At 37.6% G+C, this 72,089-nt stretch overlaps 1 protein-coding gene across 1 annotated transcript; it reads left to right on the top strand.

The window, feature by feature from the left end:
• Positions 1–920: 920 nt before the first annotated feature.
• On the top strand, positions 921–58,689 carry TMEM182 (transmembrane protein 182). The gene is made up of 5 exons (XM_053707664.1): positions 921–1,223; positions 1,423–1,531; positions 30,840–30,938; positions 42,316–42,453; positions 58,177–58,689. Exons 1-5 carry the CDS (start codon positions 1,083–1,085, stop codon positions 58,398–58,400), a joined length of 711 nt encoding a protein of 236 aa, XP_053563639.1. The 5' UTR covers positions 921–1,082; the 3' UTR covers positions 58,401–58,689.
• Positions 58,690–72,089: the final 13,400 nt, after the last annotated feature.

Here is a 72,089-nt window from a genome sequence, read left to right on the forward strand (position 1 = left end):
ACTATATGTTTGCAACACCCAATTCACTGTTTATATAGCTACCTTTTACCCCCAGTTAGATTTAATTTATGTTACATTTTTCTACCAATAAAAGTTTAACCTTAAAGGGATACTGAACCCAAATTTTTCTTCATGATTCAGATAGAGCATGCAATTTTGGGCAAATTTCTAATTTACTCCTATTATCAATTTTTCTTCATTCTCTTGCTATCTTTATTTGAAAAAGAAGGCATCTAAGCTAAGGAGCCAGACAATTTTTGGTTCAGATCACTGGACAGCACTTCTTTATTGGTGGGTGAATTTATCCACCAATCAGCAAGAACAACCCAGGTTGTTCACCAAAAATAGGCCGGTTTCTAAACTTACATTCTTGCTTTTCAAATAAAGATACCAAGAGAATGAAGAAAATTTGATAATAGGAGTAAATTAGAAAGTTGCTTAAAATTGCATGCTCTATCTGAATCACAAAAGAAAAAAAAAATGGTTCAGTGTCCCTTTAAATATTAAAAATAATTTAAATGAATGGTATAGATTACAAATGTGTTATATCTTTTCTGTAAATATTTGTATTTCATTCATAAACAGTGATAAAATATTAAGTAATATGTGTAAATAGTTTGTGTGTTGCAGAGTAATTATGCATTGTCAAAATCAGTACAACTAGTATAATAGTTTTTTTATTTTAATTATTATTATTGCTAATAATAATTATATGTGACCATAGTAAAAGTTGTAATAGGATTATTTATATTAAAAATATTATTGTTAATATCTTTAACTACATACTAATAATGAACAAATAAAAAACACCCTGCACACCATCCCTTGTCTGTTATGAAAGGTCAGTTATTTTTGACTGGACACACCCTATAACAGTAACTTTGCAATGCTGCTCAAGTTCTGAAATAGAAACAGCTCATCGTTAATGAGTTTGGAGTTTGCCATCTGCAAACAGCTTGAGAACTAGATGTAAATACATTTCAGGGAAGCAGCACATAACCTCTCTTATAGGAAAATCTGCACCATTTTTATCAATTAGGGATCATTGATTTGTGTTAAATTTTGGACTTCTTGAATACAATATGAAGCTAAGCGTTGGAATATTTTTTGGAGGCTTGTTTGGTGCTATGGGATTTTTAATCTTTTTAGTGGCATTTGGATCAGATTATTGGGTTCTTGCCATGGAAGTTGAAAATTGCTCTGCGAATCAAAGCAGTTTGACGGTGAGTATTTTTTGTTTTCTATGTGTTGCATCTCCTCTGGTCATGCAGAATATGATTCTGTAATGTAAATGTTTAGCATAATGACAAATGGCGTGAGTGAAACTAGGTGAATGTAATATTTTAAACTGCATATCTAAAATATTATGGGAGCAACTGTGTATGTTGTAAAACTTACAATATTATTATGTGTTATCTTTAGGGTGAAGATAGTAATTCTGTCCTTTTACACCATGAAGGATTCTTTTGGAGATGCTGGTTTAAGAGTGATATAGGAAATGACACAAACAACATGGGAGCTTTTTGGATAAGTAAGTTAGATAACAATACCATAAACCCTGATTTGTAACTGACAACAATCTCACAGTTTACCATTTTCTACCAAACTATGCTCACATCTATGATATGAACCGCCCGAGAGTTTAATTCACAGTGATTCACAGTGATCATTAGACACAGAAGACTTTCTAGCCGACTTTCAGTGAGGTTTCTATGCACATATAGGGGCATATTTATCAATGTGCGAGTGGACATGATACAAAGTAGCATATCATGTCCGCTGCACATCGATAAATGTTGACCGCATACGCTGTCGGTATTTTATCATTGCACCAGCAGTTCTTGTGAACTGCTGGTGCAATACCGCACCCTGCAGATTTGCGGCCAATCGGCCGCTAGCAGGGGGTGTCATTCAGCCTGATCGTATTTGATCGGGTTGATTTCTGTCCGCGGCCTCAGAGCAGATGGACAAGTTATGGAGCAATGGTCTTTAGACCGCTGCTTCATAACTTCTGTTTCCGGCGAGCCTGAAGGCTCGCCAGGAACAAAGGGCATCAAGCTCCGTACGGAGCTTGATAAATATGCCCCATAGTGGGAATCATTTGTAAGCTGATGCTTAGTACATACAATATGCATCTATCACACTAGGTCATTCACTCTGCCCACCAATCTTGCTATTACTACTGCAGGTACCTAAGAGTGTTTTTAATGTTCACCTTCCTATTTTAATTGTGTGTTTTTCTAATAAAAGTTAATTTTTAAATTGCATTCTAATTCCTCCATACAAACATTGTTGTCAATTTCTCCTTGCCCATATCAGCTTTGCAGCTGCTTATTGTATACTGTTTCTTTATCCAGTTCAAGGACTGTTATACTTCTATTAACCCCTTGAGTGCTATACATGTGGTCTCTCCACCTCTCATTATATCTTCATAAGTTGTAACCACTACACAGCACCTCTATTCCTACTATAAGACTCATTACTGAAAGTCGTATTCTTAGGATTAAAAGGGTTATTTACAACACTAGTAGTGCCATTGGTTTTCCTCTGTTTTTTAAATTTAGCATTTACATTTAGTTAGCAAATGTGCTTCATCTTACATCTAGAATGTCTGCTCTAATACAAAGATCACCTTCTTTTTATTTCAGTATAGGAAACAGTTATCCTATACATTTGTACCAGTGCTAGATTTGTTAATATTCCTTTTTCTTGGAAACAATATTTAGAAGAAACAGCTGGAACCAAGGAAATTATATTCTAATTCCTTCAATATTACAGAATTTTGTTGTTCAAATTGAGTTTTTACACTTTTTTTCAAAAGTGGGTTCATAGAATGTGTTGTTTTACAAATACAAAAACACTACATGTGCTGTTATTATTATTTGTATTTATTTGTAAAAGACCTCAATATTCCACAACGCTGTAAGAGGTTTATACACACATCTCTCTCTAAATAACTTTTCTTGTAGAGTATGGTATTTTCTATACGAATGTCTTAATGGAATTTTATCGTATTAAAATCCACTGTAAGATATATTAAAGGGCTCTGTTCCAGTTTGTAAAACGTTGTCCCCCATTTATGAAGCTGCTTAATTATCTTCTGAGCCATTTTGCAAGCCTGCAACTGAAAGTTTAGAAGAAGCAGTCATACGTCAGACAGCCCATACTTTTCATCCAGGATGATTTATAAGCCCTGCTTGTGCACCCAGGTGGTAAACTGCCATATAATAAGATAACAAGTATAAATACCAAATACTAACCATTAATATAACTATTAACCCGAATCCTTAAAGCCTAAACTAATCTCTGTAACAGCAAGCAACATTGTGGTCTACAACATTGTCTTTTGTGCTTTTAAATGGGTATCAATACTGGATTGTTTTTTAGTGTCAATGGAAATATCTTCCGTTGAGTATTTTTTGTGTCCAAAGTCCCACAAGCTGACAGAAATACACAGATTAAGATTTTTGTTAAATGTACACAAAGGGAAAATAGATGAGCCAGGTGCAGTACATTCTGTGTCATAAATTAGGACAGCTGATGGAATACAAGGAAGTAGAAGTCAGATAAAAACACTAAAGTGCCATATTTTGCACCCATGCCTTAGATTGAACAACCCTGATTTAAATGTTCTGCTAATATTTATATATATAATAGTGCTGGAAACACATAGCACTCTTGAAGACCTGAAGTAAAGTGTTAAAGGTACAGCAAAATCAAAATTAAAAGGGACATTATACACTAGATTTTTCTTAGCATAAATGTTTTATAGATGATCCATTTATACAGCCTATACAGCTTTTTTTTAAAAAAATGTATAGTTTTGCTTATTTTTAAATAACATTGCGCTGATTTTCAGACTCCTAACCAAGCCCCAAAGTTTTAGGAGAATACTGATGTATACCTACTCCAGCTTGCTCCTGTTTGTATAAAGGGTCTTTTTTTCATATGAAGAGGAAGGGGGAGGGGGGGAGTGTCTGTTTTTTTTTTTGTATAGAATCACTTTCAGTGGGTGTTACAACTAACCTTTTTAACAGAGCTAAACTGGGAGCTTCTAAGTAAATTTATAAACAGTTTTATACAGTATATGTGCATATTATTCTTTATAGTAGTGTCTATTACATGCAGTTAAATGAAAATTGGTGTATACTGTTCCTTCATAGAGCTACGAAACCCCAACATTTTCTTTCAGAATTCAGAAAGAGCATACAACTTTCCAAGTTACCTTGCTTCATTCTCTTGGTATCATTTGCTGGAGGAGCAGTAATGCACTACTAAGAGCTAATTGAACACTAGTGAGCCAATCACAAGAGACAAATGTGTGCAGGCACCAATCACCGGTTAGCTCCCACTAGTGTTTGATATGTATACACTCTTTTTCAACAACGGATACCAAGAGAATAAAAATCATTTAAAAAATAAGGGAAATTAAAAGTGTCTTAAAATGGGGGGCGTGTCCAAGTTGCGGCCATGATCAGTTGCATTATCTGAGGCTCCTCATGTGTGAACTATAATCGGCCAATTATTTGCTCAATTTTACACTTCTCTGCCACATACTATTATAAATTGAGTAGAGCAAGTGATGGGGTACCAAACGATCCTAACTATCCTACGGTAAATGCTACGAGACCCAGAGTTGATCAGCTTGTCACCAGCAGGCCGCCTTTCTATGTTGATCCAGCATCCCCTCCCAGGCATCGGACGGTCCTGCTGGCCATGAGCTGACTACGTTCTTCACTTCAGAGTGCTACAAACTCCCAGAGGGGGCCACTTGTACAACCATTGCTGTGGTATTTCAAGCATACTGGGATCCCCTTTGCATCTAACAAATCTGCTGACACTTCAGAACGCTGGGCCTGACCTCAGATTATTAAAATGGCCGCGACTGACCTGGAAACGGACACGATACTCGATCCATCTGACCGATCCTTAGCAGCTTTTAAGCACAGCCTGTCTCAGCTTTTCAGATTAGTTTCCAAAAGCCTGCTGATCTCTGAGAGGGCTGACGAAGGCCGACAATCTCAGAGCACTGGGTCTGTGGATACCGGGAGGTGCATGAAGCCAGCGCTGCCGCTACCTTGCAGGAGACACCAGACACTGCGGACAGCACGACCCTTACAAAACCCAAAGGTAGACAATTCCAGAAGACGTGGCCCCCTCCTACATGGCCCCTCATTCTACGGGATGTCAGCTAAGCCAAGGAGAGATTCTGCTGTGGCCCAAAGAAGGCGCCCTTTGGGTGCGGTGCAGGCTCTTCCTAAAGCAAACAAACCAAGCCGCAAGGCAGTGAGTATATGGGAGCTATATGACAGAGTCGGGAGACCTCCAACCTTTATCTACTGGAGACCTACACAAGCGGAGGAGCCTCACACCGGAGCCCTATGCTCACCCAGTACTGCCGTTATTGTCAATTGTCTCAACACAGTATGGATAGTGCCGGAGTCCGGGCTGCCGTTCAGATGTGAGCTCAGCAAGACAGGTGTTGGCTGACTTTTACCGTAGACCCCATTAGCAGTTCCTTAGTATACATGACCGGAATTGCTCTGTTCTTTATTCTACGGATTGAACTATCTACTCCAATTTATAGACTTTACAACTCTTAATCCACAATCTGAGACCCTCACCAAAATGATGCTGTTAAACTGGCTCTGCAAACATTTACATAAGAGAGTTTAAACCTAGACTCGAGCTTGATCCAGCTAAGGGACTGTACATAAACCCCCTTGCACCCTTTTTTGATGTTTATGAATAGGGTGCATGCACTGTTATAAGGTTTGCAAGGCCGGTATACATTTCACTTGGCGAGCAATGTTTTATCATCAGCAGACAATGTTATAAAATGTCCTGTGCTGTTTCTGATAGATTCAAGTATTGCTTAGCTCTCAAATAATGTCTTCAGATTAGACTCTGACAATATAATGATACTAAGTATTATAGTATACAAAGAAAGTTTTAGGATAGCTTTTTTTTTTAGCTCTCTTATCTCTAACCACACCATCTAGTCTCCTCTACCCTAGTGCAGTTTACTCTTAGAACACCAAAAACAGAATATGAGGTGAGGGATATAATTCATACCGCAAGAGAAGGAGATACTTATGCTCGGTGCAGAACCAGAATAGGTTAAAATTCACACAACTTGGTACTAAATTTGTCATACCGTTAGCAGTGACAGCCACTTGAACTTATAATGAGGGCAGAGCCTGACATTTGCGAAGATTTCTCATGCTGCTGAATGTTACTGGTCTCTAAAGTTGTATATCTGGGTCATTAATTTTTTCCTTTATATTAGGCTATAGTAGGCTACTGAGATTCCGTAATGGACTCTACTCATTGTCACATGTAGACGTGCAGCTTAGATAACAGTGATTGCGTTCTCATAAGATATATGCTCTGCTAGGCAGATCTTGCAGGGGGGACCCAGTCTACTGGCAGTAAGAGATATGTTTAAATACCCAAATGGCTAATGTATTCACTCATAGAACTGCTCGATCACTCACAACTACCTTTTGCTGACGTTATCACTCTAACTGTTTCTGAAACCCTCATTGCTCTGTTTGTATCTCCAAGTTTTACATTTCCTTATCTTCATGCGAGCCCCTTGTCATTTGTGTGTGATGAATGCCGAATCTTTGCATTGCACTGTATTGTTCACAGCCTGAGATTTTGCACTCACCATAAGTCTGGTTACTGGAGACAGTATTTCACTGGATAGGGGAGCCTCTACTATTACATCTTATTAAGTAACTATACTCCGCACAGGTTGAAGTGATATTAGAAAACAATCCTATCATATGCTGTATTTAATCTCACCAGTGAAATAATTATTTATTATTAGCTCCAGAACACGACCTGTTGTAAATATCCTAGAATATACCGCTCCAGCCCAGTCTTTATACTCCTTAACTCTCTTTATGGCCCCTCCAGTAGACTACCTTCCAAGACCTTATCACTAGAACCATTCAACCTTATACGGGCCTTATATATTCCTTTATGGCCAGACTTATTTACATTCTAAGATGTTCTCAGCTGTTCCTAAAACCTGAACCAGCACTGATCACTGTACTTTTCCTTTAGATCCTTAGATCCCTAAGTTGAAATTAGTAGGACACGCCCCCCCATTCGCCCATTATTATACGAGTGGCTCTTGCCCACTGCATTCCCCCCCCCCTGATATTTTACACAATAATAACCCTAAGCAACTAACATTAGATATAGCGATTACGATATACATGGTCCTAGGGTGACCAACATAGTAGTTGCTTGGCATTTATATACTAAAAGAAAAATGAGGTTCCATTTATGATTGTCTAGTTCGCCCGCTGTTCTCTCTTCTAATTTAGATATTTAATGTTATAAAGAATAGATGGGCTTAAGCTTTTCCATACACAGGTAAATATTCTCTCTTTATTGCTCTATAAGTAATTGAGATATATGGAGCTCCTGAACCATATTTGTGAAGTTATATACTAGTTAATTATTATTTAGTCTAGATCTCTTCAGGTCTTTAATCCTCTGGTTTGCTATATAGTAACTTGCAAAAATATATTTACCTGTGTGTATTAATGTTCCTATATGAGAAGTCAATGTATATTCCTTTATTATATGTCTGACAAACTCTGTATTCTCCTTAATGTTGTTTCACATAACCTCAATAAAAAACTTATTTAAAAAAAAAAAAAAGTGTCTTAAAATGTAATGCGCTCAGATTTATGCAAGTTTATTATTGACTTTCCTAACCCATCAAATTGATTGGATAGAGCATGGATGTTTAAACAACCAATTAACTTCTATAAATAAATTTGCTTAGTTCTTGGTATACAAGAGTGTGCACTTGTAAGCCATCTCGTAGCAACCTTTGCAACATTGTTTATAGCAGTGTTATACTTAGTTACAAACACTGCTGCTATTGAGACGTGCACTTCAACAAAGGATACCAAGAAAACAAAGCAAATTTGAATTAAATGTAATTTGGAAAGTTGTTTAAAATTGACTGCTCCATCTGAATCAAATCATGAAAGCTTAACTTTGACCTTAATTGCCCTTTAAAGCTTGACTATATGAATATTAAAACACATGTAATTAAAATAAAATATGACATTATTTCATTTATATATATATATATATATATATATATATATATATATATATATATATATATATATATATATATATATATATATATATATATATATATATATATATATATATATATATATATATATATGAATGAGAAGTAGAGAGTAGGGGTGGAAAACCCCTAACTCACCCTATAGCGCTACTAAAAAGGGAATAAAGTACCCCTAAATTGGGCACCTCTATATACTATTCTTTCTGTTGGATATACCTGCAGCCAGTCCCTAGTGACTAGAGGAGTCCCTTCACACCTCTAATAATAAAAACATAGAAACAAAAGGGTAACAGGATGGCACTTGGTGCAACAGATAGTAATAAAAACTGATACTAATCAGTCTACTCTGTATCATAAAAAAATTACAGTAACAAATAAACAGTCTGAGTAAGGATGATTACATTTAAATAAAAATAAAAAGGTACACAGTCCAGGATTGCTGTAACACAGTTAGTAGATGTTTATAATGGTATCTTCATAAACCTCTCCCCCTTGGATGTGCACTTACTTTAAGCAACCTCAATCCTATGAGGTAAGAATGAAGCAGTATCGCTGAAAGGCTTGGTACCCCCTGAAGTATGGATCATCCGAACAATTAGGTTTCTTTATGTACAAGCTCCAAAAGTGAACCCCTTGCCTGTATTCAGAATTCAACGTGACACTTGTAATCTTGCACTCTCTGGTGGATGGGAACTTTCAATCTCAGTCACCGTTCTGTCTAATGGGTGGGTGTAATTGAGTTCGGCGAGCCCCTATGACGTGAAGTTGTGACGTCAGTGAGTGGGCTGGTTCTTCCTCTGCAGACCTAATTGTTCGGCTGATCCATACTTCAGGGGGTACCAAGCCTTTCAGCGATACTGCTTCATTCTTACCTCATAGGATTGAGGTTGCTTAAAGTAAGTGCACATCCAAGGGGGAGAGATTTATGAAGATACCATTATAAACATCTACTAACTGTGTTACAGCAATCCTGGACTGTGTACCTTTTTATTTTTATTTAAATGTAATCATCCTTACTCAGACTGTTTATTTGTTACTGTCATTTTTTTATGATACAGTGGAGACTGATTAGTATCAGTTTTTATTATTATCTGTTGCACCAAGCGCCATCCTGTTACCCTTTTGTTTCTATATATATATTTATATATATATTTAATTAAATATTTAGATAGATTACATGCTGTTTATTAAAATAAACGTATAACAGTGATTTAAATGGATATGGTTTAGGACAATGTTTGGGACTGGGAAGGACTCAATGGTGTCTGTATTTGTATGTGTACAGATATATATGTGTGTGTGTGTATATATGTATGTATGTATGAAGTGTTTTAAAAAATATATTACAAATCAAAATCATAGGTTGGCAACTTTGTAGAATCATTTTAATTTTATTTTTACATGGGATAAGAAAAGAGCTATCCCAAGTATGTCTAAATATTCAAATGATTTTCCTATTAGTAGAGTAAGAAAGAATGTCTCAACATTCTTTACATTTTTGTAAAAATCAACTTTATTGTAATTTATTTAAAGGCCTTCAAGCCTTAGGTCAACTTCTGCTCATTACGATCCATGGAGATCTATTTTGTGAGGGATTTAGAACACCTGCACTATCCAACATCCATATATTAGCATGCACTAGGCTTTCAAAAGCTAATATATAACTATTAATTTGTAATATGAGAGCAAAAGTAAAGCGCTATTGATTTAACTTGAGTGGTGTTAGAGCACAATAGCACCAATATTTTTGCATTCCACTTGTAATCTAGGCCATTGTTGTTCCAGAAATGATTACCACGATCAGACACTAAGCAAATCAAGATATAGATTTTGGGCTAGATTACAAGTGGAACGCTAATATATTGCGTGCCCGTAAACAGGCAAATTCGCCAGTTTACAGGCATACAATAAATACCCAGCCATTACAAGTGCCCATAAAATTAACCAGAGGTTAATTTTTAAAATGTTCTCCAATTGCCCCCCAAAATATATGTGTAGTGACATTTTGTAAATTAAAAATAATAGCATTTTTATTTTATTTTTAAAAAACGTCACTAAGCAGTTTTAAGGGGTTAAATGGAGCGGGTGTGGGGTGTTAGAAGTGCCTTTACATTGCCGTCTATGGGGACTATATGTTCACTATAAATATATATGTATATGCTTATTTTTCTTATATATTTATGTGTTAATATATGTATATACACTTATTAACACATATATTCATATACTGTACATATATATTTAAATTTGCTGTCTATCACTGCACAACTTACCCCCTTCGCTGCTCTAGGTTCTCATTCGCCTAACTTGTAATACTAGTGCATATATGCGTGCGCTGGTATTACTAAGTTGAGCGCAAATATAGCTTTCACGGAAGCGATATTTTGCGCTCCACTTATAATCTAGCCCTTTATGTTTATTATTAATATTATCATTATTAATATAAATAAGAGATGATTAAATAAACCTATATATCTATATCTATCTATCTGTCACTCAGACTAGACAAACAGTCACAAGACACAAATACTATCTACCCGTCTTTAAATACGCCTTTTGTTTCTATTATTTGTGGAGTGTTTTGTGGCAATTATATAATGCAGTTTAATATGACAACCTCAATTTACAGATTTATGTCTAGAAGGTCAACAATGTTTACTAATTATCTGATTCAGTTGTGACCTAATGTATTTGCAAAACAGCACTCATTTAGCAATCAGTAAGCGTTTTCTATAAACAGAAGCATATGCTATTTTATTAACCAAATATTGTATGATTTTGTATTGTTGATACTTAATGACTTGTTTTACAGTATGTACAATTTAAAAATATTAAGGGCCAGATTACAAGTGGAGCACTATGTATGACTTCTGCGAAAGCGATATTTGCGCTCATTTTAATAATACCAAGTGCACGCAAATGTGCGCTGGTATTACAAGTTAGGTGCAATGCGAACGTGAGACCGCGTTCGCATTACTAGGAAGCATTCCATAGGCTTCAATGGAAGCCTCGTTCTCATGCCGTGACACACAGCATGAGTACCTAGCGCAGCAAAGGGGGTAAGTAGCGCAGTGTGCATATATATGTACAGTATCCCACAAAAGTAAGTACATCGCTCACATTTGTATAAATAATTTATTATATCTTTTCATGTGACAAAACTAAAGAAATGACACTTTGCTACAATGTAAAGTAGTGAGTGTACAGCCTGTGTAAAAGTGTAAATTTGCTGTCCCCTTAAAATAACTCAACACACAGCCATAAATATATATACATATATATTTATGTGTTAATATATGTATATACACATATTATCACTTAAATATATATGTATGTAAGCATATACATATATATTTACAGGGAACACACAGTTGCCATAGACCGCAATGTAAAGGCACTTTTCAGTGGTGTTTTGTTTTTAACAACCCGCACCCGCCAACTTTAGTCCCTTATAACTGCTTTGTGCAGTTACTTTGTTAAAACATAAAGATGCAACTATTTCTCTTGTAAGGTGTATCCAGTCCACGGATCATCCATTACTTGTGGGATATTCTCCTTCCCAACAGGAAGTTGCAAGAGGATCACCTCATATAGCTCCTCCCCTAACTGCCATACCCAGTCATTCTCTTGCAACTCTCAACATAGCTGGAGGTAGTAAGAGGAAAGTGGTGTAATATAGTTAGTTTTTTCTTCAATCAAGAGTTTATTGTTTTTAAATGGTACCGGAGTCGTACTATTTTATCTCAGGCAGCATTTAGAAGAAGAATCTGCCTGCGTTTTCTATGATCTTAGCAGAAGTAACTAAGATCCACTGCTGTTCTCACATATGTCTGAGGAGTGAGGTAACTTCAGAGGGAGAATAGCGTGCAGGGTATCCTGCAAAAAGGTATGTGCAGTTTTAAGTTTTTCTAGGGATGGAATTGCTAGAAAATGGTGCTGATACCGAATTAATGTAAGTTAAGCCTAAATACAGTGATTTAATAGCGACTAGTATCAGGCTTGCTATAAGAGGTATATACTCTGATTAATGTGCAATATAAAACGTTTGCTGGCATGTTTAATCGTTTTTATATATGCTTTGGTGATAAAACTTATTGGGGCCTAGTTTTTTTCCACATGGCTTGCTTTATTTTTGCCTAGAAACAGTTTCCTGAGGCTTTCCACTGTTATAGTATAAAAGTTACAGTTGGTGCAGTTAAAATTACAAACTGTGACATTCAGCTTCCCTCAGCAGTCCCCTGCATGCTATAGGACATCTCTGAAGGGCTCAAAAGGCTTCAAAAGTCGTGTATTGAGGAAGGTAAAGCCACAAAACATATTTTTCGTTTTGTTAATCTGTTTTTTGTATTAAGGGGTTAATCATCCATTTGCAAGTGGGTGCAATGCTCTGCTAACTTGTTACATACACTGTAAAAATTTCGTTAGTTTAACTGCCTTTTTTCACTGTTATTTCAAATTTTGGCAAAATTTGTTTCTCTTAAAGGCACAGTAACGTTTTTTTTATATTGCTTGTTAACTTGATTTAAAGTGTTTTCCAAGCTTGCTAGTCTCATTGCTAGTCTGTATAAACATGTCTGACATAGAGGAAACTCCTTGTTCATTATGTTTAAAAGCCATGGTGGAACCCCATAGGAGAATGTGTACTAAATGTATTGATTTCACTTTAAACAATAAAGATCAGCTGTTATCTTTAAAAGAATTATCACCAGAGGATTCTGACGAGGGGGAAGTTATGCCGACTAACTCTCCCCACGTGTCGGACCCTTTGACTCCCGCTCAAGGGACTCACGCTAAAATGGCGCCAAGTACATCAAAGAAGCCCATAGCGATTACTTTGCAGGACATGGCAGCAATCATGGATAATACCCTGTCAGCGGTATTAGCCAGACTGCCTGAATTCAGAGGAAAGCGCGATAGCTCTGGGGTTAGACTTAATACAGAGCGCGCAGATGCTTTAAGGCCCATGTCTGATACTGCGTCACAATATGCAGAAGCTGAGGAAGGAGAGCTTCAGTCTGTGAGTGACATTTCTGATTCGGGGAAACCTGATTCAGATATTTCTACTTTTAAATTTAAGCTTGAGAACCTCCGTGTATTGCTTGGGGAGGTATTAGCTGCTCTGAATGACTGTGACACAATTGCAGTGCCAGAGAAATTGTGTAGACTGGATAAATACTATGCAGTGCCGGTGTGTACTGATGTTTTTCCAATTCCTAAAAGGTTTACAGAAATTATTAATAAGGAGTGGGATAGACCCGGTGTGCCGTTTCCCCCCCCTCCTATTTTTAGAAAAATGTTTCCAATAGACGCCACCACACGGGACTTATGGCAGACGGTTCCTAAGGTGGAGGGAGCAGTTTCTACTTTAGCAAAGCGTACCACTATCCCTGTCGAGGACAGTTGTGCTTTTTCAGATCCAATGGATAAAAAATTAGAAGGTTACCTTAAGAAAATGTTTATTCAACAAGGTTTTATCCTGCAGCCCCTTGCATGCATTGCGCCTGTCACTGCTGCTGCAGCGTTCTGGTTTGAGTCTCTGGAAGAGGCCTTTCAGACAGCTACTCCATTGACTGAAATACTTGACAAGCTTACAACACTTAAGCTAGCTAATTCTTTTGTTTCTGATGCCATTGTTCATTTGACTAAATTAACGGCTAAGAATTCTGGATTCACCATCCAGGTGCGTAGGGCGCTATGGCTTAAATCTTGGTCAGCTGACGTGACTTCAAAGTCTAAATTACTTAACATTCCCTACAAGGGGCAGACCCTATTCGGGCCTGGTTTGAAGGAAATTATTGCTGACATTACTGGAGGTAAGGGTCATACCCTTCCTCAGGACAGGGCCAGATCAAGGGCCAAACAGTCTAATTTTTGTGCCTTTCGAAATTTCAAGGCAGGTGCAGCATCAACTTCCTCTGCTACAGAACAAGAGGGAACTTTTGCTCAATTCAAGCCGGGCTGGAAACCTAACCAGTCCTGGAACAAAGGCAAGCAGGCCAGAAAGCCTGCTGCTGCCTCTAAGACAGCATGAAGGAACGGCCCCCTATCCGGTAACGGATCTAGTAGGGGGCAGACTTTCTCTCTTCGCCCAGGCATGGGCAAGAGATGTTCAGGATCCCTGGGCGTTGGAGATCATATCTCAGGTATATCTTCTGGACTTCAAAGCTTCCCCTCCTCAAGGGAGATTTCACCTTTCAAGATTATCTGTAAACCAGATAAAGAAAAAGGCATTTTTACGCTGTGTGCAAGACCTCCTAGTTATGGGAGTGATCTGTCCAGTTCCACAGACGGAACAGGGACAGGGCTTTTATTCAAATCTGTTTGTGGTTCCCAAAAAAGAGGGAACCTTCAGACCCATTTTGGATCTAAAAATCTTAAACAAATTCCTCAGAGTTCCATCGTTCAAAATGGAAACTATTCGGACCATCCTACCTATGATCCAGGAGGGTCAGTACATGACCACAGTGGATTTGAAGGATGCTTAACTTCAAATACCGATTCACAAAGATCATCATCGGTTCCTAAGGTTTGCCTTTCTGGACAGGCATTACCAATTTGTGGCTCTTCCCTTCGGGTTAGCTACAGCTCCAAGAATCTTTACAAAGGTTCTGGGATCGCTTCTGGCGGTCCTAAAACCGCAAGGTATATCAGTGGCCCCTTATCTGGACGACATCCTGATACAGGCGTCAAGCTTTCAGATTGCCAAGTCACATACGGACATAGTTCTGGCATTTCTCAAGTCACATGGGTGGAAGGTGAACGAGGAAAAGAGTTCTCTATCCCCACTCACAAGAGTCTCCTTCCTAGGGACTCTGATAGATTCTGTAGAAATGAAGATTTACCTGACAGAATCCAGGTTATCAAAGCTTCTAAAATCTTGCCGTGTTCTTCATTCTATTCCGCACCCTTCGGTGGCTCAGTGTATGGAAGTAATCGGCTTGATGGTAGCGGCGATGGACATAGTGCCATTTGCGCGCCTACACCTCAGACCGCTGCAACTATGCATGCTCAGTCAGTGGAATGGGGATTACACAGATTTGTCCCCTCTGCTAAATCTGGATCAAGAGACCGGAGATTCTCTTCTCTGGTGGCTTTCTCGGGTCCATCTGTCCAAAGGTATGACCTTTCGCAGGCCAGATTGGACAATTGTAACAACAGATGCCAGCCTTCTAGGTTGGGGTGCAGTCTGGAATTCCCTGAAGGCTCAGGGATCGTGGACTCAGGAGGAGAAACTCCTCCCAATAAATATTCTGGAGTTAATAGCAATATTCAATGCTCTTCTAGCTTGGCCTCAGTTAGCAATCCTGAGGTTCATCAGATTTCAGTCGGATAACATCACGACTGTGGCTTACATCAACCATCAAGGGGGAACCAGGAGTTCCCTAGCGATGTTAGAAGTCTCCAAGATAATTCGCTGGGCAGAGACTCACTCTTGCCACCTATCAGCAATCCATATCCCAGGTGTAGAGAACTGGGAAGCGGATTTTCTAAGTCGTCAGACTTTTCATCCGGGGGAGTGGGAACTCCATCCGGAGGTGTTTGCTCAATTGGTTCATCGTTGGGGCAGACCAGAACTGGATCTCATGGCTTCTCGCCAGAACGCCAAGCTTCCTTGTTACGGATCCAGGTCCAGGGACCCAGAAGCGGCACTGATAGATGCTCTAGCAGCACCTTGGTTCTTCAACCTGGCTTATGTGTTTCCACCGTTTCCTCTGCTCCCTCGACTGATTGCCAAAATCAAACAGGAGAGAGCATTGGTGATATTGATAGCGCCTGCGTGGCCACGCAGGACCTGGTATGCAGACCTAGTGGACATGTCATCCTTTCCACCATGAACCCTGCCTCTGAGACAAGACCTTCTACTACAAGGTCCTTCCAATCATCCGAATCTAATTTCTCTGAGACTGACTGCATGGAGATTGAACGCTTGATTTTATCAAAGCGTGGCTTCTCCGAGTCAGTCATTGATACCCTTATACAGGCACAAAAGCCTGTCACCAGGAAAATCTATCATAAGATATGGCGTAAATATCTTTATTGGTGTGAATCCAAGAATTACTCATGGAGTAAGGTTAGGATTCCTAGGATATTGTCCTTTCTCCAAGAGGGTTTGGAAAAAGGATTATCAGCTAGTTCTTTAAAGGGACAGATTTCTGCTCTGTCTATTCTTTTGCACAAGCGTCTGGCAGATGTTCCAGACGTTCAAGCTTTTTGTCAGGCTTTGGTTAGAATTAAGCCTGTGTTTAAACCTGTTGCTCCCCCATGGAGCTTAAACTTGATTCTTAAAGTTCTTCAAGGGGTTCCGTTTGAACCCCTTCATTCCATTGATATTAAACTTTTATCTTGGAAAGTTCTGTTTTTGATGGCTATTTCCTCGGCTCGGAGAGTCTCTGAGTTATCTGCCTTACATTGTGATTCTCCTTATCTGATTTTCCATTCAGATAAAGTAGTTCTGCGTACAAAACCTGGGTTTTTACCTAAGGTAGTTTCTAACAAGAATATCAATCAAGAGATTGTTGTTCCATCATTGTGTCCTAATCCTTCTTCAAAGAAGGAACGTCTTTTACATAATCTGGACGTGATCCGTGCTTTGAAGTTTTACTTACAAGCTACTAAAGATTTTCGCCAAACATCTACACTGTTTGTTGTTTACTCTGGACAGAGGAGAGGTCAAAAAGCTTCGGCAACCTCTCTTTCTTTTTGGCTTCGGAGCGTAATACGCTTAGCCTATGAGACTGCTGGACAGCAGCCCCCTGAAAGAATTACAGCTCATTCTACTAGAGCTGTGGCTTCCACCTGGGCCTTTAAGAATGAGGCTTCTGTTGAACAGATTTGCAAGGTGGCGACTTGGTCTTCGCTTCATACCTTTTCAAAATTTTACAAATTTGATACTTTTGCTTCTTCGGAGGCTATTTTTGGGAGAAAGGTTCTACAGGCAGTGGTTCCTTCCATTTAAGCTTGCCTTGTCCCTCCCTTCATCCGTGTACTTTAGCTTTGGTATTGGTATCCCACAAGTAATGGATGATCCGTGGACTGGATACACCTTACAAGAGAAAACATAATTTATGCTTACCTGATAAATTTATTTCTCTTGTGGTGTATCCAGTCCATGGCCCGCCCTGTCTTTTTAAGGCAGGTCTAAATTTTAATTTAAACTACAGTCACCACTGCACCCTATGGTTTCTCCTTTCTCGGCTTGTTTCGGTCGAATGACTGGATATGGCAGTTAGGGGAGGAGCTATATAGCAGCTCTGCTGTGGGTGATCCTCTTGCAACTTCCTGTTGGGAAGGAGAATATCCCACAAGTAATGGATGATCCGTGGACTGGATACACCACAAGAGAAATAAATTTATCAGGTAAGCATAAATTATGTTTTTTATTTTTTAATAAAGATTAATACACTAAAAATTGGGGGCAATTGGGGGACATTTTAAAAATTAGCCAAAGCTTGCGGTAGCAATAACCACTTGCAATGGTTTGTTATTTATCGCTTGCGTATTTGTCCAATTACAGACCGGCAAGTGTAGAAACTTTTTATTAAAATTATTTTTTTTTTATCGTATCCATTTTTTTCTTTTCAAATAACCCTTAAAGGTATTATCTCTACATTGATTTTGATATTTTTTTGTATTCAAAATTATCTGCTCCCATCTATACCTTTTGCAAACATTTATTTATTTATTTATTTATTTATAAAATATTTTACCAGGAAGGATACATTGAGATTTCTCTCGTTTTCAAGTATGTCCTGGGTCCACAAAACATTGCATTGATACAATAGGGTACAATAAAATTCAAAAACAATAATAATACACAATAGATGCAAAAATTTTACATAGAACAGGTAAGAAATATATAATCAACCATGACAGGTGCATTCTGTTTTGAGATATGTAGAGAGGGATCTCTTAAAAGATATTAGGCTTGGGGAAGGTTTGAAAGTGTGCAGGAGGTCATTCCATAGCTGTGGCGCTCGGTAGGAAAAGGAGGATCGAGCTGCTTTTTTTTTGTATTGAGGCAAGCTAAATAATGTGCTGGTACTGGATCGGAGGTTATAGGAGGTGGGAATAGCCGGGGAGAGCATTCTGCTCAGGTAGGGTGGGAGCTTTCCAGAAAGGCACTTAAACACAAGGCAGGAAAAATTTGATGGGTGCATCTGGATTCCAGCGACAGCTAGTTTAGTTCTTTTAGCATGTCACAATGGTGGGTCTTGTAGTTACATTGTAGCACAAAGCGGCAGAACGAGTTATACAGTGTATTAAGTTTATTAAGGTGAGTTTGCGGTGCAGGTGCATATACCAGGTCCCCATAATCCATGATAGGCATCAGCATTTGCTGTGCAATCTTTTCCTTTACTGTAGGGCTGAGGCAAGATTTGTTTCTGTACAGGGCACACCTAATTTTGGATAAAGTTTAGATGCAAGTTTTTCTATGTGGAGGCCAAAAGATGGATTAGGGTCTAAGAACATACCCAAGTATTTGAAAGAGTGGACTGCGGTAAGCGTGCAATTGGATTTTGTTTTGATGCGTAGATGGGAATTTTGTAATTTGTGTAATTTAGGCCCAGTTCCAAAGATCATTGTGACAGTTTTGTCAGTGTCATGGCACCAACACTAGCTTCAGAAACCTACAATCATATAACTGCATCATTCCTTGAGGTGCCGACGCATTGTCAATATGTTCTGAAATGTTTCACATACTTTGTGTTGAATTCTTGGGACTACATTTTAAGATAAAGATAAGCAAGCACACTGCATGCCAAGTAAATGTTCACATCAGCATTTTACAAACAGATCATTTAATTTACATGGATTCAGTGATATCCCTGAGTACCTCCTAAAGTGTTGCCCTTATGCCTGTCTGGTAACTTAAAAGATCTGTTAATTAGAAATGTGTGTATCCAAAAGAAGCTTAATCATGACACACGTAAATAAAGGCATTAATAAATATGTTTTAAAATAACAAACATTGCCAAAGGTGATTATACATTATGCAAGGGGATCATTTTTTAATGTTTGTATTTTTGTTTGTGCTTTTATAAATTATCGGGAGGCTGTATTAAAATAGAAACTCTGTGTTGTATTTCAAAGGTTTTTTTTCTCTCTCCTTTAATGTATTCCTATTGATCTTTTTTTACCTGCTGGAATATATTCGGTTGTTTACAGATAGCTCATTTACCTTGATTTTGTAATTTGAAATTACTTGTTTTCCCTGTTGTATCCCCACCTATACTGACAATGTCAGTACTTAAAGGGACTCTAAACACTAAGTACATTTCATGCATCCCCGTCTAATAATTGGTGCTGCCATTACAGGAAACTAGGTTACACTGCAGGTATCTGAAGGAGAGTTGCTGCACATGTGGACTATTCATTACCTGGTCACTAGGAGGAGGCAAACTAACCCCACATTCCAGATCTTTGATGTCAACTTCTGAATTTCTGTGATCTGTCATTGATAGGGGTTATCTGAGACCAAATTGTTTTCCTTCAGATTAGATTAGGGTTAAAACCGATATAGAATAGATATAAACAGGCCCTAATGGGGGACTCTGTTTTGGGAGTAAATACATCTGTAAGTATGGATCAAGTTTTTCAGACAAGAGTGATGGAAGGCCAAGGAGGAGGAAGGGAGAGGAGGAGGAATAATAACAATAGAACTATTGTAGCAGAGAGATAGAAAACAATCAGTAGGGAGGGATCAGTATTACTCAAGGAGAACAAGAGATACAATATTTAAAAGTTTTTAACTTGTCCAAAGCAACTCTTAGTCATGAGGAAATTAGAGTTCTACAATTAGGCTTGAATTTTGTTCCATCCACGGACTCCAATGTATTTGATACATTTATAGACCTTAATATATATACACAGATGTGTATTGGGAATTGCCACAGAATTCCACTTGACTTGTAGAGACAAGGGACAGCAACATGAGTGAAGTTTACTCCCGCTTATTCCAACCTTTTCAGCAGTTAGTGGGAGCTGTCCCATGTCTATTCACATAACAATCCATATGGAAAAGCCCTGAAAGGGTATAAGAGATAAATAGATGATTAATTGTTTGTGTGGTCAGGCTGAGAAGAAGAAAGTGGGAAGTTTGTGCAGTAGCTTAACAAGAACCAGGTGGGCTTATAGTTTATTGCATCATTTCATAAATGGAAAATACCATACCTGAATGTCGTTTTATAAGGGGTTTGTACCTTTACTATATAGTAAGCTGATCATAGCGAATGCTCAAACGCATTTCATGAGTTGTAATCCATGCCATATGAATTATAGAGTAGCAAAAGGACAATTACTGAGGATCACAGAGGATGATGTCTTTTTGGCTAACAGTAGAGCATTGATGTCTCAAGTGCACAAGTGTATCCCTGGTCTACAGTGTGCTGCTCCTTGTGAGATCCCTGGCACTGTGCTTACATTGCCTCTGATGGGCCCTGCTACTGGATGCAGACTCCTGCAGCTGTGATAAGCACATGGGGAAGATGCTGACAGGTAAATACATTACATATTCAATCGCCCACCAGCTATTAAATGGGACACTACAGTGGGAACTTTGACTCATGTATCAAGTGACCCTATCAAAGCAAGATATCTCTCTCTCTCTCCCCTCCCTCCCCCCCAACATTTTTGCTGTCCATCCGCCTCCCACCTTTCCTCCCACACCTCCCAGAAGCACAAGCAGATGATCATTACAAGCAGTGACGAACACAGTGTCACTGTCTGTAACCATCTGCCTTCTGTGGACTATTCATTACCTGGTCACCAGGAGGAGGCAAACTAACCCCACATTCCAGATCTTTGATGTCAACTTCTGAATTTCTGTGATCTGACATTGATAGGGGTTATCTGAGACCAAATTGTTTTCCCTCAGATTAGATTAGGGTTAAAACCAATATAGAATAGATATAAACAGACCCTAATGGGGGACTCTGTTTTGGGTGTCCGTCCTCCTCCCACCTTCACTCCCACACCTCCCAGAGGCACAAGCAGATAATCATTAGAGACAGTGACAAACACAGTGTCACTGTCTGTAACCATCTGCCTTCTTTGATGAATGAAGTCTTTCAACATCACAATAGGGCAGGGTGTAGGCATGAAAGGGTTAATAGCACTAAGCCACTGGTTTCCTAAAACCTTGTAACTGTACAAATGACCTTAAAAGGGACAACAAATTAACCCCCAAATCCTGTCCACACCAACGCAGTTTAATACTCACTGCCACCAATCGGATTGAACTTGATTCTGATTGGCTGATTCCATCAGCCAATCAGAAAATTCCTACCTTAATTCCGATTGGCTGATAGAATCCTATCAGCCAATCGGAATTCGAGGGACGCCATCTTGGATGACGTCCCTTAAAGGAACAGTCATTCGTCGTTCAGTCGTCGGGCCGGATGGATGTTCCGCGCTGGAGGTCTTCAGGATCCTGCCGCTTCGCTCCGGATGGATGCTGCTTGGATGAAGACTTCAATCGGATGGAAGATCCTCTTCTGCCCTGCTTGGATGAAGACTTTGACCGGATCATGGACCTCTTCAGCCCCCCGCTTGGGCTTGGATCAGGACATCGGAGGAGCTCTTCAGGACGGATCGGTGAACCTGGATGGTGAAGACAAGGTAGGAAGATCTTCAGGGGCTTAGTGTTAGGTTTATTTAAGGGGGGTTTGGGTTAGATTAGGGGTATGTGGGTGGTGGGTTGTAATGTTGGGGGGGGTATTGTATGTTTTTTTTTACAGGCAAAAGAGCTGAAATTCTTGGGGCATGCCCCGCAAAGGGCCCTGTTCAGGGCTGGTAAGGTAAAAGAGCTTTTACCTTTTTTAATTTAGAATAGGGTAGGGAATTTTTTATTTTGGGGGGCTTTGTTATTTTATTAGGGGGCTTAGAGTAGGTGTAATTAGTTTAAAATTGTTGTAATATTTTTCTTATGTTTGTAAATATTTTTTTATTTTTTGTAACTTAGTTCTTTTTTATTTTTTGTTCTTTAGCTAGTTTATTTAATTGTATTTATTTGTAGGAATTGTGTTTAATTAATTTATTGATAGTGTAGTGTTAGGTTAATTGTAGGTAATTGTAGGTAGTTTATTTAATTAATTTATTGATAGGGTAGTGTTAGGTTTAATTATATCTTAGGTTAGGATTTATTTTACAGGTAAATTTGTTATTATTTTAACTAGGTAACTATTAAATAGCTATTGTACCTGGTTAAAATAATTACCAAGTTGCCTGTAAAATAAATATTAATCCTAAAATAGCTATAATATAATTATAATTTATATTGTAGCTATATTAGGATGTATTTTACAGGTAAGTATTTATCTTTAAATAGGAATAATTTATTTAATAAGAGTTAATTTATTTCGTTAGATTTAAATTATATTTAACTTAGGGGGGTGTTAGAGTTAGGGTTAGACTTAGCTTTAGGGGTTAATCCATTTATTATAGTAGCGGTGAGCTCCGGTCGTCAGATTAGGGGTTAATAATTGAAGTTAGGTGTCGACGATGTTAGGGAGGGCAGATTAGGGGTTAATACTATTTATTATAGGGTTAGTGAGGCGGATTAGGGGTTAATACATTTATTATAGTAGCGCTCAGGTCCGCTCGGCAGATTAGGGGTTAATAAGTGTAGGCAGGTGTCGGCGACGTTGAGGGGGGCAGATTAGGGGTTAATAAATATAATATAGGGGTCGGCGGTGTTAGGGGCAGCAGATTAGGGGTACATAGGGATAACGTAGGTGGCGGCGCTTTGCGGTCGGAAGATTAGGGGTTAATTATTTTAAGTAGCTGGCGGCGACGTTGTGGGGGGCAGGTTAGGGGTTAATAAATGTAATACAGGGGTCGGCGGGGTTAGGGGCAGCAGATTAGGGGTACATAAGTATAACGTAGGTGGCGGTCGGCAGATTAGGGGTTAAAAAATTTTAATCGAGTGGCGGCGATGTGGGGGGAGCTCGGTTTAGGGGTACATAGGTAGTTTATGGGTGTTAGTGTACTTTAGGGTACAGTAGTTAAGAGCTTTATGAACCGGCGTTAGCCCAGAAAGCTCTTAACTCCTGCTATTTTCCTGCGGCTGGAGTTTTGTCGTTAGAGCTCTAACGCTCACTTCAGAAACGACTCTAAATACCGGCGTTAGGAAGATCCCATTGAAAAGATAGGCTACGCAATTGACGTAAGGGGATCTGCGGTATGGAAAAGTTGCGGCTGAAAAGTGAGCGTTAGACCCTTTAATCACTGACTCCAAATACCAGCGGGCGGCCAAAACCAGCGTTAGGAGCCTCTAACGCTGGTTTTCACGGCTAACGCCAAACTCCAAATCTAGGCCTATGGGTGGCATTACTTTTCTGATACTGGCAATATTTTCAAAGCAGCATCGCCACCTACATTAAAGATGTTATGTAAATGATTCCTTTTATACATATTAGGCATGTACATTTAGTACACAAACGAAAACGAAAGGCAGTCTACACAAATTAAAATAATAAAGAAAAAATGTATTAATGGAAATCTTTAATACATTTGTTTTTTTGTTATTCTTTTAATGCAAAAAGAGCAACTCAATAAACCTGCTACAATATTAACCCCTAAAGTGTAATAACCCTGTCACTAACTCCACTACACTATTAACCATAAAGCACCTTAATCCCCTTTGCAAACTAACCCCACTACAATTTTATCCCCTAAAGCTCCATCATCTCCTTTGCAAACTATCTACTACCTAACCTCACATCACTATTAACTCTTAGCTGCTATCCTCCAAAGACTATGAGCCTACGACCTCTAATTTACAAAGAACAGTAAAGTTGTAAAGATAAAAAACACCTACAAAATTAAAAAGGCCCCTAACAAATACATATCATTTAACTAAACTACAAAATACAAAAAACATAAATTAAAGCTAATGCCCACATCACACAAAATACATTAAAAACCCTGGCATCATTAAACATCAACAACAAATAATTATTACTCGACAGTCTTCTCTGTTTTTCTTGATCCATTGTAATCCACAAAACGAAAGGGTAATCCACAAAAAAAAAATCCAGGAAAAAAAAAACAGGAAAAAAAACCCACTCATAATATCACTGTCTAATAAAATTTAGTAAAAAAAATATTGCATTAAAAAGTTATAAGGGCTCAAAGATATGAGGTCTAAGATGCTAGAAAAAAAGGGCTGCAAATGGCTTTAACATAGAGATACATACATATACATGTCTATTTATATAAATATATTTGTGTGTGTACATATGTATTTATATGTGTATTTATGTATTTATATGTGTATATCTGTATTTACAGTCAAGTAGCTGAAAATATGTAAAAGCATATTTTTGCAATATTCATATATAATAAATTGTTTAACTGTGTATGTAATGTAAATATTTTACATTCCAATAGATATTCCTATATATATACCTCTATATAATCATATATATATGCATATACATATATATATATATATATATATATTACAAAAAAATCTCACATATATATATATTTATATATATATACATACAGTATATATAAAAGAATTAATAGAAAATATTCTGCTATGTAAACAACATTAGAATGTGAAATATTTATATTGCATGTCGGGTTAGCGCACTTGGTTAAACATGCAAATAAGGGTGTTTATTTTTCTCTTTTCACACTCCATTGAAGCCTAAGGGGGAATACGTTAACGCTGTTGGGATATTCGAAGGTCAGCTTTTTGCATGCGTCAGCTTATCGCTCATACAAAACCTTTTTGCTTTCAGCTTGTAATACGCGCACTACCTGATGCGCAACAAAAGCCTCTGTCTAGTGAATTTAATGCAAGAGCAGGAGCGAGAAATTGCGCTCCTCTCGTAAACTAGCCCTCTATTGGAAAAAAGTTGCTAATTGTTTGTTGAAAATGCCTCCTTTATAACTAAAGCCGTAGATGTAGCCCTATAACAATGCTAGCAAATATGTTTGTTTTTTTAATGAGTCCATGATATTATCACTGTTCCTGGAATCAAATTTTCATCTTATTCAATATTATCCCTAAATAATTTTGTTATCACTTTGTTAATTAGATATGGCATGTAATTAGCTATAATGCATTTAAAAAATGTCTCCTTTAGCTGCACTGTTTTTTTTTCTTTTCTATCTTTCACCTAGTTTACAAGTTTTGAGCTAAACAGGGTGCGAAAATAAGGCCAAAAAATTGTTTTATTGCACTCTCCATATCGCTGCCATTACGAGTTACTGAAAAGCCTCCTTGTGCTGTGCGTTATGGTGCGTTAAGCTCCATACCGCACAAAAGCCAAGGGCTAATTTGACATGCTCGTGAATGCTTTCCCCCATAGACCTCCAAGGGGAGAAAGTGTTAGAAAAAACTAACACCTGCGATCAGGAATGGAGAGTTCCGTAATGCAACCCCATTGATTCTATGGGGGAAAGAAAGTTACGTTTAAACATAACACCCTACCATAAACCCCTATGGGTGTTAAATACCCCTAATCTGCCGCCCCCAACATTGGCGAGACTAAATAAAATTATTAACCCCTAAACCTTCTCCCTGACTTTGCCGATGCTAAATAAAGTGATTAACCTCTAATCCGCCTCTCCCCGACATCGCCGACACTAACAAAAGTTATTAACCCCTAATACGCTGCTCCCCGACATCACCGACACTAAATATAATTATTTACCCCTTTTCCGCCGCTCCCCGGCATCGCCAACACTAATAAAAGTTATTAACCCCTAAACCGCCGGCTCCCACATCGCCAACACTATAATAAAGTATTAACCCCTAAACCACCAGCCCCCCACATCGTAACTAATAAACTAAACCTACTAACACTAAACCGCCAACCCCCACATTGCAAAACACTAAATTAAACCCCTAGACTATTAAAATTACAATATAACTATCTTAAAAGAAATAAAAACTTACCTGTGAAATAAAAAAAAAACTAAGTTTAAACTAAAAATTAACCTAACATAACTATTCTAATAAAAAAAAAACTACCAATTAAAAAATCGAAATTACAAATTTAAAAAAACCTAACACTATGAAAAAAATAATAAACACTAAATTACGAAAAATAAAAAAACTCTAAGCTTACAAAAAATAATAAACAAAATTATCAAAAATAAAAACAATTACACCTAATCTAATAGCCCTATAAAAATAAACAGGCCCCCCAAAATAAAAACACTCCCTAACCTACAACAAACTACAAATAGCCCTTAAAAGGGCCTTTTGTAGGGCATTGCCCTAAGTTAAACAGCTCTTTTACATGTAAAATAATACAAAGTCCCCCCAACAGTAAAACCCACCACCCAACCAACCCCCCAAAATAAAAAAACCTAACTCTAAAAAAACCTAAGCTACCCATTGCCCCTAAAGGGGCATTTGTATGGGCATTGCCCTTAAAAGGGCAATTAGCTCTTTTACTGCCCTTAAAAGGCCATTCAGTGGCCATTCCTAATCTAAAAAAAACACACAAAAAATAATAAAAAACCCCCATAAATTCTACTCAAGGTTCCTGAAATCTGGACATCCATCTTCATCCAGGCGGCGACACCTTCATCCATCCCTGGGACATCTTCTATCTTCATCCCGGCGACGCGGAGTGGAGCTATCCTTGACGGCGAAGACATCCTGTGCGGAGCGTGCTCTTCTTACGGTCACCGCCGTACACTGAAGTTCAATGCAAGGTAGCCATTTCAAAATGACGTACCTTGCATTCCTATTGGCTGATTTGATTCCTCAAATTCAAATCAGCCAATAGGATGAGAGCTTCTGAAATCCTATTGGCTGTTCAAAACAACCAATAGGATGAGAGCTACTGAAATCTTATTGGCTGATTTAAATTTGAAGAATCAAATCAGCCAATAGGAATGCAAGGTACGTCATTTTGAAACGGCTACCCTGCATTCAACGGAGGATTTCTTTGCCGTCCAGGATAGCTCCACTCCACGTTGCCGGAATGAAGATAGAAGACGTCCCCGAGATGGATGAATGTGTCGCCGCATGGATAAAGGCTTCTCGCCGCCTGGATGAAGATGGATGTCTGGAATTCAGGAACCGTGAGTAGATTTTATGGGGTTAGTGTTAGGTTTTTTTTTTTTACTTTTTTGGGTGGTTTTTTTTTAAGATTAGGGATGGGCACTTTTAAGGGCAGTAAAAGAGCTGAATCCCCTTTTAAGGGCAATTTTTTAGGTAAAAGAGCTGTTTAACTTAGGGCAATGCCCTACAAAAGGCCCTTTAAAGGGCTATTGATAGTTTATTGTAGGTTAGGGGGTGTTTTTATTTTGGGGGGCTTTTTTATTTTTATAGGGCTATTAGATTCGGTGTAATTGGTTTTATTTTTGATCATTTTGATTATTATTTTTTGTAAGCTTAGAAGAGTTTTTTTATTTTTTGTAATTTAGTGTTTATTATTTTTGGTAATTTTAGATTTTTTCATTTTTTTCGTAGTGTTAGGTTCTTTTAAATTTGTAATTTAGATTTTTTAATTGGTAGTTTTTTTAATTTTATTAGAATAGTTATGTTAGTTAATTTATAGTTTAAACTTAGTTTTTTTTTCACAGGTAAGTTTTTATTTATTTTAAGATAGTTATATTTTAATTTAACCCCTTAACGACCAACGACGTATGGGGTACGTCCTGCAAAAAAATGCAGTTAATGACCAAGGACGTACCCCGTACGTTGTTGGTCTTTGAAAGCAGTGGAAGCGATCCTGATCACTTCCAACTGCTTTCATGTTATAGCAGTGATGCCTCGATATTGAGGCATCCTGCTATAACATTTTTTAGCCGTCCGATGAAGAGAGAGCCACCCTGTGGCCCTCTCTGCATCGGCCATCAATGGCCCTGTTCGTTGGTGGGTGGGAGCTGATCATGGGAGGCGGGTGGGCGGCCATCGGTGGGGAAGGGGGGCGGGATCGAGTGTGCGCGCGTGCGCGGGTGCGCGCGCGCACGGGAGCGGGTGCGCGCGTGGGCGGGTGGGAACCCTACACTATGGAACACTTTAAGGTGGTACTCGGTGGGAGAGAGGGTGGGAACATTACAAATGTTAACGATCTGGGAGGTTGGAGGATGAGGGGGGGCAGCTACACTACAGAAAATACTATTTTTAAAATAACAAAATAATAAAATGTTATAAAAAACATATTTCATTTCAAACTGGGTACTGGCAGACAGCTGCCAGTACCCAATATGGCGCATAATAAGGCCGAGAGGGGGGTTAGAGAGCTGTTTGGGGGGGATCAGGGAAGTTGGGGGCTAAGGGGGGATCCTACAGAGCAGAATTATCTTTTTTTTTTTTTTTTAAATCCCCAAAAAACTCTTATTTTAGTACTGGCAGACTTACTGCCAGTACTTAAGATGGCGGGGACAATTGTGGGGTGGGGGAGGGAAGAGAGCTGTTTGGGAGGGATCAGGGGGTGTGATGTGTCATGTGGGAGGTTGATACCTACACTAAAGCTAAAATGAACCCTGCAAGCTCCCTACAAGCTCCCTAATTAACCCCTTCAATGCTGGGCATTATACACGTGTGGTGCGCAACGGCATTTAGCTGCCTTCTAATTACCAAAAAGCAAAGCCAAAGCCATATATGTCTGCTATTTCTGAACAAAGGGGATCCCAGAGAAGCTTTTACAACCATTTATGCCATAATTGCACAAGCTGTTTGTAAATAATTTCAGTGAGAAACCTAAAATTGTGAAAAATGTAACGCTTTATTTTTATTTGTTAGTATTTGGCGGTGAAATGGTGGCATGAAATATACCAAAATGGGCCTAGATCAATACTTTGGGTTGTCTACTACATTATACTAAAGCTAAAATTAACCCTAAAAGCTCCCTACAAGCTTCCTAATTAACCCCTTCAATGCTGGGCATAATACATGTGTGGTGCGCAGTGGCATTTTGCGGCCTTCTAAATACCAAAAAGCAATGCCAAAGCCATATATGTCTGCAATTTCTGAACAAAGGGGATCCCAGAGAAGCATTTACAACCATGTATGCCATAATTGCACAAGTTGTTTGTAAATAATTTCAGTGAGAAACCTAAAGTTTGTGAAACAATTTGTGAAAAAGTGAACAATTTTTTTTATTTGATCGCATTTGGTAGTGAAATGGTGGCATGACATATACCAAAATGGGCCTAGATCAATACTTTGGGATGTCTTCTAAAAAAAAATATATGCATGTCAAGGGATATTCAGGGATTCCTGAAAGATATCAGTGTCCCAATGTAACTAGCGCTAATTTAAAAAAAAAGTGGTTTGGAAATAGCAAAGTGCTACTTGTATTTATTTCCCTATAACTTGCAAAAAAAGCAAAGCACATGTAAACATTGGGTATTTCTAAACTCAGGACAAAATTTAGAAACTATTTAGCATGGGTGTTTTTTGGTGGTTGTAGATGTGTAACAGATTTTGGGGGTCAAAGTTAGAAAAAGTGTGTTTTTTTCCATTTTTTCCTCATATTTTATAATTTTTTTTATAGTAAATTATAAGATATGATGAAAATAATGGTATCTTTAGAAAGTCCATTTAATGGCGAGAAAAACGGTATATAATATGTGTGGGTACAGTAAATGAGTAAGAGGAAAATTACAGCTAAACACAAACACCGCAGAAATGTAAAAATAGCCTTGGTCCCAAACGGACAGAAAATGGAAAAGTGCTGTGGTCCTTAAGGGGTTAAAGTTTGGGGGTTGTTAGGTTTAGGGTTTAATAGTTTAATTTAGTGTTCTGCGATGTGGGGGCGCCGGGGGGTTAATGAGTTAATAGGTTTAGTTTAGTAGTTATGATGTGGGGGGCTGGAGGTTTAGGGGTTAATACTTTATTAAATGTGTTGGTGATGTATGTGGGGGGCAGCGGTTTAGGGGTTAATAGGTTAATTTTAATTTAGGTGTCAGCGGCAGATTAAGGGTTAATAACTTTTATTAGTGTTGGCGATGTCAGGGAGCGGCAGAATGGGGGTTAATAATTATATTTAGTCTCTGCGATGTTGGGGAGAGGTGGATTAGGGGTTAACAGGTTTATTTAATAGTCGCGATGTGGGTGGGCGGCAGATTAGGGGTTAATAAGTTTAATATAGTATTTGCGATGCGGGAGGGTGGAGGTTTAGGGGTTAATAGGTAGTTTATGGGTGTTAGTGTACTTTGTAACATTTTTGTTATGAGTTTTGTGAAACATTTTTGTTTCGCAAAATCCATAACTACTGGTCTCAGATGGCGGTATGGATCGTGTCAGTATTGACTGTAATGCAAGCATTTTAGCCAGACCACACAACTTGTAATACGGCGCTATGGAAAATCCCTCACTCAAACGTAATTTTTTTGTGTGCGGAATGGCCGTTGCGTTACAGGCTAAAATGCTTGAGGTATAGCTATACCGCTGCGACTCGTAATATGCGTTCCTGGCCATCTGTAGACTGTGAGCTCTCCGGAGCAGGGCCCTCTTCCTCCTGTACTAGAGTTGTTTAGTTTTATGTTTTGTATTTTTAGCAAAAAGTTGTCGTTGTACACCCCTATCATTTTACACAGCGCTACGGAATTTGGCAGCGCAATACAAATAAATGATAATAATAATAATTTCAGCGTAATGGCAAATTTTTCAGCGTTAATTAGCTTTAAAATTGATAGAATTTCAAATGAAATATTTGTTACATTTCGTATGGTTATCTTTATAAAGACTTGTTTTTAATTGTTTTTGAAGTTATCATCTCTGTTTCTTTAGCCAATCAAGCATCTACAAAGAATTGCACACATGCTTACTTATCCCCATTTCCAATGAGCAGAGACAACAGCAATTCTACAGCATATCATTCTTCTATTGGTAAGTTAAATTCTACAGATATTATTTTATAACAATATAAAGCAAATTTATATGGCTGGAATTTCAACTTTTGTATATCCAAGTGCAAGTTCCTCAAATTCCCCACTGCATTTCGGTATTGAACAGAAGCATTTTTGTAATATACATGCATTAGCAAAAATGCTTCTAATAAAAGCTATAGCTGTTTCAAAAGTGTTTATAAGTATGCACCGTGCACCAGCATTTTAAACACAACATTTGCTTAGAGAGCCTAAGGTGCTGGTACCATCTGGTAATTACTCAATTTGTTCATTGCTGACATGATACAAGCCCCAGTGATGATCTGAGCAGCTGCATTATTTAAAATGTGGGTGCAGTGACAATATCTAGCTATGCTTCACATGCACATGCAGAGAAAATGTTAACACTAAAACAGTGATAACTTTTACTAGAAGCATTTTTGCTAATACATTTATATTGCAAATATGTTTCTACTCAAAGATGTAATTCATCTATGTGCACTTAAATTTTGACTGGAATGTCCCTTTAATTTATTAATTTGTTGTTATATGATTTAGGTACAAATATATATGGATGACATAATAAAATCTTGTGCACAAAACTCTTTTCAGTTCACAAGGTTACATCTCTGGAAGGAGAAACTATAATAAACCTTCTGATACCCTTACACAGAATTTTAGTTTCATTAGATATTGGGTCTGTTTATATGGTGAGACACAATGAAACCTAACTAAAAGGAGCAGATATCAAGATTTTTTATAAACATTGGACAGCCCTGCTCTAAGGCCATATTTTACTTCTACATAAATTCATTGTTTAGAATATATTCAACCCATTACTTTTGTTAAGAAACAAATGTTGTTTTTCAAGTGATCTTTAATGTTCAAGTATTTCATGTAGTTACAATGGATAAATCAATGCTCTAGAGCAGACATCCTCAAACTTGGCCCTCCAGAGGTTTGTTTTGGAACTACATTTCCCATGATACTCAGCCAACTGATATGCTGGCTGTGCATCATGGGAAATGTAGTTCCAAAACCTCTGGAGGGCCAAATTTGAGGATGTCTGCCCTAGAGCATTGCTTCTTAAGCTGGGGGTCAAAATCCTCCGGTGGACCTTTTAAAAATGTTTAAGGGTCCCGATAAGATTTGATAACGTACTGTGCATAGGGAGACATCAGAAAAGGAGAGGTCCCTTGTAGGCTAAGTTGCAATTAGTGAAGCAGTTATGCACAAAGTAATATGAGTTTGCTTTTGACCTCTGCTTGTTTTACAAATGTAGTCTTTGTTTTTAAATGTCTTCAACTCTTCACACAACCTTGTTCACAATGGAAAATGAATGCAGATAACATTCTTTGTATTAAGGTCATGGGGCACCCTTGTTCTCTTAATCCCCCCATCCCTTCCACTGTCCGCTGCCATGTTTGTTACTTTCAGCCATTTTGCCAGTAAAAAATTGGGATTTTTTAATTTTATTTTATAGTATTATTAATTGTATATATTTTTTTTTCTATAGTGTAGGGATCCCCCACACCCTCCTCACCTCCCCTTCCAAGCGATTGCTTTTTTCTCTAGTGAAGGGTCCCACCATCCAAACAATATTTTTTTCTTGTGTAGGTACCCATCTCTTCCTCTCCCCTGCCTAGCATTTTAGTTAGTGTAGGGAACCCTGTTTATCCCTCCCCATCCTGTTCTAGGCCCGCCTACCTTCTTCCCTCTTGGGCCTTCCACTGCTCCCACTTGGATGATATATAAAAAGCAAAAAATGTTATACTCACCTGACAAGCGGATTGTTTTGGACTACATTATAATGTTGGGGTAGCAAACAAAATTCCAATATTAGTGCCCATCACCCATGACTTTGGGATGGGATATCCGACAAGCTAATATAAGTCTGATGATTAGGTTTCCACATATTTTTGGCAATATAGTGTATGTGTTTAATCATCTCTGTCAAGTAACCCTCAGGACTCTGCTCTTCATGAATACATATCACTTCTTCTAGGTCAGCAATATTTTGTCCTAGTTTCTGAAAAAGAACAGTTATATTTCAGCCTGTTCCTGGCATCCAAGGCCACATGTTTATTCTGTACAAAATAATTTTTTTTAACAAAATATATTTTGTAATATAGGGGCCTATTTATCATGATGTGAGCGGACATGATCATATATTGTGGATCATGTCCGCTGCACATCGATAAATGCAGACAGTATACACTCTCTGCATTTATCATTGCACCAGCAGTTCTGGTGAACTGCTGGTGCAATACTGCCCCCTGAAGATTTGCGGCCAATCGGCCACTAGCAGGGGGTATCAATCAACCCGATCGTATTGGATCGGGTTGATTTCCGGGCGATGTCTGTCCACCTTCTCAGAACAGGTGGACAGGTTATGGAGCAGCGGTTCCATAGTGTTGCTCTGGAGGAATACAGTTTTGGATCTCTTGGTCAAAGTGCTAACTGGATTCATTTAGAAAGGTAATATCAGAAGTGAGTTGATGCTTTAAGCGACAGGTGGAGTTTTTCCTGCATTTGCCTTTATTATTAACAGTTTTTTTTTATTTTTAGCCATTGGGAAAAGTTTCAAAGTTTCACTTTTTTTTGGGGTGTTAGGCTTTCTTTAGCCTGAATAGTCTTGTAGTTGCAAGGAAATCATGCTATGATTTGATTAAGAATTTTTTCCCAAAATATATTTGTTTTTCTCAATTTTCTTTCTGAGCCATTTTCATCAGGAGATCAGACTCTACCTATATTGGGGTGAGCTGTCTGAAGAGCTATTATTTTTACTTTAGAAGGTGTAGAAGCATGCAATGCTTCAGAATGGGACTGGTGATCACTTCAAGTTTAAATTTAGAAAGATATATTGTGCTTTGCTTTATTAAAACCCACCAAGTGCAAGACAAGCCTATTCTGACAAGCTTTATGGTATATTTCCCAAGGCCATCCTCTTCTTTCAAAGCATATTGAATTATATTTTCTTTGTTCTTCTAACTATATATACCTGTATATAACTATCAAGTTTAATAAAAGCTGGAATTTATGTTTAACATTTTTAATTTGTTATTGAAATAATGTTACCTGTCGGACACTAGACTAGAAGTTTGGCTTGTGCAAACTTCTGTATTTTATAGAAAAAGTTCTAAAATTATACTCAGTAACCATCTGTGGCCTGGCAAGAAAACATTGTGAGACAGATGAGATAGAGTTTACACCTCAATCGTTAAGGAACCACCATGTATTCATTTGGTGGCTCATGTGCATAGATTTCAATCTCCATTAAGTTAACCTAGCATGTAACACAATTGGTGTCTTTATAACCTGCTAAATGTCAGCAATATATTTTTGGAAAAACCTGTATTTCCTACATATGATGCTTATTAAAACCTTTGATGAAACACCATTGTTACAAAAAATATTTCAACCCCCACACAAGCTATTATAAAGTGCTGAAGAGATAAATTATACATGCTAATGTCATATAGACACTTTATGAATCAATCACTAAAATATCTGCCCACAATACCTGTATTTAGTTGACCACACATCACTGTAATCTCCCACTTGTCTCTAACTAACCTACACTTTTTCATCTTCGATGACACGCTTACCCATCAACCAATGCTACCCCTCCCTTCATTATTCAACTGCAATTGCCCATTGTAGTCTTTACCATAAGACCTCCTAGAAGTTTCCAGCCTACCGATGTGACCTTCCTTGAATTTACGTATTTACTTTGATCTTGATAAGTAGTTTTTTTCAAGGTTATTTAAAGGGACACTAAACCCAGATTTTTTCTTTCGTGATTCAGATAGAGCATGCAATTTTAAGCAACTTTCAAATGCACTCCTATTATCAAATTTTCTTTATTCTCTTGGTATCTTTATTTGAAAAGCAAGAATGTAAGTTTAGATGCCGGCCCATTTTTGGTGAACAACCTGGGTTGTCCTTGCTGATTGGACAGCACCAATAAACAAGTGCTGTCCAGGGTACTAAATCAAATGATGGCTGGCTCCTTAGCTTAGATGCCTTCTTTTTCAAATAAAGATAGCAAGAGAATGAAGAAAAATTGATAATAGGAGTAAATTAGAAAGTTGCTTAAAATTGCATGCTCTATATGAATCCTGAAATAACAAATTTGGGTTCAGTGTCCCTTTAAGGTCCAAGCTTTTCAGGTGCACCAAAATAAATGTTTTCTGCTATATGGGTGGTCTTTTTTCTCACATTTAACCTCATGCACTTAGGGTTTCTCACTGAGCTCATCCTCATTGAAAAATATACTATCATGCAAAAAATAATTTATTTTATGATGGCTAAATAATGTATTAGCCAGTGTTAAATGAAATCCCAACATAAGAATTTAGCATATTTCCTTGTTTAGTAAAGTTGCTGGTTCTTAGTAATATCTGCAGTATTTCATCTTTTCCCAGTAGATAGTATAAAGGTGTGTGAGGGATCATTATTTCTGTATTACCTTCTTAAGCAAGGTTACTGGTTCTGTGCACTTGCTCCTGTTCTTGGGGGGAGAGCTATTGCTACTGATATAAAGTTGTGTGTGTGTGTGTGTAAGGGATTTTCTGATGTCTGTGCTGAGGGGTAAGGAGGTATTTGCATGATCAGTATATGTGTGTAATTTTTCTTTGCAGTAAACTGGGAACAATTATAATTGATTAACCTTATAATTGTGTATACAAGTTGTATGTTTGTCTAACGTTTGACATACAAGATGGAGTTTAGTTAAGAAATGAGTGAAACATCTTATCTAGTGCACAACTTTTCTGAAAAAGTACCAGTGTTATGAACTAACCCAAAAAAGGCAGAAAGAGCATGGATATGACCAGAACATGTGGTGTAGAAAGGAGTGGATTGGTTTTTAAAACACTTTTCAGTTGGATACAACTTCTATAGTAAGGATGGATTGCACCTTAATGAACAGAGGAAATATTGTAGCAATTGCGAGGGGGTAGGGACAATTACAAATAATAGGACAGGCAGTGTAATCTGTAAAAGAGGTTCATTAGTAGTACATGGAAGGGTTAAGGGGTGTTTTAGAAAATGTTACCTTGCAAAATTTGGATGGGAGAACACATAATGGTGTAAGAAGCAAAAGTAAATGTAAGTGTATGAAGTATGGCTGACAACGTGTTGTCACATAAAATAATATGTTTTTTAAAGGAACAAATAGCTTAATCCTACAAGTTCAGTGGTTGGTGTATACAGTCTTTAGAAGATCCATTGAGAAACTAAGCTGTACCATATTTACTAGTGTAATAATTTAGCCCTTATAAGAATTACCATGATAACTTGATGAATTTTCTGTTTTAGCTATGCCTTTCTTTAACAGCTTTTTACATATTATATATAGTTTCTCCAACATTGGTGTGTCCGGTCCACGGCGTCATCCTTACTTGTGGGATATTCTCTTCCCCAACAGGAAATGGCAAAGAGTCCCAGCAAAGCTGGCCATATAGTCCCTCCTAGGCTCCGCCCACCCCAGTCATTCTCTTTGCCGTTGCACAGGCAACATCTCCACGGAGATGGTTAAGAGTTTTTTGGTGTTTTAATGTAGTTTTAATTCTTCTATCAAGTGTTTGTTATTTTAAAATAGTGCTGGTATGTACTATTTACTCTGAAACAGAAAAGGATGAAGATTTCTGTTTGTAAGAGGAAGATGATTTTAGCAGACAGTAACTAAAATCGATTGCTGTTTCCACATAGGACTGTTGAGATGAAGTAACTTCAGTTGGGGGAAACAGTTAGCAGACTTTTCTGCTTAAGGTATGACTAGCCATATTTCTAACAAGACTGTGTAATGCTGGAAGGCTGTCATTTCCCCTCATGGGGACCGGTAAGCCATTTTCTTAGTCAAACATACAGAATAAAGGGCTTAATAAGGGCTAAAAAACTGGTAGACATTTTTATGGGCTAAATCGATTGCTTTATTTGGGCATATTATTCAGATTTAGGTTATCAATTGGCATTTATAATCTTGGGGAACGTTTATAAAACGGCAGGCACTGTGTTGGACACCTTTTTCAGTCAGGGGGCCTTTCTAGTTATAGACTGAGCCTCATTTTCGCGCCATTACTGCGCAGTTGTTTTTGGAGAGCAGGGCATGCAGATGCATGTGTGAGGATCTAAGAATCACTAAAAAAGCTTCTAGAAGGCGTCATTTGGTATCGTATTCCCCTCTGGGCTTGGTTGGGTCTCAGCATAGACTATAGCTGGGACTGTATAGGGGTTACATTTTAAAACGGCTCCGGTTCCGTTATTTTAAGGGTTAAAGCTCTGAAATTTGGTGTGCAATACTTTTAATGCTTTAAGACACTGTGGTGAAATTTTGGTAATTTTTGAACAATTCCTTCATACTTTTTCACATATTCTGTAATAAAGTGTTTTCTGTTTGAAATTTAAAGAGACAGTAACGGTTTTATTTTAAAACGTTTTTTTGTGCTTTGTTGACAAGTTTAAACCTGTTTAACATGTCTGTACCTTCAGATAAGCTATGTTCTATATGTATGAAAGCCAATGTGTCTCCCAATTTAAATTTATGTGATAATTGTGCCATAGCGTCCAAACAAAGTAAGGACAGTACTGCCACAGATAATGATATTGCCCAAGATGATTCCTCAGATGAGGGGAGTAAACATAATACTACATCATCTCCTACTGTGTCTACACCAGTTTTGCCCACGCAGGAGGCCCCTAGTACATCTAGTGCGCCAATACTTATTACCATGCAACAATTAACGGCTGTAATGGATAACTCCATAGCAAATCTTTTATCCAAAATGCCTACTTATCAGAGAAAGCGCGATTGCTCTGTTTTAAACACTGAAGAGCAAGAGGGCGCTGATGATAATTGTTCTGTCATACCCTCACACCAATCTGAAGGGGCAATGAGGGAGGTTTTGTCTGATGGAGAAATCTCAGATTCAGGAAAAATTTCTCATCAAGCTGAACCTGATGTTGTGACATTTAAATTTAAATTAGAACATCTCCGCGCACTGCTTAAGGAGGTGTTATCTACTCTGGATGATTGTGACAACTTGGTCATTCCAGAGAAATTATGCAAGATGGACAAGTTCCTAGAGGTTCCGGTGCCCCCCGACGCTTTTCCTATACCCAAGCGGGTGGCGGACATAGTAAATAAGGAGTGGGAAAAGCCCGGCATACCTTTTGTTCCCCCCCCTATATTTAAGAAATTATTTCCTATGGTCGACCCCAGAAAGGACTTATGGCAGACAGTCCCCAAGGTCGAGGGGGCAGTTTCTACTCTAAACAAACGCACTACTATTCCTATTGAAGATAGTTGTGCTTTCAAAGATCCTATGGATAAAAAATTAGAAGGTTTGCTTAAAAAGATTTTTGTACAGCAAGGCTACCTTCTACAACCAATTTCATGCATTGTTCCTGTCACTACGGCAGCGTGGTTCTGGTTCGAGGAACTAGAAAAGTCGCTCAGTAGAGAAACTCCATATGAGGAGGTTATGGACAGAGTTAACGCACTTAAATTGGGTAACTCTTTTATTTTAGATGCCGCTTTGCAATTAGCTAGACTAGCGGCGAAAAATTCAGGGTTTGCTATCGTGGCACGCAGAGCGCTTTGGCTAAAGTCTTGGTCAGCGGATGTGTCATCCAAGACAAAATTGCTTAACATCCCTTTCAAGGGGAAAACTTTATTTGGACCAGAATTGAAAGAGATTATTTCAGACATCACTGGGGGAAAGGGCCACGCCCTTCCACAGGATAGGTCTTTTAAGGCTAAAAATAAGCCTAATTTTCGTCCTTTTCGCAGAAACGGACCAGCCTCTAATTCTGCATCCTCTAAGCAAGAGGGTAATACCTCACAACCCAAACCAGCCTGGAAACCAATGCAAGGCTGGAACAAGGGTAAGCAGGCCAAGAAGCCTGCCACTGCTAACAAAACAGCATGAAGGAGTAGCCCCCGATCCGGGACCGGATCTAGTGGGGGGCAGACTCTCTCTCTTTGCTCAGGCTTGGGCAAGAGATGTTCAGGATCCTTGGGCGCTAGAAATAGTTTCTCAAGGTTATCTCCTGGAATTCAAGGAACTACCCCCAAGGGGAAGGTTCCACAGGTCTCACTTATCCTCAAACCAAATAAAGAGACAGGCATTCTTACATTGTGTAGAAGACCTGTTTAAAATGGGAGTGATACACCCAGTTCCAATAAAGGAACAAGGAATGGGATTTTATTCCAATCTGTTCGTAGTTCCCAAAAAGGAGGGAACGTTCAGACCAATTTTGGATTTGAAGATCCTAAACAAATTTCTCAGGGTACCATCGTTCAAAATGGAAACTATTCGAACGATTCTACCCACCATCCAGGAAAGTCAATTTATGACTACCGTGGATCTAAAGGATGCATACCTACACATTCCTATCCACAAGGAACATCATCAGTTCCTAAGGTTCGCCTTTCTGGACAAGCATTACCAGTTTGTGGCCCTCCCATTCGGGTTGGCCACTGCTCCAAGGATTTTCACAAAGGTGCTAGGGTCCCTTCTAGCGGTTCTAAGACCAAGGGGCATTGCAGTAGTACCTTACTTGGACGACATTCTAATACAAGCGTCGTCTCTGTCAAAAGCAAAGGCTCATATGGAGATCGTTCTAGCCTTTCTCAGATCTCACGGATGGAAGGTGAACAAAGAAAAAAGTTCTCTGTCCCCGTCAACAAGAGTTCCCTTCTTGGGAACCATAATAGATTCCTTAGAAATGAGGATTTTTCTGACAGAGGTCAGAAAATCAAAACTTCTAAGCTCTTGTCAAATGCTTCATTCTGTTCCTCGTCCTTCCATAGCGCAGTGCATGGAAGTAGTAGGATTGATGGTTGCAACAATGGACATAGTCCCTTTTGCACGAATTCATCTAAGACCATTACAACTGTGCATGCTCAAACAGTGGAATGGGGATTATACAGACTTGTCTCCAACGATTCAAGTAGATCAAAAGACCAGAGATTCACTCCGTTGGTGGCTGACCCTGGACAATCTATCCCAGGGAATGAGCTTCCGCAGACCAGAGTGGGTCATTGTCACGACCGACGCCAGTCTGGTGGGCTGGGGCGCGGTCTGGGAATCCCTGAAAGCTCAGGGACTATGGTCTCGGGTAGAGTCTCTTCTCCCGATAAACATTCTGGAACTGAGAGCGATATTCAATGCTCTCAGAGCTTGGCCTCAACTAGCAAAGGCCAAATTCATAAGGTTTCAATCAGACAACATGACGACTGTTGCATATATCAATCATCAGGGGGGAACAAAGAGTTCCCTGGCGATGAAAGAGGTGACCAAAATAATTCAATGGGCGGAGGATCACTCCTGCCACTTTTCTGCGATCCACATCCCAGGAGTGGAAAATTGGGAAGCGGATTTTCTGAGTCGTCAGACATTCCATCCGGGGGAGTGGGAACTCCATCCGGAAATCTTTGCCCAAATAACTCAATTATGGGGCATTCCAGACATGGATCTGATGGCGTCTCGTCAGAACTTCAAGGTCCCTTGCTACGGGTCCAGATCCAGGGATCCCAAGGCGACTCTAGTAGATGCACTAGTAGCACCTTGGACCTTCAACCTAGTTTATGTATTCCCACCGTTTCCTCTCATTCCCAGGCTAGTAGCCAGGATCAATCAGGAGAGGGCCTCGGTGATCTTGATAGCTCCTGCGTGGCCACGCAGGACTTGGTATGCAGGCCTGGTGAATATGTCATCGGCTCCACCATGGAAGCTACCTTTGAGACAGGACCTTCTTGTTCAGGGTCCATTCGAACATCCAAATCTGGTCTCCCTCCAACTGACGGCTTGGAGATTGAACGCTTGATTTTACCAAAGCGTGGGTTTTCAGATTCTGTTATAGATACTCTGGTTCAGGCCAGAAAACCTGTAACTAGAAAAATTTACCATAAGATATGGAAAAAATATATCTGTTGGTGTGAATCCAAAGGATTTCCATGGAATAAGGTAAAAATTCCTAAGATTCTCTCCTTTCTGCAAGAAGGTTTGGAGAAAGGATTATCTGCAAGTTCTCTAAAGGGACGGATCTCTGCTTTATCTGTCTTACTGCACAAAAGACTGGCAGCTGTGCCAGATGTTCAAGCATTTGTTCAGGCTTTGGTTCGGATTAAGCCTGTTTACAGACCTTTGACTCCTCCCTGGAGTCTAAATCTAGTTCTTTCAGTTCTTCAAGGGGTTCCGTTTGAACCTTTACATTCCATAGATATTAAGTTACTATCTTGGAAAGTTTTGTTTTTGGTTGCAATTTCTTCTGCTAGAAGAGTTTCAGAGTTATCTGCTCTGCAGTGTTCTCCGCCCTATCTGGTGTTCCATGCAGATAAGGTGGTTTTGCGTACTAAGCCTGGTTTTCTTCCTAAAGTTGTTTCTAACAAAAATATTAACCAGGAGATAGTTGTACCTTCTTTGTGTCCGAATCCAGTTTCAAAGAAGGAACGTTTGTTACACAATTTGGACGTTGTCCGTGCTCTAAAGTTCTATTTAGAGGCTACTAAAGATTTCAGACAAACATCCTCCTTGTTCGTCGTTTATTCTGGTAAAAGGAGAGGTCAAAAAGCGACTTCTACCTCTCTTTCCTTTTGGCTTAAAAGCATTATCCGATTGGCTTACGAGACTGCCGGACGCCAGCCTCCTGAAAGAATTACAGCTCACTCCACTAGAGCTGTGGCTTCCACATGGGCCTTCAAGAACGAGGCTTCTGTTGACCAGATATGTAAGGCAGCGACTTGATCTTCACTGCACACTTTTGCTAAATTTTACAAATTTGATACTTTTGCTTCTTCGGAGGCTATTTTTGGGAGAAAGGTTTTGCAAGCTGTGGTGCCTTCCATTTAGGTAACCTGATTTGCTCCCTCCCTTCATCCGTGTCCTAAAGCTTTGGTATTGGTTCCCACAAGTAAGGATGACGCCGTGGACCGGACACACCAATGTTGGAGAAAACAGAATTTATGCTTACCTGATAAATTACTTTCTCCAACGGTGTGTCCGGTCCACGGCCCGCCCTGGTTTTTTAATCAGGTCTGATTAATTATTTTCTCTAACTACAGTCACCACGGTACCATATGGTTTCTCCTATATATATTTCCTCCTGTCCGTCGGTCGAATGACTGGGGTGGGCAGAGCATAGGAGGGACTATATGGCCAGCTTTGCTGGGACTCTTTGCCATTTCCTTTTTTGGAAGAGAATATCCCACAAATAAGGATGACGCCGTGGACCGGACACACCGTTGGAGAAAGTAATTTATCAGGTAAGCATAAATTCTGTTTTCTATAAGTTCCCCAATACAAAGTGATACATTACCACATATTGTTTGTATTTATTTATTTACTGGGTTTTTTTTTTTGCATTTTTAGTTTATCGTGGTTTTTGGGCAATATTCATGCTGATTGGTGTGGCCACTGTTGTAGTAGCTGGTTTTGTCATTATCTGTGCTGCGCCATTTACAAACCATAGACTTTATAAAGCAGGAGGAGGACTTTTCATCACTTCTGGTAAGCAAATAATGATATCAAATGCTATTTTATAAATATATATATAGAGAGAGAGTATTGTAATATTGACATTTTGTTCTTGCAAGTACAGATCTTATATTATTTAGCGCTGCGGAATCTGTTGGCTCTCTACAAATAACTAATAATAATAATAATAATAATAATAATTATTGTATCTCAATTGTGTAGCAATTAATTGCAAAAGACCAGTAAATATTGAAATTAATGAGTTATCAATATACTGGTGCAAAAAAAAAGAAATAAATACAAATAAAAAAATCCCCTTATTGACAAGTCATAAAAAAAATAAGCTTCCCATTACTTTTTTGGGAAGCACAAAGGCATTACGCAGCGGTATCAAAATCCAGTGCAATATCTTGAGACCTTTCAATATGCCCCGTTTTTATTAGACCTGTTTGATTTGGTATCCAGGCGAAAATGCAATCAGCAAAACTCATTGACAATTAATCAATTATAAGCTATCTGTTACATCAAGGAACCCAGATAGTTTTCAGTTTTTGTATCGAGAAAAATGTCTGCCAATGTTAGGGGGATCCACTGACCCTTTCACAAACCTCTCATGATAAAGCCTTAAACTCCCCCTCGAGTGTTCACCAGTACAGAATATGAGACCCAAACTTTCTTTTTAGCACTTTCTACATTAGGAAACTAAAAAAAACTTTATTATAAATCCTTTTACCCTTCATTTTTAACAATAATTAGCATTGAAGCATATATATTTTTCCATATGTTCACTGCAAGAGAGCTATTAAAATGCATTTAGTATCCTTTTAACCATACTAGGTTTAACCATACTAGGTTTACCCATACTAGGTTTAACCATACTAGGTTTACCCATACTAGGTTTAACCATACTAGGTTTAACCATACTAGGTTTAACCATACTAGGCAGCTGTAAGGTATCAGATTATTTCAGCTATAAATGTTTAAAAAACTTACCATTTTCAACTTCTTAAAGGGACATGAAACCCATTCTGTCATGATTCAGATGGAGAATACAATTTTAAACAACTTTCTAATGCACTTTTATTATCAAATTTGCTTCATTCTCTTATTATGCTTTGTTGAAGGAGAAGCAATGCAGTACTGGGAGCTAGCTGAGCACATCTGGGGAGCCATTGAAAGAGGAATTTATGTACAATCACCAATTAGCTGCTATCTCCCAGCAGAGCATTGCTGCTCCTGAGCCTACCTTTGTATTATTATTATTATTATCATCATCATCATTTATTTGCATAGCTCCACCAAAATACATAGCTCTGGATGCTTTTAAACAAAGGACACCAAGAGAATGTAGTAAATTTGATAATGATTGAATTGAAAAATATCTTAAATGTATGCTCTATTTGAATCATGGAAGTTTAATTTTGACTTTACTGTCCCTTTAAAACCTATAAAAGCTGAGTGAACTAGAAGTGATGTAATCTTCTAAGGTGCAGCTGTGTCACAAATGTTTAAAGGAACATTCTTGAAGTAGTAGCATGAACAAATAAAACAAACATTAACATATACTGTATTCATAAGATTTAATTAAGGTTTCACAAACACTAACGGCTAGATTACGAATTTTTGTCGGTAAGGCTTTTTTTCTCACCGCTCACTTAAGACAACGCTGGTATTACAGGTTTTCTTCAAACCGGCGTTAGCCTCAGAAAAGCGAGCGTTGAGAAAAATTTTGCTCTACATCTCATCGCAATACAAGCGCAGCTTACGATAGCGGAAAACTGGCAAAATGTGCTTGTGCACGATTTCCCCATAGGAAACAATGGGGCTGAGCTGGCTGAAAAAAAAACAGCGTTCAGCTCCTAACGCAGCCCCATTGTTTTCTATGGGGAAATAAAAGTTATGTCTACACCTAACACCCTAACATGAACCCCGAGTCTAAACACCCCTAATCTTACACCTATTAACCCCTAATCTGCCGTCCCCGACATCGTCGCCACCTACATTATATTATTAACCCCTAATCTGCCGCTCCGGACACCGCCGCCACCTACATTATATTTATTAACCCCTAATCTGCCCCCCCAACATCGCCACAACTATATTAAATTTATTAACCCCTAATCTGTAGCCGCCAACGTCTTCGCCACTATAATAAATTTATTAACCTCTAAACCTAAGTCTAACCCTAAGTCTAACCCCCCCTTACTTAAATATAATTTAAATTAAACTAAATAAATTTAACATAATTAAATAAATTAATCCTATTTAAAACTAAATACTTACCGATAAAATAAACCCTAAGATAGCTACAATATAACTAATAGTTACATTGTAGCTAGCTTAGGATTTATATTTATTTTACAGGCAACTTTGTATTTATTTTAACTAGGTACAATAGCTATTAAATAGTTATTAACTATTTAATAACTACCTAGCTAAAATAAGTACAACACTACACTATAAATTAACTAATTACCTAAACTACCTACAATTAATTACAATAAAATTAAATAAACTAAATTACGAAAAAAAACAAACACTAAATTACATTTAAAAAAAAAAGAATTACAAGAATTTTAAACTAATTACACCTAATCTAATCCCCCTAATAAAATAAAAAAGCCCCCCAAAATAATAAAATTCCCTACCCTATACTAAATTACAAATAGCCCTTAAAAGGGCCTTTTGCGGGGCATTGCCCCAAAGTAATCAGCTCTTTTACCTGTAAAAAAAAAAAATACAATACCCCCCCAACATTAAAACCCACCACCCACACACCCAATCCTACTCTAAAACCCACCCAATCCCCCCTTAAAAAAACCTAACACTACCCCCTTGAAGATCACCCTAACTTGAGCCGTCTTCACCCAGCCGGGCACAAGTGGTCCTCCAGAGGGTCCGAAGTCTTCATCTATCCAGCCAGAAAAGGACATCCAGACCGGCAGAAGGCTTCATCCAGGCGGCATCTTCTATCTTCATTCTTCCGGAGCGGATCGGGTCCATCTTCAAGACACCCGACGCAGAGCATCCTCTTCATCCGACGGCAAACGACTGAATGACTGGTCCTTTAAATGACATCATCCAAGATGGCGTCCCTTGAATTCCGATTGGCTGATAGAATCCTATCCTGTAATCAGCCAATAGGATTGACCTCGCATTCTATTGGCTGATTGGAACAGTCAATAGAATGCAAGCTCAATCCTATTGGCTGATTGCATCAGCCAATCGGATTGAACTTCAATCCGATTGGCTGATTGCATCAGCCAATAGGATTTTTCTTACCTTAATTCCGATTGGCTGATAGGATTCTATCAACCAATCGGAATTCAAGGGACGCCATCTTGGATGACGTCATTTAAAGGACCAGTCATTCAGTCGTCGGCCATCAGATGAAGAGGATGCTCCTCGTCGGATGTCTTGAAGATGGACCCGCTCCGCTCCGGAAGGATGAAGATAGAAGATGCCGCCTGGATGAAGCCTTCTGCCGGTCTGGATGTCCTCTTCTGGCTGGATAGGATGAAGACTTCGGACCCTCTGGAGGTCCACTTGTGCCCGGCTGGGTGAAGACGGCTCAAGGTAGGGTGATCTTCAAGGGGGTAGTGTTAGTTTTTTTTTAAGGGGGGATTGGGTGGGTTTTAGAGTAGGGTTGGGTGTGTGGGTGGTGGGTTTTAATGTTGGGGGGTATTGTATTTTTTTTACAGGTAAAAGAGCTGATTACTTTGGGGCAATGCCTCGCAAAAGGCCCTTTAAAGGGCTATTTGTATTTTAGTATAGGGTAGGGAATTTTATTATTTTGGGGTTTTTTTTTATTTTATTAGGGGGATTAGATTAGGTGTAATTAGTTTAAAATTCTTGTAATTCTTTTTTTTTTAATGTAATTTCGTGTTTTTTTTTTCTTCGTAATTTAGTTTATTTAATTTAATTGTATGTAAATTAATTGTAGGTAGTTTAGGTAATTAGTTTAATTATAGTGTAGTGTTAGGTGTAATTGTAACTTAGGTTAGGGTTTATTTTACAGGTACTTTTGTACTTATTTTAGCTAGGTAGTTATTAAATAGTTAATAACTATTTAATAACTATTGTACCTAGTTAAAATAAATACAAAGTTGCCTGTAAAATAAATATAAATCCTAAGCTAGCTACAATGTAACTATTAGTTATATTATAGCTAGCTTAGGGTTTATTTTATCGGTAAGTATTTAGTTTTAAATAGGATTAATTTATTTATTATGTTAAATTTATTTAGTTTAATTTAAATTATATTTAAGTTAGGAGGGGGTTAGACTTAGGGTTAGACTTAGGTTTAGGGGATAATAAATTTAATATAGTAGCGGCGACATTGGGGTCGGCAGATTAGGGGTTAATAAATGTAGGTAGGTGTCGGCGATGTTAGGGACGGCAGATTAGGGGTTAATAAAATTTAAGTAGTGTTTGCGAGGCGGGAGTGCAGCGGTTTAGGGGTTAATATATTTATTAAAGTGGCGGCGATGTCCGGTCGGCAGATTAGGGGTTAAACATTTTAGTCAAGTATTTGCGATGTGGGGGGGCCTCGGTTTAGGGGTTAATAGGTAGTTTATGGGTGTTAGTGTACTTTTAGCACTTTAGTTAAGAGTTTTATGTTCCGGCGTTAGCCCATAAAACTTCTAACTACTGACTTTAAAATGCGGTAGGAGTCTTGGAGGTATAGGGTGTACCGCTCACTTTTTCAGGCGATCGTAATAACGACGTTATGCAAATCCCATTAAAAAAGTGAGCGGCAGATTCCCTAAAAGAGGGCTGCCTATACAACGTGATAGAGAATGGGAAATTTAAATCACAGCAACAAATGTCAGAGATAAATAACCACATTTTTTCCTCATGGTTGAGATACAACCAACTCATACACTATATTACACATCACAAGCACAAAAAACAACTGGTGAGAGACTTAACTCCCTTTGAACGACTTTGTGTCTCTAGCACTCCTCAAAAACGGCTGATCTCACTTATCTATAAACTACTTACAGTCCCCCCAGATCACCCACTCCCTACATACACACTGACCTGGCACAGGGAACTGGGCAGGGACTATGAACAAGAGGAATGGCTTAGAGCATTCCGACTGACCAAACGCTCCTCTGTTTCAGCGACAGTACAGGAGATCCATCTGAAACTACAGTGCAGGTGGTATCTCACACCAAAAAAATTATACTATCTTTACCCTAAGACTAGCCCCCTGTGCTGGAGGGGCTGCAGCAGCGAGGGGACACCCATACATATATGGTGGTCATGCCCGGCCTTGAGCGGCTTCTGGGAAACTATCTTCAGGCAAATGTCTACTGCTTTGCAAACGGAGATCCCAGCCTCCCCAGAGGCACTTCTTTTTCTAAATCTTCCCAAGATCAAAACCACGCACAAACAATCTCTCCTACTAATAATGCTCACAGGAGCAAAGCGATTGATACCTAGAAGGTGGAAGTCAACTGATATCCCCACAGTCTTGGACTGGCGCATCACAGTGACTGACTTGCTTGCCCTAGAAAAACTACATTACCTTAAAACAAACCAAATAGAGATCTATGAGATGATGATAGCACAGTGGAAGGGAACACCGCTGTAATTAGGAAGTCTGGCGCTGCCCAGGCACAGGGCCACGAGCCACTGCTGAATGCCCCCCCTTCCCCTTTTTTTTTTTTTTTTTTTCTCCCCCCCCATCTTTTCTCTTTCTCTCTTATTTCCCCTTTCCCCCTAGTCTGCTTTCTTACTTCCACTAGACTATATTTTACTTCTCTCTGAGAGGATATTTGTATAAAATAATTAACATCAAAGGACTTTGATGTACCAGATTCTGTTCTTACAGTTGTGTTATACCTTTTAATGAGTAAAGAAGTGTAAAGGAAAAAAAAAAAAAAAAAAAAGGAAAAGAAGAGTGAAAGGTGACTTTTGCAACTACAGGCTCTCTGGAGTCATGATGGCGAAGAACAGATATGGACTTTACCAATATTCAAGTTCACTTTGCTTGATCTTTATAGAAGAACTGTTGTCAGATGTCACTTTGATTTTTGTTGATGTTACTTATACTTGATCAATAAAAATAAAAATAAAAAAAAATAAAAATTAAAAAAAAGTGAGCGGCAGACCCTTTCCTGCCTGAATCGTAATACCAGCGGGCGTTAAAAAGCAGCGTTGGGACACCTCAACGCTGCTTTTTAAGGCTAACACAAGACTCGTAATCTAGCCGAATGTGATTTAAGTAAATAGGTAAATGGACAAGCTAGTTAGGCCTATTGATTTTTATGTTGTGTGAAATTTAATTTTAAAGGTACAATTTTAATTAGAGACACTGAACCCACATTTTTTTCTTTCGTGATTTAGATAGAGCATGCAATTTTAAGCAACTTTCTAATTTACTCATATTATCAATTTTTCTTTGTTCTCTTGCTATCTTTATTTAAAAAATAAGGCATCTAAGCTTTTATTTTGGTTCAGACCTGGACAGCAATTTTTTATTGGTGGATCAATTTATCCACCAATCAGCAAGATCAACCCAGGTTGTTCACCAAAAATGGGCCGGCATCTAAACTTACATTCTTGCATTTCAAATAAAGATACCAAAAGAATGAAGACAATTTGATAACAGGAGTAAATTAGAAAGTTGCAGACAATTTCATGCTCTATATGAATCACAAAAGAAAAAATTTGGGTTCAGTGTCCCTTTAATGGAACATATTAACTACAATATACCTGACATGCATGAAAGAGCAGCTGTTAAAGGGACACTAAACATTAAATAAATGCTAGATAGAATTGTGCATTCTGGAAAAGATTAGTCTGAGAATAACATGTAGATGTATTTTTTAAAGTTTCATCACCTTTGTAAATATTAATAAAGTAAGTGTAAAGTTTCAGTGTCTATAAAATGATGTGAGCTGCCATGTTGTAACTTAGGTTACCTTCTCTGCTCTGGCCAATTAGGGACAGGTATAAATAAGTCACTAGAGTGTGCAGAAAATGGCTGTGTTGAACATAACAGTGTTCTGCACTTCCTATTCTAACAGGAACTGAAAAGCTCACAATTTCTGAATGGAATTACAGGAAATGGGGTCAAAATAAATAATGAAAGTATATTGCAGACTTGTTTTTGTATACACAATTTATCATTTTATATTACTATCTCAAAGTGTTCCCTTTAAACATGTAAAAATAATTTTGAGTAAAAAAAAGATTAAAGGTACAGTTTACTCCAGAATTGTTATTTAAAAATATAGATAATCCCTTTATTACCCATTCCCCAGTTTTGTACAGCCAAGATGGTTATAATAATATACTTTTCCCCTATGTGATTACCTTATATCTAAGCCTAAGGAGACTGTCCCCTTTATTTAAATTCTTTTGACAGACTTACATTTTAGCCAATCAGTGCTGACTCATAAATAACTCAAAGGGAGTGAACACAATGCTATCTATATGGCACACATGAACTAGCATGGTCTGGTGGGAAAGATGGTCAAAATGCACTGAGAAAAGAGGTGGCCTTCAAGGGCTTAGAAATTAGCATATGAGCCTATCTAGGTTTAGCTTTCAACAAAGAATACCAAGATAAGAAATCAAATTTGATGATAAATGTAAATTGGAAAGTTATTTTAACTAGACTGTACCTTTAAGTAGCATTTTTTTTTAATTTAAAGAGGAAATGGCTGAATGTGTGCTAAATGTAGCCACCAATAAGCAAGCACTATCCAAGGTGCTGAACCTAAAATGGTCTGGCTCCTAAGCTTTAAATTTCTGCTTTTTAAATAAAGATAGCATGAGAGCGAAGAAAAATTAATAGTAGGAGTAAATTAAAAAGTTGCTTAAACCCACAATTTGGGTTTAGTATCCCTTTAATTGCAAATACTATACATTTGATAGTTGTTTAATGTGATATATTTTAGTGCTTTGCAATATCTTTACATTATGAGTCAAAATTCTGAACCCTAATAAAATATCTATCATCTGTGTCACTGAATTCAGTAGGTGTCCTTATAAAGTATAACCGCTGCTATTAAAATAAACATTGCAAATGATGGCACATTGCCTTAAAAGATGGTAACAAAGTTCACGTTCATTATTTTATTAATGTCTTTAACATTTCATAAAAGAGCATTAATGAATTAAATTTACTTCTTAGCCCTTTTTAATCAAATGTCAACATCTTTTTGGGGTCTCAGTTCATTAGACATGTTTGCGCTAGCTATGGCATGACAGGATGAAAACCTTTAGTAGTTTGTGATGTTTTTAAAAAGAAATGCTCTAATTCATAAAATAATAAATTAACTTAAAAGCCATTCTAATTAGATTTTCCTGTTAAAGAAAAACAAAATATATATATTTATATATTTCTCACAGCTTTCCTCTATAATGTGTGTGCAGAAAATATAACTGTAAATATCAATTTTAATAAATGCCAATGTCATTTAAGCCTAAAGAGTATATCTAAAGTTAGAAACAGGTGATAAAACCTATATAGAAAATATTTTGTTAATCAAAAAGCAAGACTTGATATTTATAAAATAATTCTCCATGTTTTCCATTTTACAAATATAATGTCAATTATTACTTTGCTATAAATAGTTATTATTTAACATGATTGTGCATAACATTCATATTTAGATATAATTGACTATTATTAAGCCACATTTAAAAAGCAGTGAATGGAGATTTGGACTAGTTGCAGTGCAAGCTATCTCACACATACAAAGGGACATTAGATTGCAGGGTACAAGTACAGTAGCATGGTTACTAATCCAATGCTGTATTCTGTTATTTTAACACCTCAAACATACTGGTTAGTGAAGTTCTGCATCTTCACAATGGGAGCTGCCATCTTGGAATTAAAGTGGTGCACATTCACAGATGAGTAACATTGTAGTTTTATTGACAAGCTACATCATGCTCTTCAGCTTAGTGTATACAATAGTATGAGCTCTATATTTTTGCAGTGTCTGCATTTCTCTATATTATACCTATAGGCTTTTTTTTATATTTGCTATGTAACTTTTAAACTTTGTAATAAAAAAAGATATCCATTAGCCCCCTTTCACTGATTTATGAAAGTGTACTGCTTCTGTCACATAAATGTGTGTGTACCAAGATGGTGGCACTCAGTATAAAGATGCAGAGCTTCTGTAATTGGTTAAAATATATTTTAAAAAACATCTTTAAAGACAGTTGCACATATAGGAGGGAAAACAATAGCCACTCCTCCACTCATTTATTTAGGATGACTTTCAATCCGGCTCTATCACAATTGGTTGTGTGAGAGCAAAGAGGGAGCTGCTCAAGTGATTGCTTGTCCAATCCTAAATTCCAGTACTTAAAGGGACAGTCTAGTATAAATTAAACAATTAAACTTTCATTATTCAGATAGGACTTGTAATTTTAATCAACTTTCCAATTTACTTTTATCATCAAATTTGCTTTTTTTTCTTGGTATTCTTAGTTTAAACTAAACATAGGTAGGCTCATATGCTAATTTCTAAGCCTTTGAGGGCTGCCTCTTATCACAGACTTTAAATCTCTTTTCAACACAAAGAGACAGAAAGTACACGTGGGCCATATAGATAACGCTGTGTTCAGGCACAGAAAGTTATTTAAGATTTAGCACAAAACAATGCTAAATTTAAGACATTAGATAATAAACAGTCACAGTCATGTGATCAGGGGGCTGGAAGAAGGTTCCTAGATACAAGGTAATCACAGAGGTAAAAAGTACATTAATATAACTGTGTTGGTTGTGCAAAACTGGGGAATGGGTACTAAAGGGATTATCTATCTTTTAAAACAATAACAATTTTATGGTAGACTGTTCCTTTAATGTTGCCTTTCTCCTTTTAAATGCAACCATGACCACCCACACATTAATAAATGGGGGTCTTTACTATCCATATATGCTTTATGTTTAATCATGTTACATTATTAAGAAAAAGAAAAGAAACAGACAACACTTAAAATAAAACATGTTATTATAGCGCTATAAAAAAAACAAACAATATAAAAACAAGTCTTTCTATTAAATATTTTTTCTTAGTTGGAGAAAATCAACAATAGTATAAAAAGAAACTAACACAAATGATCATATATTTTATATTGCAATTACTGTAGCTCTTTATGGAACCTACAGTATATGCTTATTCACTTTCTAGTATGTATTCAAGAAAATAAGAAAGAACACTTGCATTGAAAACATGGGACTCTAAAAATCCAAAAAGCTCCCAAACCAACAATTGATCAGATTAGCGGTATATCGCGGGTGTTTGTGCGTTTCGGGTTTTCCACTTATAATGAAAGTTAAAAGTTGCTTGAGTGCAATTACAATTTACGCTAGAATGATAACTGCAACCTCAGAGCTCTGGTTAACTGTTTTAGAAAACAAAAAAGTGTCACAAAACACATCTTCAATATAAATTACAAAGTACAGTTACACTCATAAAAACACCACCTAATAAAAATTATTCAAAATAAAATATTGCATAAAAAAAGTTATAATGGTTCAAAGATATGAGATCTCAGATGTTATATAAAAGGCAGACAAAGAGCTTGAACATAGAGATACATACATATACAACTCTAAATATATGTATATGTGTGTGTGTGTATTTATGTATTTATATGTGTATATATGTATTTACAGACATATAAACACATAAATACACATGTACACATATAAAAGCATAAATATAGAAGCACATTGGAGCCATTTGCAGTTAAGTAGATAAAAACATGTAAAAATATATTTTTGATATATACATTTTTAATAAAAGTTTTAACTTTGTATTTACAGTAAATATAGTAAGTATATTTTAAGTTTTTATAAAAAGATAATTCTAAAGATATCTGTATATATCTATACTGTATATACAGAGGTAAATATATATTTGTGCAAAAAAAACCCCATTATATATATATATATATATATATATATATATATATATATATATATATATATGTGTGTATTTATGAATAAACAGCATATTGTTCTATGTGAAAAACATTGAAATGTGAAATATTCATATTTTCACGTCTGGTTAGTTGAGAATATGAGATCGTGTTTGCGCACGAGCTGGGTGTTAGTTTTTTCCACTTGTTTTCCTCCATTGACTACTATAGGGGAATACATTATCGATCGCAATATTCATCTTTCTGCACTTGTCAGGTTAGCGAGCAAGCGAAAACAGTTTATTTTCAACTCGTAATACGAATGCAACCTGGCAATCTCAAAATGCGTATTTCTAGCGCATTTAACGCTCAGACGGGAGCATTAAATAATGTTGCACTTGTAATCTGGCCCAATGTCAGAGAATACTTCACTTTTCAATGTTCTTCACATAGAAGACTTTTTTTTAATGCTTATATATATATATATATATATATATATATATATATATATATATATATATATATATATATATATATATATATATACAGGGAGTGCAGAATTATTAGGCAAGTTGTATTTTTGAGGATTAATTTTATTATTGAACAACAACCATGTTCTCAATGAACCCAAAAAACTCATTAATATCAAAGCTGAATAGTTTTGGAAGTAGTTTTTAGTTTGTTTTTAGTTATAGCTATTTTAGGGGGATATCTTTGTGTGCAGGTGACTATTACTGTGCATAATTATTAGGCAACTTAACAAAAAACAAATATATACCCATTTCAATTATTTATTTTTACCAGTGAAACCAATATAACATCTCAACATTCACAAATATACATTTCTGACATTCAAAAACAAAACAAAAACAAATCAGTGACCAATATAGCCACCTTTCTTTGCAAGGACACTCAAAAGCCTGCCATCCATGGATTCTGTCAGTGTTTTGATCTGTTCACCATCAACATTGCGTGCAGCAGCAACCACAGCCTCCCAGACACTGTTCAGAGAGGTGTACTGTTTTCCCTCCTTGTAAATCTCACATTTGATGATGGACCACAGGTTCTCAATGGGGTTCAGATCAGGTGAACAAGGAGGCCATGTCATTAGATTTTCTTCTTTTATACCCTTTCTTGCCAGCCACGCTGTGGAGTACTTGGACGCGTGTGATGGAGCATTGTCCTGCATGAAAATCATGTTTTTCTTGAAGGATGCAGACTTCTTACTGTACCACTGCTTGAAGAAGGTGTCTTCCAGAAACTGGCAGTAGGACTGGGAGTTGAGCTTGACTCCATCCTCAACCCGAAAAGGCCCCACAAGCTCATCTTTGATGATACCAGCCCAGACCAGTACTCCACCTCCACCTTGCTGGCGTCTGAGTCGGACTGGAGCTCTCTGCCCTTTACCAATCCAGCCACGGGCCCATCCATCTGGCCGATCAAGACTCACTCTCATTTCATCAGTCCATAAAACCTTAGAAAAATCAGTCTTGAGATATTTCTTGGCCCAGTCTTGACGTTTCAGCTTGTGTGTCTTGTTCAGTGGTGGTCGTCTTTCAGCCTTTATTACCTTGGCCATGTCTCTGAGTATTGCACACCTTGTGCTTTTGGGCACTCCAGTGATGTTGCAGCTCTGAAATATGGCCAAACTGGTGGCAAGTGGCATCTTGGCAGCTGCACGCTTGACTTTTCTCAGTTCATGGGCAGTTATTTTGCGCCTTGGTTTTTCCACATGCTTCTTGCGACCCTGTTGACTATTTTGAATGAAACGCTTGATTGTTCGATGATCACGCTTCAGAAGCTTTGCAATTTTAAGAGTGCTGCATCCCTCTGCAAGATATCTCACTATTTTTGACTTTTCTGAGCCTGTCAAGTCCTTCTTTTGACCCATTTTGCCAAAGGAAAGGAAGTTGCCTAATAATTATGCACACCTGATATAGGGTGTTGATGTCATTAGACCACACCCCTTCTCATTACAGAGATGCACATCACCTAATATGCTTAATTGGTAGTAGGCTTTCGAGCCTATACAGCTTGGAGTAAGACAACATGCATGAAGAGGATGATGTGGTCAAAATACTCATTTGCCTAATAATTCTGCACTCCCTGTATATATATATATATATATATATATATATATATATATATATATATATATATATTTATTTATTTATTTGTAAAATATACACCTATATGTATATATATATATATATATATATATATATATATATATATATATATATATATATTACCAATTTAAATGATAAGAACATTTCTTTCTATGTGAAGAATATAGGAAAGTAAAGTATTTCTATTCAAAACACAATAAAACATATAAAAATGATTAAAAATTATATTTCATGTATAAAGGTGGTTGACTGAGAAGGGCTCAAAAGTGTATGTATGTATATCTATATATATATATATATATATATAGATATATATATATACAGACACAGTTTTTGTTTATCCATTTGTAATTACTCAGTGCCACTTATAACATCCAAGTGAAAGATATAACATCAACATGTCAGGCAAAAATAAAGTAAATTCAAAAAGAGAATCAATGAGCTGGAAAAATGATCACCCCCTCCTAAAATTACTTGTAAACTTGTAAACTCAATCAGGCGTAGCTAATCACCTTCTCAATGGCACACAAAGCCATTTGACCTTCAACTGTGATCAGCTGTGGGCATATCATATTGATTAGCTCAGCATGAAAATTGCTTTCCTGGAGCGTCTCAGTCCCTGGTAGTGAAACTGAAGCAAACAATCAACTCTGGGGGGCAAGGCACTGTCAAAAGATCTCCGGGATAATGTTGTGGACAGGCACAAATCAGGAGATGGATACAAGAAAATATCAAAGAATTTATCAATGCCTAGAAGCACAGTGAAGTCTATTATTAAGAAGTGGAAGGTATTTGGTACAATACAGACCTTCTCTGGATCAGGACCTTGCTTCAAACTGGATGAAAGAGCCAGGTGGAAACTAGTCAGAGAGGCTACCAAGAGGCCCACAGCAACTCTGAGGCAGTTGCAGGAATTTATGACAAAGAGTGGTCAAATATCACTAATTATCCACAAATGAGGCTTGTATGGGAGGGTTGCAAGAAAAAAGCCACTCCTCAAGAAAGGCCACATGCAGTAACGACTGAGCTTTGCCATAACACACCTAGGAGATTCTGAGGCTACATGGAAAAAGGTGTTATGGTCAGATGAGACTAAAAATGAATTATTTGGCCTCAACACCAAACGATATGTCTGGAGCAAATCCAATACAGCTTACCATCTAAATAGCACCATACCTACAGTAAAGCATGGAGGTGGTAATATCCTGTTATGGGGTGTTTCTCTGCAGCAGGCACTGGAACACTTGTCAGGATAAAGGAATAATGGATGGGGCAAAATACCGTCAAATTCTTGAGGAAAATCTGCTGCCCTCTACCAGGAAGTTGTCAATGAGAAGAAGGTTTAAATTCCAATAAATTATTGATAAAGACCTGAAACTGAAATGTGTAGATTTGCCCACTGCATGCTATCTGTTAGCAAGAAACAAGAGACAAACCCCACAGGAATTACAGACTTGTGGGAGACCGGTTACGAACCGGTTTTTGAAGATAAACATTTCCCTGTACATCAGGTAACTTTGCCTTGATTCAGTTTGGGAGTACGGACCACCATTTAACATCATTTTGGAAACACAACAAATTTAGCTGAAAAAACGGATGTGTAAGGGCTTGTCGCTCTCATCCAATCACCAACTACAATCACAAGCAACCAGAAAGGAAGCAAACAACGGATTGCAAACAAACACTGCATAGCCGTTTTTCACCTTCTCCCCTGCAGACACGTTGTTTAACCGGCACAGCTGTTCAAAAGTGATCAATTGCCGCTTGACCGACATCACACAGCACCCTTAAAAGTTTGAATTCACTTTCTTAATGGAGACAACGCTTGGTCGGCAATTCCTTATTATAAAACCACTTACTGCCGCTCGGTCAGCATTATACTTTGCCTGTCAAGGCTCCAGTATATTCCACTACAGTGTAAATCTTTTAAAAAACTAACATTTTAAATTGTTTTATTTGGTAACTTGAATCTAACCAGTTTTTTATATTGTAACCCCGAGCTCATTTTGTATTTAGTTGCAACTAACCAAAGATTTTATTGTGTAATGTATTTTATTTTGCATTGATTTAGTAAAAACTATAACAACTCAATATTGCATTAGTCACTTTAATAGTCACATAACTTCACTCACACTAACATTATCGCAGCTATAAGCATTTTTTAAACATTTTTTGATCTCAATCAGCTAATTCCTTGCGCTTTCCCTTTTTGCCATTTTTTTATATTTTATTTAACAATGTTTGGAGGAATATTCGTATTTAGGGAGTAGCAGCGTTGAGAGTATTTAAGGGTGTATCCACTCTAAACTGTTTTTTTGCATGCAATCTTAAATAGTAATTGAGATAGGTTAGTAAACATCTTCAAAAAGAATTTGATCCTTATGGAAATGAGAGGAAATTCTAACTTCTTTTCTTTTTTTTTTTTGTATGAAAGTCCTTTATTTTAAAATATAATGCTGCTTAAAAGCCAAATAGAGATCTGCGTTCCTGGTGAATTTTAAAAGTTATGAGAAATAAAACAATGAGTAGTAGACTCCTGGGACTCAGTTGTGCATAATCATGTTTTTCTTGTTAGTTTTAAGTAAAAACTAGTCCCATGTCCCTTTAACATAGCTAGTCTTTTAATAAACTTAAGATAAATATATAGTTTTCTTTAATATATTCATATTTACTGACTCACTTCCTGAAGATTGTTTCCAACTATCAATTGCTTCTTTCTTTTTTTTTTTAGGTATATTTTTCACTCTGGTGGTTGTCATGCATGTCATTTGGGTGCAATGGGTAGCTGATCTGAAAACGTACGCGGACACAAGGCTGCAGGATTGTTCACAATTCAATGTTCATATTCGCTATGGATGGTCTTTTATGCTTGCTCCTTTTGGAATTTTTTTCTCTTTGTTTGCAGGAATGCTTTTCCTTTTAGTTGGACATACCATAATGCTGCATACTAAATAACAGAATTTGTAAGCGCACATAACTTCTTAATCTTTAAACAAAAAAAATCAAGACTTCAAATTCCTTTTCCTTCAAGGAATTACCAACTGATTGATCAATTATCAGTCATTTTGACTATATATTTACATATGCAAATGTTGGATCAACAGTATTATACTTTTTTTTTGTCATAACAATCAGACCAAATCACAAATGCATCAAATATATATACGTTTTTGTGAATTGTTCATGTTTTTCATTATCGCAAGCTAACAACAATTGAAAAGAAAGGAATGGGAATGTAATTCAATCTACTTGTGCTGTTTCTTTATATCTGTCAGTATCCTTCTTGCAATAACATTCGGGTAAATATACACTTCTAAGTTTATAAATAGAGTACAGTTGGTAACTCAGTCTCTGTGCCAGCTAGTGTGATCACATGCGTTAGGAATTTTAGGTATCTTGTTTGAATGGTGGTTATATTAAAATCAAAAAGAACGCTCAGCTTCTGTTATGTCAGCTATTACATATGGTTAAAGATTTTAACATAAATGATGTCTGTAAGTATTAAAAGTTATATATATATATATATATATATATATATATACACAACCATTTCATATATTGGCGGGTAGGTGCAATTTGTTAATTAGTTGACTGTCATCCAGCAGCTTGGAAGCTATCATTACATTTATTTAAAAAAAAAAAGAGAGAACATATTTTAAAAATCACATATTTCCAATTATTAATAATATTTTTTTAATGAAAAATCCTATGTTGCGTGGAGTAGCTGTAATAGTCCACTAATTCAGATGTTAAAGGAATTACAAATATATCAGCAAGTAGTATTTTATATTTGTTTTGTTTAGTTTTGGACATTTTGAGATATTAGTATAAAAAGTTTATACCTAGATTACGAGTTTTGCGTTGTGGCTCGTAACGCTGAAAATATGGCATTTTCAGCATTAAAACAGCACCGCAGCCATTACAAGTCTTGTCAGTATAGGTGTACCGCACACCTTTTAGACTGTAATGCAACGTCAGTACCGCACTCGTAAAAATTACCTTTTTTCATGGGACTCCCATAGCGCTGGTATTATGAGTTTTGCGGTGAGGCTAAAAAGTGAGCGTTACACCCTATAACGACAAGATCCGTACCGCCATCTAAAGTCAGCAGTTATGAGTTTTACACTGTAGCATAAAACTCATAACTAAAGTGTTAAGAAGTACACTAAACACCTATTACCTTAAAACCGAGGCCCTCCCGCATCGCAAATACTATAATAAACTCATTAACCCCTAATCTGCCACTCCCGACATCGCCGCCACTAATAAAATGTATTAACCCCTATTCCGCCGCTCCCCAACATCGTCGCAACTATAATAAACCTATTGACCCCTAAACCGCAAGCCCCCACAACAAAATAAACTAAAATAAACTATTAACCCCTAAACCGAAAGCCCCCCACAACAAATTAATCTAAAATAAACTATTAACCCGTAAACCGAAAGCCCCCCACAACAAAATAAACTAAAATAAACTATTAACCCCTAAACCGAAAGCCCCCACAATGGAATATACTAAAATAAACTATTAACCCCTAAACCTAATATCCCTCTAACTTTATATTAAAATTACAATTTTCCTATCTTAAATTAAATTAAAACTTACCTGTCAAAGTTAAAAAATTAATTTTAAACTAACAATTAAACTATTATAATTATTAAACTAAACTAACTACCAATTTAATAAAACTAAACTACACATTAAAAAATCCTAACACTACTCTAAAAATTACAATAAGTATCTCATTAAAAAAAAAACTATATTACAAACCCCCCACACTAAATTACGAAAAATAACAAACAAATTATCAAAAATAAAAAAGAATTACACCTAATCTAATAGCCCCATCAAAATAAAAGCCCCCCAAAATAAAAAAAACCTTAGCCTACAATAAACTACAAATGGCCCTTAAAAGGGCCTTTTGTGGGGCATTGCCCCAAAGATATCTCTTTTACCTGTAATAAAATATTACCCCTCCAACAGTAAAACCCACCACCCAACAAACCCCGTCAAATAAAAAAAATATCTAAAATAACCTAAGCTAACCATTGCCCTGAAAAGGGCATTTGTATGGGCATTGCCCTTAAAAGAGCATTTAGCTCTTTTACATTGCCCAAACCCTAATCTAAAAAAAAACCCACCCAAAAAACCTTAAAAAAAACCTAACACTAACCCCCGACGATCCACTTACAGTTGTTGAAGTCCCGCTTGAAGGATCCATCCAGCAGGCAAAGTCATCATCCATGCAGCAAGAATTCTTCATTCAGGCAGCATCTTCTATCTTCGTCCAGCCGGCGAAGTCCTCATCCATGCGGCAAGAAGTCTTCATCCATGCGGCCTCTTCGATCTTCATCCAGCCAGCGCGGGTGCTTCCTGAAGACATCTGGCGCGGAGCATCCTCTTCATACGGTCACCGCCGTATACTGATTCTACAATGCAAGTGACGCAATCCAAGATGGCGACCCTTGCATTCCTATTGGCTGAAAGATTTCAATCAGCCAATAGGAATTAAAGCTGCTAAAATCCTATTGGCTGTTCCAATCAGCCAATTGGATTGAGCTCTCATTCTATTGGCTATTCCAATCAGCCAATAGGATTGAGCTGTCATTCTATTGGCTGTTCCAATCATTGGAACAGCCAATAGGATTTTAGCAGCTCTAATTCTTATTGGTGGATTGAAATCTTTCAGTCAATAGGAATGCAAGGGACGCCATCTTGGATTGCGACACTTGCATTGAAGAATCAGTATACGGTGGCGACGATATGAAGAGGATGCTCCGCGCTGGATGTCTTTAGGATGGACCCACTCAGCGTCGGCTGGATGAAGATCGAAGAGCCCACCTGGATGAAGACTTCTTGCCGCATGGATGAGGACTTTGCTGGCTCGATGAAGATAGAAGAGGCCGCCTGGATGAAGACTTCTTGCCGCATGGATGATGACTTTGCTGGCTAGATGGATCCTTCAACTGTAAGTGTTTCGTTGGGGGTTAGTGTTAGGTTTTTTGGGGTTTTTTTTTAGATTAGGGTTTGGGCAATGTAAAAGAGCTAAATGCCCTTTTAAGGGCAATGCCCATACAAATGCCCTTTTCAGGGCAATAGTTAGCTTAGGTTATTTTAGATAGCTTTTTTATTTTGGGGTTTGGTTGGGAGGTCGGTTTTACTGTTGGGGGGGTCTTTGTGTTTTTTTTTTTATTTTGTGTAATGTATATTTTTAGGGGGTGTTTTATTTTTTTGTAGTAGAAGAGCTATTTAATTTTTTTTGTAATGGTAGTTTTTTTTTTTTTTGTAGTGGTAGTTTATTTTTTGTAATGTTAGATTTTAGTGTAAGGCAGGTTAGGTTTTATTTCACAGGTAAGTTTGTATTTATTTTAGCTAGGCATTTAGTAAATAGTTAATAACTATTTACTAACTAGTCTACCTAGTTAAAATAAATACAATCTTAACCGTGAAATAAAAATAAAACCTAAGCTGCCTACAATGTAACTAATTGTTATATTGTAGCTAGCTTAGGTTTTATTTCACAGGTAAGTATTTCGTTTTAACTAGGTATTATTTATTTAATAATTTTAAATTTAATTTAGATCTATTTAAATTATTTTGAAATTAGGTGTTAGGGGTTTATAGTTTAATTTAGGTTGTTGCAATGTGGGTGGCTGGCGGTTTAGGGGTTAATAGGTTTATTTAGTTAATAATTGTAAGTTTAATTTAGATCTATTTTAATTATGTTAAAGTTAGGAGTGTTAGGGTTAGGGATACATTAGGGTTAGGGTTACATTAGGGTTAGGGGTTAATAGTTTAATTTAGGTTGTTGTGATGTGGGGGGCTGGCGGTTTAGGGGTTAATAGATTTATTTAGTGGTAGTTATGTGGGAGGCCAGATGTTTAGGGGTTAATAGCTTTATTTAGGTGGTGGCGATATCGGGAGCAGTGGAATAGGGGTTAATAACTTTAATATAGTTGTGGCAATGTTGGGGTGTGGTGGAATAGGGGTTAATAACTTTAGTATAGTGGGGCGATATCGGGAGCAGCAGATTAGGGGTTAATCATTTTATTTAGGTGGCGGCAATATCGGGAATGGCAGATTAGGGTTAATAACTGTAGGCAGGCGTCTGCGATGTCAGGGGCAACAGATTAGGGTTGTTTAGACTCGGGGTTTATGTTATGCTTAAACTGTAGTTTCTTTTTCCCCATAGACATCAATGGGGCTGCGAGAGTTTTTGTTTCCGGGATCGCAGGTGTTAGACTTTTTTTTTGCCGGCTCTCCCCATTGATGTCTATGGGAAAAGCGTGCACAAGCACGTCAAAACACTGCTGCTTTTGTGTGTGGTATGGAGCTCAACGCAGCCATTTCGACCTCACAAGCCACGTTTTTTTAAACTTGCAATAGCAACGCTATAGGGGGTTAAATAATGCAGCTTTTGTGGCATTCTTTACTTTCCCTATAGCGCTCAAAACTCGTAATCTAGGTGTTAATTATGTGTGGTGAAAAAACTTTGCAATACACTTTTATTTATTTTGCCTCCTTTTACTTTAAAGAGTTTTCCTATTCTGAGAGCTAGAAGTGCACATGACAGTCTTCACAAGCCTAACCCTGCCACATACATGTTCCTTATACTCTTGTACAGAGACAAGACAATAATCTAACAAACAATGGACATTTTTCAGTTGCTATCTGTAACAATTCTGGAACGGCTCCTCCAAATAAGGCAACTGGTGGTTGGAGTTTGGCTATTGAAAAATGATTATAGCAAACAATGTATTAATGTCTTAAAACATTTTCATACTCACCTTTTATTTTAGTTTATTGCAAGACTGTAGAAAAATCTTGTAATTACAAGGTGTTTGCCTTCCCTTTACGATTATTACGTCTCTCTCACCCTGTCTGATTTTTTAAACTGACTATTCTTGGACCCAGGATTTAACAGACCTAATCACTCCCTTGGTTCTCACATATTTATATTACTTTCTGCCTTTTTAATCCTTCTCTGACCCAGATTACAAGTAGAGCACTAATGATAGCAAGCACATTTATATTACGGGCATATTTATCAAGCTCCGTATGGAGCTTGATGCCCCGTGTTTCTAAAGACCGCTGCTTCATAAACTGTCTGCCTGCTCTGAGGTGGCGAACAGAAATCAACCTGATCTAATACGATCGGGTTGATTGACATGCCATGCTAGCGGCCGATTGGCCACGAATCTGCAGGAGGCGGCATTGCACCAGCAGTTCACCAATCGCAAAATCGCATAATGTCCGCTCGCACCATTTTAAATAGGCCCCTACATGTCTATGGTAAAACAGATATACCGAGAAGGTTTAGCATGGCCGGCTTCCCATAAACACTATTGTTTCAATGGATATAGCTACCACACTAGGCATTGCTCATATTACAAAATAAATGAGAGAAATGAATGAATGAGAGAAAGCAAAAATAGTGGTAGAAGAATTAGTGTTAGAGTTAAAATAAAAGTTTTACAGAACACATGAAAAACATTTTACAATAAAGTATTACACTTACTTTTTTGGGATTTTTTTTTTTAAAAGGACATGGTATATGTGAAGGTGTTTGTCTAAATATTTGTTTGTGTGTATGTATACATGGGTATACGTGTATTTATTTTTTTATATGTGTAAATATGTATGTGTACACATACATACATGCAAACATATATATATATACTGTATATATATATATATATATATATATATATATATATATATATATATATATATATATATATATATATATATATAGATATATAGATATAGTATATACACATATATAGACATATATATTCTCTTTTGAACCCTTCCCAGTCAAATACCTTGAACTATGCAATATCATTTTTAATTTTTTTTAAGATGTTTTCTTTTAGAAATCCCTATGTATTTCAGTTGGCTCAATGCACCTTTGGGTAAGGACTTGAATGAAAAAAAAGACAAAGACTTTCTGTAACATGCCCCATAGTAACCTAAGGGGAAAGGGATTTAGCACAGTCACATTATCCGAACTCCAGATGTTAGCACACCTGAGACTTTTCCTTGCACACTAAAGTTTTACTTTTAACTTGTAATACCAGCGAAAAAACAAGGAAGTGCTATTGAATTATCATGAGCGCAGTTAGCGCTCAACAGTGCTAAAAATGTATCACTCCACTTGTAATCTGGGCCTCTGTCTTTTACAATTTGAAAATCCCATCATATTAATCAGTATGGCTTCAGACCCAAGAAAGAAAGAAAACTATTGATAGCTTGCCTTTTATTATGCACTAGCTACTACAATACTGTTACGTGCATGTACTGAAAAGCGTTTTATTGGCAACTAAGTATTTGGCTTGAATATAATATCCACATTTTGCTGAACAGATAATTCTTTAGCCAATTCTTGTATTTTAAAATAATTTTAATGGTGTTTTGAGTGCAGTGTTTCACAACATAATACTAAAAACATAGATATATGCATTTGTATTTGTTGTACTTTATAGACTGGATATTAAATACAGTAGTAGTATTTTTTACACTTTTAAAAGTAAGTTTAGATATTTCAAGTCAAGTGACTACCTTGTTTAATGTTTAGTAACAATGAATAATGTTTAGTAACAAAACCGTTCAAATGTCTTTTAAGAAATATATTAAATTAATATACCAAAGCACTGAAATCATTTTATTTGATTCATGAAGAACCAAAATAGTGTTTTCCATGTGACTAATCTCTCTATTTTTCAAAATACTTTGGAACTTACTTAAAAAAAAATCTTGTGCTTTTGGAAATTTTCTCTGTACGATAATGTAGGAATTTAAAAACAGGGCACCCAAAAGAAAATGTTTTATCTGAAATAAGACATTGCCAAATGAGAAATTTAGGATTACTTTTACTTTAATGGAACATATTTATTTTTTGAAAACACACTACATGCACTACAGGGAATCAGATTGGCAAGAACTTTCTGTTCCTTAGTGGGAACGATACACTTTGACAGATTGCTCAGCTGTGCCATGTCTAACAGCTGAACCTCACCCAGCTGCCGTCTTGCCCACTCCTAGTCATTCCACAGTTTTTTTCTGCTTCTAAACACTAAAAAAAATTTACTAAAAAAGAATCTTCTAATGAAAGGTGTCAATATGTTCACCTGTTTTGCAGATATATTTTTGGAACATTTCCACTGGCTAAATGTATTTTGTAAACTCTACTTTTTATAAGCTTGTTTTATGCTGTTTTGACTATCAGTAATTTCAAACTAACATACGATACAGTCATCTACTTAAAGGGACACGAAACCCAAAAAAATGATTTCATGATTCAGACAGAGCATACCATTTTAAACAACTTTCCAATTTACTTCTATTATCAAATTTGCTTCATTCCTTTGGTATCATTTGTTGAAGGAGCAGCAATGCACTACTGGTTTCTAACTCAACACTAGACAGATCGATTCGAATTTCCGAATTACCGTAGCAATGAAACTAACGAATAAATCCGAATTAGTTCGGATTTATTTGTTACATTCGAATGGCCGTGGACTAATCAGAATTACACTAGTATTGTACAGTAAATTAGGTTATATCACTCTGCTATGGGTTACACCTAATATTACAGTACATAATACTAGTCTAATACACAGCACATCTCACCTAACACATACCAAACTTCCGAATTTACGAATCGAATCCGAACTGAATACATCCGGATTTATTCAAAACCAAATGAATCCAAATGAATCCGAAACTAATGCATTCGAATGTATCCGAATATGAATCGATCTGAAAACAAAATTCGGAAAAATCTGAAACGAACCGAAACAAATTTTTCCGCCGCGCACAAGTCTAGTCAACACATGGGTGAGCCAATGACAATCGTTATATATATGCAGCCACCAATCTGAAGCTAAAACCTAGGTTCTTTGCTGCTCCTGAGCTTATCTAGATAAAGCTTTCAGCAAAGGCTAACAAGTGAAGGAAGCAAATTAAATAATAGAAGTAAAATGGAAAGTTGTTTAAAATTGTATGCTCTGTATAAATAATGAATGTCTAATTATGACTTTACTGTCCCTTTAAATATATACATCCGTCTAATTTCAAACAAATGTAAGGTAAGGTTGTGTTTAGAAATGTTGAAGTTCCTTAACCCTTTCGTGACAGGGTTAAAGTGTCTACATCGGAACACCTGTTCCGATGTAGACAAATTGAAACTACGCGATCGTGCATACGATCGCGAGATTTCAATTATTGGATCGCATCTGGGGGGCGTCCCTACAACCCTAGGAACGCCCTCCAGACCGCGATCAAGTCCTTGAAGCGCAGAAGGCTTCAGGACAGCCGTTTGATATGACGTTCTATTCCGTCATAACGGCTTTAAAGCCCAGTGTAAATATGACGGAATAGAACGGCATAACGGCGTTAAAAGGTTAATATTCATAATCTTTTTTTTTTTAACTATGAACATGCAAATTAAACACAATAAAACATTTAAAACAATACACACCACATCTTTCCATTAATGTTTCCTGGCTGTTAGACTTTATATTTACCCACCTATATTTTCTTTCTCACCCAAAGACTGATGATGCAGTCACTTTACCACTCATAAAGAAAGCCTCATCACTTTATTTGTGGTATGTTTCTAGTTTCCCTTTTTTCTTCATGTTTTTTTGTTTGTTTATATTATGGAGATATCTTGTATCCAAGGATTATTTAAGTCGCAGTGATATTTATTTTGTTTACATTTAAGTGAGACGTATGATGGAGTCAGGTAACTCTGCAAAGTGATGAGGGTTATTAGAATGTTTGTTAGACTGGTGTCTTCTTGATGAAACACAAAATAAACTGAAGTCTGTGAGTTTCAAACTCTGAAACTATAGAATGGCTTTTGATTGGTTGCGGTCAAAATGATCTACCTACGTTTTGAAGCTATGAACTACAGCTGATTTTGTACCTAACTCAAGATTATTTATGTAGCTTTGGTTATAAAGGTTTTGTAAAAAAAATACCACGCCTAGAAAGACATAATTAATATGCATACTTAGACCTAAATTTGGAGTTTGGCGTTAGCCGTGAAAACCAGCGTTAGAGGCTCCTAACGCTGGTTTTAGGCTACCGCCGGTATTTGGAGTCACTCAAAATAGGGTCTAACGCTCACTTTTCAGCCGCAACTTTTCCATACCGCAGATCCCCTTACGTCAATTGCGTATCCTATCTTTTCAATGGGATCTTTCTAACTCCGGTATTTAGAGTCGTTTCTGAAGTGAGCGTTAGACATCTAACGACAAAACTCCAGCCGCAGGAAAAAAGTCAGTAGTTAAGAGCTTTCTGGGCTAACGCCAGTTTCTAAAGCTCTTAACTACTGTACTCTAAAGTACACTAACACCCATAAACTACCTATGTACCCCTAAACCGAGGTCCCCCCACATCGCCGACACTTGAATACATTTTTTTAACCCCTAATCTGCTGACCGCCACCTACGTTATCCTTATGTACCCCTAATCTGCTCCCCCTAACACCGCCGACCCCTGTATTATATTTATTAACCCCTAATCTGCCCCCCACAACGTCGCCGCCACCTGCCTACAATAATTAACCCCTAATCTGCCGACCGCAAAGCGCCGCCACCTACGTTATACTTATGTACCCCTAATCTGCTGCCCCTAACACCGCCGACCCCTATATTATATTTATTAACCCCTAATCTGCCTCCCTCAACGTCGCCTCCACCTGCCTACACTTATTAACCCCTAATCTGCCGAGCGGACCTGAGTGCTACTATAATAAAGTTATTAACCCCTAATCCGCCTCACTAACCCTATAATAAATAGTATTAACCCCTAATCTGCCCTCCCTAACATCGCCGACACCTAACTTCAATTATTAACCCCTAATCTGCCGACCGGAGCTCACCGCTATTCTAATAAATGGATTAACCCCTAAAGCTAAGTCTAACCCTAACACTAACACCCCCCTAACTTAAATATAATTTTATTCTAACGAAATTAATTTACTCTTATTAAATAAATTATTCCTATTTAAAGCTAAATACTTACCTGTAAAATAAATCCTAATATAGCTACAATATAAATTATAATTACATTGTAGCTATTTTAGGTTTAATATTTATTTTACAGGCAACTTTGTAATTATTTTAACCAGGTACAATAGCTATTAAATAGTTAAGAACTATTTAATAATTACCTAGTTAAAATAATTACAAAATTACCTGTAAAATAAATCCTAACCTAAGTTACAATTAAACCTAACACTATACTATCATTAAATTAATTAAATAAAATACCTACAATTACCTACAATTAAACCTAACACTACACTATCGATACATTAATTAAATACAATACCTACAAAAAAATACATTTAAATAAACTAACTAAAGTACAAAAAATAAAAAAGAACTAAGTTACAAAAAATAAAAAAATATCTACAAACATAAGAAAAATATTACAACAATTTTAAACTAATTACACCTACTCTAAGCCCCCTAATAAAACAACAAAGCCCCCCAAAATAAAAAATGCCCTACCCTATTCTAAAATACTAAAGTTAAAAGCTCTTTTACCTTACCAGCCCTGAACAGGGCCCTTTGCGGGGCATGCCCCAAGAAGTTCAGCTCTTTTGCCTGTAAAAAAAAACATACAATACCCCCCCCCCCAACATTACAACCCACCACCCACATACCCCTAATCTAACCCAAACCCCCCTTAAATAAACCTAACACTAAGCCCCTGAAGATCTTCCTACCTTGTCTTCACCTCACCAGGTATCACCGATCCGTCCTGGCTCCAAAATCTTCATCCAACCCAAGCGGGGGTTGGCGATCCATCATCCGGTGGCTGAAGAGGTCCAGAAGAGGCTCCAAAGTCTTCATCCTATCCAGGAAGAAGAGGCGATCCGGACTGGCAACCATCTTGATCCAAGCGGCATCTTCTATCTTCATCCGATGACGACCGGCTCCATCCTGAAGACCTCCACCGCGGACCCATCTTCTTCCGGCGACGTCCAACTGCAGAATGACGGTTCCTTTAAGGGACGTCATCCAAGATGGTGTCCCTCGAATTCCGATTGGCTGATAGGATTCTATCAGCCAATCGGAATTAAGGTAGGAATATTCTGATTGGCTGATGGAATCAGCCAATCAGAATCAAGTTCAATCCGATTGGCTGATCCAATCAGCCAATCAGATTGAGCTCGCATTCTATTGGCTGATCGGAACAGCCAATAGAATGCGAGCTCAATCTGATTGGCTGATTGGATCAGCCAATAGGATTGAACTTGATTCTGATTGGCTGATTCCATCAGCCAATCAGAATATTCCTACCTTAATTCCGATTGGCTGATAGAATCCTATCAGCCAATCGGAATTTGAGGGACGCCATCTTGGATGACGTCCCTTAAAGGAACCGTCATTCTGCAGTTGGACGTCGCCGGAAGAAGATGGGTCCGCGGTGGAGGTCTTCAGGATGGAGCCGGTCGTCATCGGATGAAGATAGAAGATGCCGCTTGGATCAAGATGGTTGCCGGTCCGGATCGCCTCTTCTTCCCGAATAGGATGAAGACTTTGGAGCCTCTTCTGGACCTCTTCAGCCACCGGATGATGGATCGCCAACCCCCGCTTGGGTTGGATGAAGATTTTGGAGCCAGGACGGATCGGTGATACCTGGTGAGGTGAAGACAAGGTAGGAAGATCTTCAGGGGCTTAGTGTTAGGTTTATTTAAGGGGGGTTTGGGTTAGATTAGGGGTATGTGGGTGGTGGGTTGTAATGTTGGGGGGGGGGGTAGTGTATGTTTTTTTTTACAGGCAAAAGAGCTGAACTTCTTGGGGCATGCCCCGCAAAGGGCCCTGTTCAGGGCTGGTAAGGTAAAAGAGCTTTTAACTTTAGTAATTTAGAATAGGGTAGGACATTTTTTATTTTGGGGGGCGTTGTTGTTTTATTAGGGGGCTTAGAGTAGGTGTAATTAGTTTAAAATTGTTGTAATATTTTTCTTATGTTTGTAGATATTTTTTTATTTTTTGTAACTTAGTTCTTTTTTATTTTTTGTACTTTAGTTAGTTTATTTAATTGTAGTTATTTGTAGGTATTGTATTTAATTAATTTATTGATAGTGTAGTGTTAGGTTTAATTGTAGGTAATTGTAGGTATTTTATTTAATTAATTTAATGATAGTATAGTGTTAGGTTTAATTGTAACTTAGGTTAGGATTTATTTTACAGGTAATTTTGTAATTATTTTAACTAGGTAACTATTAAATAGTTCTTAACTATTTAATAGCTATTGTACCTGGTTAAAACAATTACAAAGTTGCCTGTAAAATAAATATTAATCCTAAAATAGCTACAATGTAATTATAATTTATATTGTAGCTATATTAGGGTTTATTTTACAGGTAAGTATTTAGCTTTAAATAGGAATAAGTTATTTAATAAGAGTTAATTTATTTCGTAAGAATAAAATTATATTTAAGTTAGGGGGGTGTTAGTGTTAGGGTTAGACTTAGATTTAGGGGTTAATCCATTTATTAGAATAGCGGTGAGCTCCGGTCGGCAGATTAGGGGTTAATAATTGAAGTTAGGTGTCGGCGATGTTAGGGAGGGCAGATTAGGGGTTAATACTATTTATTATAGGGTTAGTGAGGCGGATTAGGGGTTAATAACTTTATTATAGTAGCGCTCAGGTCCACTCGGCAGATTAGGGGTTAATTATTGTAGGTAGCTGGCTGCGACGTTGTGGGGCGCAGGTTAGGGGTTAATAGATATAATATAGGGGTTGGCGGTGTTAGGGGCAGCAGATTAGGGGTATATAAGGATAATGTAAGTAGCGGCGGTTTACGGAGCGGAAGATTAGGGGTTAAAAATAAAATGCAGGTGTCAGCGATAGCGGGGGCGGCAGATTAGGGGTTAATAAGTGTAAGGTTAGGGTTGTTTAAACTCGGGGTACATGTTAGGGTGTTAAGTGCAGACGTAGAAGTGTTTCCCCATAGCAAACAATGGGGCTGCGTTAGGAGCTGAACGCGGCTTTTTTGCAGGTGTTAGTTTTTTTTTCAGCTCAAACAGCCCCATTGTTTCCTATGGGGGAATCGTGCACAAGCACGTTTTTGAGTCTAGCCGCTTGCGTAAGCAACTCTGGTATTGAGAGTTGAAGCTGCGTTAAAAATGCTCTACGCTCCTTTTTTGGAGCCTAACGCTGACATTATGTGGACTCTCAATACCAGAGTTATTTTTATGGTGCGGCCAGAAAAAAGCCGGCGTTAGATTTTCGGGTCGTTACCGACAAAACTCCAAATCTAGCCGTTAGAGTTTTACATTTATGAGATGACACTTTATTGTGAACTAATTGTTCCCTCTAAAGGGCCGAATTATCAAGCTCCTTCAGGCTCGCTGGAAACAGTAGTTATGAAGCAGCGGTCTAAAGACCGCTTGTCCGCTGCCTCTGAGGCTGCGGTCTTCAATCCTCCCGATCCTATACAATCGGGCTGATTGACACCCCCTGCTAGCGGCCGATTCTCCTCAAATCTGCAGGGTGCGGCATTGCACAAGCAGTTCACCAGAACTGCTTGTGCAATGTTAAATGGCGACAGCGTATGCTGTCGACATTTATCGATGTGCGGCAGACATGATATGCTACATTGTTTCATGTCCGTC

Source organism: Bombina bombina, chromosome 3 (genome assembly GCF_027579735.1).
Source record: "Bombina bombina isolate aBomBom1 chromosome 3, aBomBom1.pri, whole genome shotgun sequence".
Classification (NCBI taxonomy): Eukaryota; Metazoa; Chordata; class Amphibia; order Anura; family Bombinatoridae; genus Bombina; species Bombina bombina.

Bases quoted from the DNA above. Each gene is read 5' to 3' on its own strand.
- TMEM182 (XM_053707664.1), top strand. From the start codon at position 1,083: ATGAAGCTAAGCGTTGGAATATTTTTTGGAGGCTTGTTTGGTGCTATG. The intron at 1,224-1,422 runs GTGAGTATTTTT...TGTTATCTTTAG, and splicing joins CGAATCAAAGCAGTTTGACG to GGTGAAGATAGTAATTCTGT. The intron at 42,454-58,176 runs GTAAGCAAATAA...TTTTTTTTTTAG, and splicing joins AGGACTTTTCATCACTTCTG to GTATATTTTTCACTCTGGTG.